A 50,977-nucleotide genomic window follows, 5' to 3' on the forward strand; every position below is an offset into this window, starting at 1 on the left:
GGACCGATGACACTGGCCCATGAGGGGCCATGTACCAGCCACATCCCAGGCATATCTGTCCACCAATGCGATTTCCACTTAGCTTCTAAAAGCCTTTTCCAAGTAAAAAAGCCTTTCTTCCGCACTTTATGCCCCGCTCTTTTCCACACATGTGGAATGAGCCTTTTCTCCTCTCTGATGCCCTTGGGCTCCGTCCACACCTCTTACACTGTCTCATTATGTCCGTGCACAACAGCTTCGGCCACCACTTGACTCTTGTACCTCCAGAGTCTACACAGTGGACAATAAGTGGCCTACTTGGCCCTCTACAAAGACATTTAGAATAATACCACACAGTCAGGAGTGATGGAGATCCAACCTAAGATCAGTCGTCGACATGAACTGCCGCGGGGCTCCAGCCCAACAAGGAAGGCATCCCTCTGACAAGCATCCCCCCACATCACCACTTATGCAAGCTTCATCCTTCTTCATCCAGGGAACTTTCACATACATGCTGTCACTTAAGACAAGAACCATTTTGGGGATGCCTGGGTGGCTCAGTCGGTTAAGCTGCTGCCTTCGGCTCAGGTCATGATCCCAGGGTCCCGGGATCGAGTCCCGCATCAGGCTCCTTGCTCGGCAGGGAGCCTGCTTCCCCCTCAGCCTCTGCCTGCCGCACTGCGTGCTTGTGCTCACTCTCGCTCCTCTCTCTCTCTGACAAATAAATAAACTCTTAAAAAAAAAAAAAAAGAACCATTTTGAAAATCAGCATATGGAGGTGACAAGAGGACTGGGACTAGCCATTGTCTTGCTACCGTCTAGTAGTGGGGCCTGGGACACGTGGTTTCACCTCACTAGTGATAGGTGAACATTTCACCCCACTGTTCTCATCTGTTAAACGAAGGAGTTAGAGTTGCTCCCTTATTCTTGATCTTCCCTTTCAAGCACAATCTTCAGTGTTACTTCAACACATAAGATAACCAGAGCAGAAGCAGGGTGGGGGTCCAGTTTGGGGACAGAAGGAGCCTGGGCTTTGGCCCCGACACATTTTGGCTGTGGCTTTGAGTCTATCCTTACTGGCTTCTATCTGCATATTAGAGATAGTGGGTATTCATAATGGTTTTATTATATTTTAGTAACATTTTTAAGAAGCATTTTAATCGTCCTCTAGAGCAGGGACGTCAAACTGTGGAGGCCTGGGGCTTCCATGGGCGGGTGCAGACGTGGCTCCAGCACGTGCAGTTCACCCTCACGTTCACAAATTAGAACAGTGAGAGGAGCTGACTATAGCAGGTGAGATCTGTTGGCCACAGTCATGTGGGAGGGGGTTGAAATTTCGAGGTCCAACATTTGGCTTTCTGGTGTCTCATCATCATAGAGCTAGAAGGAGCCACAGAGGGAGTAAGAACATTCCAAGAAACCTCTGGCAGAGCAGCCAAGTTTCTAGTGAAGTATTCAGCATGACTGACGTGTCTTCATCTGGGAGCCTCATGGAACTCTCCCGTCCCACACCCATCTTTTGGAACAAGAGCACACCAGCCTTTCCAATACCTCTAAGAGCGTTACACATGGTCCTATCGTGGTTTTGTCACTTATGTCAGTTTAAAACAAAATATTTCTTGGCAGAATCTTAAATTTGACATAACATCACTTCTCCTCGTTTTCTTGCTCTTATTAAGTACCTCACATACCAGTGATCTTCCTTCTTTCTCAGATGTCTGAAAACATTTATCATTTCCAATAATGGCTGTGCCAGCCACAGGCAGATGCTGATCACAGAGAGGGCATGAGAATTGTTCTGATACTGTGCAGAGGGAAAGCAAAGCTCTGTGGTCACCTTTTCCCTCTCCCTCTTTCACTCTGTGTGAGTTTCAGCCTCCTGGGTTGGCAGTCAGAAGTCTCCCCCGGCCAGAGAGATGCCAGTGAGCACAAGGAATGGAAGTTTATGTTTATGAGACCTGCTTGGCCTCTGTGGGCCTGGAACGGTACTTGTGTTGTGACACCTTGCAATTTTGAGATCCTGATGAAGGAAGTGTGTCTGTGGAAATATCCGGGAGGGGGTGAGTAGGGAGGTGTTTAGGGGGCCAGGGAATCTGTCGGTAGCTCCACAATTGGCAGATGAGATTAAAACTCCAGCAACAGGAAAAGTCAGGGCCATTGACAATTGGAAATATTGGCATGGGGCACAGAGAGGCCTCCGGGCTGGATTAGGACCAGATGGGTAATAGGCTGACCCCCTCAGCTGTTCATGTTGATAATTAAAGTAAATCTTGCACCTGTGATAGAAAATTAGCTCAGAAACCAAAACAACCATGGGTAAAGTACATTTGTTGGTTTGAACACAAAGGCTTACTATCAAGAGGCATCTAGTTTAGGAAGCATTTAGTTCAGAGGAAGATTTAGTTAGAAACTAGAGAGCAGTTTCTAGCTATTAACTCCTTGTCACCTGAGCTGATTTACAAAGAATTCAGAAACTCACTATGAAAAGTTTTCCCCCAAAAAGCCAGATGCAAGTATTGCATTGAATGATTTTGTTAAACTCAACAGAATTGTATTTGAAGGCTACAACTAAAGTCAGCTCTGAGGCCGCCTCTTGGAAAATAAGCCTTAACAGCATAGTTTAACAGCAAACAGCACTGAATTGTGTGACCAGGAGACCAGAGTTAGTCCTCTGTCTCCTGGTAAGTAAACTTGGCCAGGTCTTTTGGTTTCTCCAGGTTTCTCTAATCTATAAAATGGGGAAATTGGACCAGAGTGCTTAAACTCAGATTCCATGAAACTTATGATTAAATCTTCAAACTTGTAGCAGAGATTGTCAATGAAAGTGGCTTCCAGAGAGTCGTTGTTTTAAATACTGGGATGGAAGGGACCACATTAATTAACTAAGATTTCAACTGTTTAAAGATGCTAGCATGAACAGGTTGGACCTACTTTATCTTCACAAAAATTGCCTTACATTTCTAATATTCCTAATCTGCTAAAATGTGGGCCCGATCGAAGCTGGCTTCGATTTCAGCCCTCAACAGGGTGGGTGTCCCCTGGTGTACAGGGAGATTTTCCAGACCACAAAAGAAAAAAAAACCCATGCACAATCACTGGTTTAGAATATGTCAGATCCCTTTCACTGGTTAGAAGGACCTGGCCAGGATTTAATTGCTAAGTGTTAGTAATTTTACCATACTAACATAACATCCACTCGTTGCACTTGAACACTCCACATCACGAGTGGATTTTGGGAGATAATCAGCCAGCCATAAACCTCTATTTGTAACAGCCTTGAAGCAGATGGACAAATAAGGAATAGGTCCCACTGGGGCAGTGGTGGGAGGGGACACTAGAGGGCATGGAGGCCAAAATGTGGAATTGCCGTGGATTGTCCCCTTTTCCCGAAGTGAAAATGTTCCAGTTGTCAGATTAAATGACTCCGCCAACGGGTCACTAACAATTCATGGACTCCAAACACACTCATATGCCTCGAGAACACCCATACTCAGAGGCTGGAGGTGGGGGAGAAGAAAAGAGAAGTGACACGACTACGACTTTATCTTTTGTCCTGGCATTTTTCCTTGAATATCTGGAATGAAGTTAAACTGATTGAAGCATGTGTGACACAGAATTTTTAAAAACTAGAATTTTATTTAAGAGATACCTGCCAGAATATAGACTCCATTTCCCAAACATACCTTCTGCCCTAGATTAATCTTTAAAATAGTTCTGCTGATCCAAGTTTTTTAAAGGTGCAGAACACAGTGCTATATACTTTCCTCTTATGACTGCCTTCGCTGCGTCCCGCAGATTTTGAACAGTTGCTTTCATTATCATTTGTTTCCATGAGTTTTTAAAATTCTTCTTTAATTTCCGGTTGACCCATTCATTCTTTAGCAGGATGCTTTTTAGCCTCCATGTATTTGAGTTCTTTCCAGCTTTCCTCTTGTGGTTGAGTTCTAGTTTCAAAGCATTGTGGTCCGAATATATGCAGGGAATGATCCCAGTCTTTGGGTACTGGTTGAGACCTGATTTGTGACCCAGGATGTGATCTGTTCTGCAGAATACTCCATGTGCACTAGAGAAGAATGTGTATTCTGTTGCTTTAGGATGGAATATTCTGAATATATCTGTGATGTCCATCTGGTCCAGTGTGTCATTCAAAGCCCTTATTTCCTTATTGAGCTTTTGCTTAGATGATCTGTCCATTGCAGTGAGGGGGGTGAGGGGTGTGTTTTGTCCCCTACTTTGACCGTATTATTATTGATATGTTTCTTTAATTTTATTAATTGGATTGTATATTTGGCAGCTCCCATGTTAGGGGCATAGATAATTAAAACTGTTGTATCTTCTTGTTGGATAGACCCTTTGTGATATAGTGTCCTTCCTCATCTCTTATTACAGTCTTTGGTTTAAAATCTAATTTGTCTGGTGCAAGGATTGCCCCCTCAGCTTTCTTTTGATGTCCATTAGCATGTTAAATTGTTTTCCACCCCCTCACTTTAAATCCGGAGGTATCTTGGGGTCTAAAGTTTGCAGAGAGCATATTGATGGGTCTGGTTTTTTTAATTGAATCTGATAAACTGTGTCATTTGATTGGGGCATTTAGCCCATTTACATTCAGGGTAACTACTGAAAGATATGAATTTAGTGTCATTTTATTGCTTGTAAGGTGACTGTTACTGTATATTGTCTCTGTTCTTTTCTGGTCTATGTTACCTCTGGGCTCTCTTTGCTTAGAGGACACTTTTAAGTATTTCTTGTAGGACTGGTTTGGTGATCACTAATTCTTTTTGTTTGTCCTGAAAGTTTTTATATAATCTCACTATGGAATTTAAGAAACAAGGCAGAGGATCATAGGGGAAGAGAGGAAAAAATGAAACAAGACGAAACCAGAGAGGGAGACAAACCATAAGAGACTCTTCATCTCAGGAAACAAACTGAAGGTTGCCGGAGGGGAGGAAGGATGGGAGGGATGGGGTGGCTGGGCGATGGACACTGGGGAGGGTTTGTGTTGCGGTGAGTGCTGGGAATTAATGTAAGACTGATGACCTATATCCCTGAAACAAAGGATACATTGTATGTTAATAGAAAAAAACAGCTTATATTCTTAAGAAAATGAAGTACAGAATGAGGAAAAAAAATGTATAGAACACAAAAAATAGACCAAAATGGTGACATACCTAAGTGGCAAGGGCTAGGGTTTTTTTGTTTTAAGATTTTATTTATTTGACAGAGATCACAAGTAGGCAGAGAGGCAAGGCAGAGAGAAGGGGAGAAGCAGGCTCCCTGCTGAGCAGAGAGCCCTATGTGGGGCTCGATCCCAGGACTGTGGGATCATGACCTGAGCCGAAGGCAGAGGCTTTATTTTTTAAGATTTTATTTATTTTTTTTGACTGACAGAGATCACAAGTAGGCAGAGAGGCAGGAGGAAGCAGGCTCCCCGCTGAGCAGAGCCCGATTCGGGGCTCGATCCCAGGACCCTGAGATCATGACATGAGCCGAAGGCAGAGGCATAACCCACTGAGCCACCCAGGTGCCCCAGGGCTAGGGTTTTTAATCCCCTTTATGCTTCTCTCCATTTTTTTAGTTACTGGATACATTTTTGTAAGCAGGGAAATGAAAATACTAAACAAATCCTATTACTATACCTGGACTGCAACTATATTTTAAAAATACAGCATAGCCGAACAGCTGGAAAGAACAAAATATCAAAATATTGGTGCTTATTTCTAAGTGGCTTGTGGGTATTTTCATGATGCATTTCCCAAATGTTTCTAATGTGCATGTACGGACTTTCGATAATAGCAAAAATAACTATTTTAAGATCTAGCTAACTGGTTGCAGCTTGCAGAGAAGTCTTTAGTGGGTGGGAACTTTTGTGGTCAGTCACTAGAAACTGGGGAGCACCAGAGGACTGCTGTGCTCAGTCCATGCTTGCAAAGATGGAAGGGTGTGGTGCCGGACACCAAAGATGTGCCCGTGAGGGAGACACTGACTGGCCTAAGATAGCTTCTTCTTCCTGGGTTTTGTTCTGGGTGGCATGGGTTCTGCCTGGAGTCATCACTGCTGTTCTTGTGCTTATTTCTCTGGTGTTCTCTCCCAGCTTTGAGTAGTACCGTTTGTGTCCTATGTTTTGTGCAAAGGAGAAATACCATTTGTCTTCATGGTCCAGTAGCCATCCCCCTTCCATGGTCAGCAGAAATGAGAGAAAGTCTGATCTTCTAGAGGAGAAAGTCCATTTTAGACCAGAGTGTCAATTTGTCTACTAGACCGCAATAGGAGACGTCCTTCTAATCTAGTGCTGAACTCTTGAGAGATGTGTAAGAACCGGGACACCTGCTTTAAGGCAGTGCAGTTCACACTGTAAGGTGATGTTTAGCATGGATTCAAGTCCCTTTACAAACTACCTACTTGGTAAAAGGGCAAAATTCTGTTGGTCTTTACCTTCAGTGCCTAGTCAACATTATAGTCAAGATGTTCCTCTAAGAGTGATATGCAAAACACCTACACATCCCAATCACCTACGGGGTGATTTATATTTATATTCTATTAAATAGAATCCCTGGACATTCCTAGGCCCAATAATCTATTTTGAATATTCTTTACACTATGAGTATCTTAGTAAATAAAAATAATTACAGATGATGCAGGTTCTATAAAATGAAATGTTAACATCCAAAAATTGCAAAATGCCTTTCAAGGTCCAGTTTACCACTCTGGCTTTTCTATACACACACACACACACACACACGCACGCACACATATATATAAATTGCACACACCCGCTTTGATTTTCCTGGCGTCAATGGTGGTTCCCAAAGCCTGACTTTGTTATATAAATAAAATATACATGAAAAGAAACAGAAAACAAGGACCTCTACCAGCTTTATTAGCTGCAATGATATGCATTATTTGTAATTATAAATTACATTTAACATGTAATTATAACAAAAACTTTAGTTTTGAAAAACATTTTATTCAAGAATTACATAATTTCAAATATCTTCCAAAATACAGTTTCCTAGATTGCTACAAAAGAAAGCAAATTCAATAAGAAATTTAAATCATTAAATATGTTTTACTAGTATATACATACAGAATGCCAAGCAATTAATATTTAGCCCTGGAATGCGTACCATGTCTGTTTTTCCTTATTAAAGAGAGGCTCAATCCAGCACTTGGTATAGGCTATGTACAACAGGCCAAGTTCAGTGTTGAGAAGAGTTTGACATTAGCTGCCTCAGTTTACAGCTGTGGTAGTTTGTCCACAGGGGTGTCAAATTTGAAGTCTGTAGGAAACAGATCTGGGGCTCGAGGATAGATTAGCCTGTAGGACTGTCTGATTGTAACATCAGCAACACCAGCAATATCTCCAATTTCTAAAAGACAAAAATCAAAATATTAATTCCAACTTACGTATACAGCTATTCCATCTTATCTCCCATCTACAACCTGCATTCCAATGTGTGAGATAGAGTAGTATAAAATCCAAACTGAAAACCCCAGGGACGTTGACTTTCAAAACCTAACAATGCAAATCCATACCAAAAGGTAGGTAGGAGGCCTACGGTTGGTAACAGTAGTAATGGCAGTATTCCAATCACCTCAAAGGGCTGTCTCGGCCATATGAAGAGCTCTGCTCATTGCAGGCCACAGCAAGAGTGCTCAGGGCACAGCACTAGGAGCGAGAACTCTTGTACTAGCTGTCCTTTTGAGAACTGACTGCTGTTCCTTCACAGAAGTCTTTCTGAGGATCATGGAAGTAATCCATGAATACATTCTTATAAACTCACTTTATTATTTCCATGTTTAAAAGTTCCCCTGTAACACCTGTAGTAAATCCTGTTCTGTTAAAAGATTCTTTTGGAATCCTACGTTAAAGACTGTCCTACCTCATTTTTCTACTTAGTACATCAGACAGTATACATCTACTTAATACAGCTGTACATTCTAGCATCGTGTAGATGTTTTCACTGTTATAGACACATAACACTGAGCACTAGTCTATTACAGAAGCCTAGGAGATCTAGTTTTACCTTTCAAAGTCATTGTCACCTTTTTCCTTTTTATTAAAAGGAGTCCCAAGGGACTGCTATGTGACAACTGTTTGATCATAAATTCTTAATCAAAATGGATTTTTAAAACATAGGCTTTACTGCAAACTCATTTTACCACCTTTTCACAGATCAACGCCTAAGGTTTTATGGATTTTCAGTGTGGATGTCTGCCATCAGTGTGCAATGAGCTCATTTTAAATGTCGTCTCATGTTGTGTTACATTTGTTACCTATCTGTCTTCTAGGCATGGAGACAGTGACTGTCAATTGGCTGCTGGGAAGGGAAGAAAAGGGCTTACATCTCAAAAAACCCAAAAACTTCATGTAAAACACAAAGAGCAGAAAGTGCCAAGATAAACACTTTTGTGCTGTTGATTGGCATAAAGGTAAGGACAGTCGGCTTAGTTTTAACTTCTCAATTTTACCAGAAGACTCAAAATTTCCTTGAGTCTTCTCAAAATTAAGACCAAAGGAATCGATAATGGCACATTTAAGTAACTAATGGTTGGCTTCTTCTTTCTAATCACTCTTCTATATAATTTATTACTTTTATTAATACAGAAACCTGCAGCCTGAGCGGAGGTGAAAGGCTGTTCTTAATAGGGTATTATAGTCAGTGCAGCCAGTCCTCTCTCACTGTCTCACTTTTAAATTTAGAATGGACTGCTGTTTTTCCTTTATAGATCTTTTTGAGGATCACAAAAGTAATGAGTGAATAAATGCTTGTAAAGAAATTCACTTAGCACTTCTTTCTGTTTGCAAGTTCCCCTACAACAATAAACTCAAAAGTGGCTCTTAGAAGTTTGAAACTACTTCATTAAGAAACTGGAGTAACGTTTGAAAGGAGAAAGAGAACAGGCTTCAAAGAAGGTTACAACCTGATGGTCAGCATGAATTGCTAGTGTACTCACTGTAGGAGGCCATGCTGGGAAGTGGGAACAAGTGCGGCCCCCAAACTTTCTAGATCTAAAAAGCTAAATTTTGAGGGGGAAAGAAGGACTATTCAAAATAATGTTTCAGGGTGACAAAAATAACTTCTAGAAATGAAAAATGTAGAAACTAAAATACTTAATTTGAATGGGAAAAGTGTGTCCATACAGAGTTATGCCTATAAACATTTTTATTTATGAATCACTTACAAAAATATAGTATTTTGCTGTTAAGTTTTGATTCTAGGAAACTACTTTTTTTTAAGGATTTATTTATTTGCAAGAGGGAGACAGAAAATCTCAAGCAGACTTGCCACTGAGCATGGAGTCCCACACGGGGCTCAATCTCACAACACTGAGATCATGACCTGTGTCATCCAGGTGCCCCAAGGAAGAAATTCTCTCTTAAATGTGAGTTCAGATATTTACCGGCTCTGTACTTAAAATGGAAATACAGGGGCACCTGAGTGGCTCAAGGGGTTAAAGCCTCTGACTTCGGCTCAGGTCATGGTCCCGGGGTCCTGGGATCGAGCCCCACATTAGAAGCTCTGCTCGGCGGGGAACCTGCTTCCTCCTCTTTCTCTCTGCCTGCCTCTCTGCCTACTTGTGATCTGTCAAATAAATCAATAAAAATCTTAAAAAAAAAAATGGAAATATAATTACATACTACAGCCTTCACAATTTCATCACTATTCTTCCTGAGAAAGAGTCCTACCTTTTTGGGTCCTCTTCTCAGCTGATGCTTGTGAAGCCATGTAAATGGCTGCTGCCGCCACAGAAATCGGGCTCCTTCCAGGAACCAAGTCCAGTTCCACAGCTTTACGGGCTATATGTGTAGCTGCCATCTGCACTTGTTTAGGGAGACAAAGGTTGGAACAAAACCTGGACATGAAGTCCCCAGTTGTAATCAAATCCACGCTGGTCTCTAAAGCCTTCAAAATAAGTTTAAAACATCTACCAATTTCTTTCTTAGAAATTCGTGACACAGCACATATTTCTGAAAGGAAAAAATTAAATAAATCCATGTTAAGTCATACGGTTCATTTAAGAATACATCATTTCTGATTATAAAATACATTCTGACTGCAAAAGTGCAATCATGCCTTAAACAGCCTGATTAAAAAATAGGCAGAGGGATCTGAATAGAGATTTTTCCAGAGACAACATACAGATGGCCAACAGGCACATGAAAAGATGTTCAACATCACTAATTATAGGAAATGCAAATCAAAACCACAATGAGATATCACCTCAAGCTGGTCAGAATGGCTATTATCAAAAAGACAAGAAATAACAAGTGCTGGAGAGGGGAAAGGATGTGAGAAACGGAAACCCTCACACACTGCTGGTGGGAATGTAAATTGGCGCAGCCACTATGGAAAAAGATGGAGGCTCCTCAAAAAACCAGGAATAGAAATACTTCATGATCCAGCTATTCCACTTCTGGGTATTTATAAAAAGAATACAAAGACACAGATTCAAAAGGATTTATGCGTGCCTATGTTCACTGCAGCATCGTTTACAACAGATAAGACATGGAGACAATCTAAATGTCATCAGTGGAGGGATGGATGATGAAGTGGTAGGTACATACACCAACACACACTATTCAGTCACAAAAATGAGTGAGATCTCCTCATTTGCAACAACATGCACGGACCTAGAGGGTATTATGCATAATATGTGGAATCTAAAAACAAAAACAAATGAATAAAAACAAACTCATGGACACACAGAGAACACCCTGGTGGTTATGAGAGGGGAAAGGAGTTGGGGAGTAGGCAAAATGAGTGAAGGGAGTCAACTGTACGGTGATGGATGGTCACTAGACTTTCAGTGATTGCTCTGTAGTATGTAACAGATGTCAAATTACAGTTGACCCCTGAACAACTCAGGGGCTAGGGATGCCAATTTCCAGCACAAAAATCTATGTGTAATTTCTTACTCCCCCAAAACTTAACTACCAATAGCGTACTATTGTCTGAAAGCCTTAGTGATAATAGTCAACATTTGTATTTGTATTATATACTCTCTTTTTAGAATAAAGCTAGAGACAATATTAAAATCGTAAGAGAAACTACACTTGCAGTACCACACCATACGTCAAAAAAAAATCTGCATATAAGTATATACATGCAGTTCAAATTCATGTTGTTCAAAGGTCAAAATGTGCAATATTGTGCACCCAAAATTCACCTATGGTAATATATGGGATATATGGTATATAATGTATCAATTACATCAATAAAGAACAAATCATGCCTTATAAATGAATCTCTGATCTTCTCAGTGATAGTTCCCACAGAGCTAATTTAAAATTTCTCAGTTAATTTAAAAATATTTATTTTTTAGAGAGAGAGAGTGTGCACAAGTAGGGAGAGATGCAGGGAGGATGGAGAGGGAGAGAGACTCTCAAGCAGACTCTGCATTGAGCACAGAGCCTGGTGCTGGACTTGATTGATCTCATAGCCTGAGATCATGACCTGAGCTGAAACAAGAGTCAGGTGCTTCACTGACTGAGGCACCCCCTCTGTTAATTTAAGTATTTATCACACTTCAAATAAGTCTTAAACAAGTTAAATGTAGGTTCTTACTATTTCAATATTAACTTCTCTAAATTTCAATTCAGACAAGTAAGTTGCTTCAAAAATTCTAAAACTTCGTTGATATTTATGTATGTATCTGTTGTAAGGAGTAGGTGTATCAAGATGAAAGAAAACACTGGGGACGCCTGGGTGGCTCAGTGGGTTAAGCCACTGCCTTCGGCTCAGGTCATGATCTCAGGGTCCTGGGATTGAGTCCCACATCCGGCTCTCTGCTCAGCAGGGGGCCTGCTTCCCTTCCTCTCTCTCTGCCTGTCTCTCTGCCTACTTGTGATTTCTCTCTATCAAATAAATAAATAAAATATTAAAAAAAAAAAAAGCTTTAAGAAAAAAAAAGAAAGAAAGAAAACACTGAAAGCTAAATACTTCTCAAGCTACATGAAGTCACATGCACGGGCAATCTCTGGGATTACAGGCTGTAACAAAATGAGATCGAATACTTGATTCTGTTGTCTAAAAATTAAACTACCACTTTCAGAACAAATTTAACAAAAGCCTTAGTTTTAAGTTGTAATAACCAAAAAGATGATGAGAATAAAAGCCATGCCGCATAGTAAAATATTCACTGATAAATGAAAGGAAATGAAAGTCTTATGCAGAAAAGAAAGAGGAAGCCCCACAGCCTCTCTGAACAGCTGTTACCTATTCATCGTGACTGCGAACTGGACGGAAAATACTTGTTCTCTCAAAGTCTCCGACACTAAGTGTGAAAGTGCAAACTGTGTAACTTGAAACAAATGGCGCTGATGTTTTCTAAGGCTTGACTCCTTCACAGTAGAAACCTGTGCTGGGAGTGGGAATGGTTTTCCACGTGTCAAGTGTATAGACTTAACTAGTAGGGAAGGTGCCCTCTGGCTTATGATGCGAGGCCTCAAACACCTCAAAAGAGTCAGTTCAAAAGATCTCATGAGCAAAGAACACAGAGCTCACATGAACTAAAGCGATGTTACCTGGGAAAATAATCTGAGAAGAATAATGGTGTCTACGGCCATACCACCCTGAACGCGCCCAATCTCGTCTGAGAAGAATAATGGTTAAGATCATACAATGAATTTCTGTCAAGGAATAAAATAAAGAGGCATTTGGAAATGATACTAAGATGGATTGCAATATGTAAGCAGGAAAACATGACAACTACATAGTGTCAAAGCTGCTTGACTTTGGTCTGTTACTTTATCACGGTTATGACATAACTTTGCAATCTTTGCAACTAAAAACTTACCTTTAAATGTCCTAGGAACCCCTTCTTGTCTACAGGCGATATAGAGACAAGCGGAGGCTATGGCATCATTAGCTCTGCCCTTCAGGCTCTTCTGTTCATACACTTGCTTGAATAAATTATTTGTTCGATCCTTCAAAGCAAAGAAACTAAGTTTAATTAACTCTAGGCCATTTAATTAGTTGCAATATCAAAATTTCATGTGTTCATTAAATTATGCTAAGTCAATGCCAGAATGGCTTAAAGGAGACAGACAAGAACTTACAACTATATTCCGAGGGAGGTTGATTCTGTCTGCCATAGTAGTGATTTCTTTGAAAGCATTCATCATTGCACGATCAGAACTGCTCATTGTTCTCCGATTTTGGTACTTAGAATTGCCAAATTCATCAAAACTTGCAGCTCCTGTACCCTATAAAACAAAGTTTTACAACTTCATGCAAAAAAGATTCTTTAAATATGAATGAACAGACATTTCTAAGAAAACAACTTCCACGATCTGACTGCATAAGCCCAAGAATTCTACCCTGTGCCTCCTCCTTATTCCTTAGTAGAACAAGTACCAGATTGAGATGGTTTAAATGAGTATCTGTGAGAGGACCCAGTAATATCAACCATCACATTAACAGACCAAAGAGAAACATCAAAGGATCATCTCCCAAAGGTGCTATAAAGGCAAGCAAATAAAACCCAAAAGCCATTTTTTGATAAAAACTCACAAAACACGGGGCGCCTGGGTGGCTCAGTGGGTTAAAGCCTCTGCCCCCGGCTCACGTCATGATCCCAGGGTCCTGGGATCGAGCCCCGCATCGGGCTGTCTGCTCAGCGGGGAGCCTGCTTCCCTTTCTCTCTGTCTGCCTCTCTGCCTACTTGTGATCTCTCTCTCTGTCAAATGAATAAATAAAATCTTAAAAAACAAAACAAAACAAAACAAAACCTCACAAAACACTACAAATAGGTACTTCTTCAAATTAGAAAATCTTTCTTTCTCCCACACCCCAAGCCAGCACAGTGAATAATGAAGAAAGCAAGCATACCCTGTTTTATTGTGCATCATTTACTGCACTTTGCAGAGATTATATTTTCGTACTGCTGTTAACAAACTGAGGGTTTATGGCAACCCCACGTTGAGCAAGTCTTCTGGTGCCATTATTCACTTCAGGTCTCGGTCACATATTGGTTATTTTTGCAACATTTCCAACTTACTCTATTTCTCATGGTGACCTATGATCAGTGATCTTTGACGTTACTATTTTAATCATTTTGGGGCTCCAAAAACTGCACACTTAGAAGATGGCAAGCTTAATAAATTTGCGCGTTCTGACTGCTCCACTGAGCAGCTCTTCCCCCATGTCTCTCCCTCTCCTCGGGCCTTCCTGTTTCCTAAGACTCAACAATACTGAAATTAGGCCAATTAATAACACTTTAATGGCCTCTCTGTTTGAGTCAAAGAAATAGTCACATGCTCCTCACTTTCATATCAAAAGCTAGAAATGATTAGGCTTAGTAAAAAAAAAAAGGCATATCAAAATCCGAGATGGCTGAAAGCTAGGCGACTTGTGCCAAAAAGCCAAGTTGTGAATGCCAAGGAGGCGTTCTTGAAGGATATTAAAAGTGCTACTCTCCAGTGAACACACAAACGATAAGAAAGCGAAACAGCCTTCTTGCTGATATCTTGATGATATGAAAGTGTTAATGGCCTGGATGGAAGATCAAACCAGCCACAACATTCCCTTAAGCCAGTGCCTAATCCAGTGCAAGGCCCCAACTCTCCCAATTCGTGAAAGCTGAGAGAGGTAAGGAAGCCCCAGGAGAGAGGTCGGAAGCTGGTAGAGGTTTGTTTCTGAGGTTGAAGGAAAAGAAGCCATCTCTTATAGAGCACAAGATGAAGGGCACGTGCTGACAGAGAAGCTGCCCAAGTTCTCTAGAAGATGCAACTATGAGAATTCATGAAGGTGGCTACACTCAACAACAGATTTTCAATGTAGAAGAAACTGCCTTCTATTGGAAGAATATGCCATCTAGGACTTCCTCAGCTGGAGAGGAAAGAGAGGTCAATGCCTGGCTTCAAAGATTCAACAGCCTGTCTCTGTTGTTAGGGCCTAATGGAGCTGGTGACTTGAAGTTGAAGCCAATGCTCATGTACCAGTCTGACAACCCTAGGGTCCCTAACAATTATGCTATCTACTTTGCCTGTGCTCTAGAAATAAAACAACAAAGCCTGGATGAGAGCGCATCTGTTTATAACAGGGTTTACCAAGTATTTTAAGCCCACTATTGAGAACTACTGCTCAGAAAAGAAGATTGCTTTCAAACTATGACTGCTCACTGACAATACACCTGGACTGTCTGTGGGGAGCTCTGGCTCTGACAGAGCTGGACAATGGGATTACTGTTGTTCTCATGCCTGCTAACACAACATCCATCCTGCAGCCCGTGGATCAAAGAGTGATTTCTACTCTCAAGGCTTATTTAGGAAACATATTTCGTAAGGCTACAGGTGCCACAGCAAGTGTTTCCTCTGATGGTCCGGGGCAGAGTCCACTGAAGAACTGGAAAAGATTCACCATTCTACATGCCATTAAGAACATTCATGACTGATGGGAAGAGCTCACAATATCAACATGAACAGGAGTCTGGAAGAAATTGATTCCAGCCTCATGGGTAACTTGGCGGGCTCAGGACTCCAGTGGAGGCAGGGACAGCAGATGTGGTGGAAACAGCGAGAAGACTAGAAGCAGCAGGGGAGCCTGAACATGTGACTGGACGGCTGCGATCTCCTGATCAAACATTCACGGTGGAGGGGCTGCTTCTTACAGATGAGCAAAGACAGTAGTTTCCTGAGCTTGACTCTACTCCTGGTGAAGATGCTGTGAAGATGGTTGGAATGACAACAGAGGATTTGGAATATTAAATAAACTTAGGTGACAAAGCAGCGGCAGGGTCAGAGAGGATGAAGTCCAATTCTGAGACAAGCTCTTCTGTGGGTAAAATGCTATCAGACAGTATCACAAGCTACAGAGAAATCACATGTGAAAGAAAGAATCAGTTGATGGGATAAACTTCAGTATTTTAAGAAACTGCCAGAGCCACCTACCATTCAGCAACCATCACATCGAAGCAATACCATTCACCAGCAAAAAGATCACAATTCACTGAAAGCTCAGAAGATGGTTAACATTTTAAAATTAGGCAAGGAGAGCAAGACAGGGGGGCACCTGGCTGGTGCAGTCAGTAGCACATGCAGCTCTTGCTCTTGGGATTGTAAGTTCAAGCCCCACATATGGCGTGTTTACTTAAGATAAAAAATAATTAAAAATTAAAAATAAAATTAAGAGAAAAATCAGAGGTACTCATTTGGGAAGGAAGCGATAAACTATTTACAGATAGTTTTTCTGAATACCTAGGATACTCAAGAAAATCACTGTAAAACTGCTATAAATAACAGAATCCATGAGAGGCAAGGTCAAACAGAAATCAATAGCCTTCATATGTCCAACTAACCAGTTCTAAGGCAATGAGAGATACTCCAAATGCAAAACAACAAAAAAGATAAGTACCTAGGAATCATCTTAAACATAAAAGATCTATTATGAAGAAAACCTCTCTAGAAGGACACATATGACTTAAGGAGATGGAAAAGCATACTATATTTTTGGACAGAAGATTTATCAGGAAGAAGTTGATTTTCTCTAAGTCAATTTGCAAATAATATCTTACCAATGCCTTACTGAAAATAACTTTAAAAAAAACCAAAACAAACAAACAAACAAAAAAACAAAGTGACCCCTCCTAAACTTTAAATGGAAAAGATGAGTGAAGAAAATGCTTAGAAGGCAGAGCAGTGAGGAAGAGCTAAAGCTATGGAATACTAACAGTGCGGCGTGACATCTGACTTGACAGGGCCAGGACGATACAAGATAGAAAGTCTGGAAATATTCCCAAATACATATAGAAATCTAGTATATGACAAATGTAACACCTTAAAAAACTCACTTTTGCCATGTAGGATAAACCACTGTCAAAGGATACAGGAGAAAACTAGCGATAGTAGTTACTGGTTTCTGACAGGGAAAGGAGGTTGCACTGGGAACTGAGTTTGGGGGTCAAGGGTGAAGAAAATTGTGTTCTTTTCATATTTGTGTTTGAGTCATGTACTTCCTACTGAAAAAATTTAAACATTAAAAGAAGTCACAGATTCAATTAGTTGCAATCTCTGATTTTAAAATGTCCTCAGTATACTTTTATTCCCCAGCCTGTAAGGCTGAAGTAAATGTAGAAATCACCCAAAGATATTTCTGAATATAATACTATCAACTTGAACCAATCCTACACTGTGGTTCTCAAATTTTATGTGTACTTTATAAAGCATCAAATTTTATATGTACTTTATAGAGCACAATTAATGACCTTTTTCATAATATTTTCTTGAAAACAGACTGCAGTAGTATAGATTAAGTCCTGAAATAGCATCCCTCTATTAGTTCTTTGGAATATGGCCACCACTACTTCCAGTTCAGATAAAAGAGCAAAAAGAAGCCAGGTTGCCAGACACATTACACTGCTGCCTTATCTAACAGCAACAGCTACCATTTACTGAACACACACTACATGTATTATAAAAACTTTACCTACATTTCCACGTAACCCTCAAAATTTCTACGAAGTACTTGTATTCTCACCTAACTGATGACGAACATGAAGCTTAATTACGTGGCTTAGGTAAGTCATAAATCCACCAATATTAGAAAATAAGGTATACTGAGCTACAATTTAGCTCGGTGGGGGGAAAAGAAAAGACATTCATAATATTCAAGGAACATATCAATATGAACACATAAAGATCACACTACATTCAATTTCTGTGCAAAATATGCTTCATGGAAACAAGGGCCTGAGATATAAAGACTCTGTTATCACGACCCGCTGATCTCCCCTTTAAGGTGGAAAAAATGTGTAAGGGAATAATCATTCACAATTGTATTAGTGGTAAATCTTATTTTCTCAGGTCAAAATTCCTCATGGAAGCAGTGAGAGATACTTTTGCAAAGTTCCCAAACTCCCAGGTCTATGGTCAGTCCACACTTTCTATTTCCTAGAGAGAGGTTCGATTACCTTGCCAATCATAGTAGACAAATCTCCATCACTCAGAAGAGGATTCTGAGAGTCTCCAACTCGGGATGGATCTTTTGTTGCTTTATCATTGCTGAAAGTTCTCCATTCAGACCCCACATCGATGACCCGGTCACCTACAAATGTAAACACAAATCTAAATGGTCTTGTCAGGACAGGATTTAATGAACACTGTGTAATACCCAACTCAGCCCTTTTATTCTAAGAAATCTCAACACGGACATCTGGGCTCCAGCTTAAGTATCACATCGCAGACATCTGTCCTGAAGCATTCCTTTAATGACTATGCAAGTCCAATAATAACCCTACTTATTATTTATTTATTTATTTATTTAAAAATATTTTATTTATTTGAGAGATTGAGAGAGATCATCAACAGGAAGGAAGGGTAAAGGGAGAAGCAGACACCCCACTCAGCAGGGAGCCTGATGCAGGACTGACCCCAGGAACCTGGGATCTGCCTAAGCTGAAGATAGACACTTAATTGACTGAGCCACTTAGGAGCCCCCATAACCCTCTTTAAATATTGTCCTATAAACAGTCCTATTCTAACCCTTGGAAGAAAAAGAATTAGTCAAAATAAAGACAAATCACAAAATAAAGACATTCATATGTGATGCAAAGATAAATACGATTTAGAACCAAAATTTGCAAGAGGCATAGAAAAACAGACACACACAAACACACACACACGCGCCCCCGAAAACACTGCTCACAATGGTATTAATGCACACAGTTTCATATAAAGTTATTTTTATGGGAAATGCTTTGCAGAGAGCTAGGCCTAAACTTATGTTTTAGTAACTACTGGTCAAAAACAATTATTTTTGGCCAAATAAGTTAAACAGAGTAAAATGTTAAGCCTAGAGCCAGTGAGAAGAAAGCCAGGTAGTCATACCAAAAGAGCAGATATGAATAGATCTGGCTGACTACTGCTTTGGAGGGGATGCTCAGTGGCTGGTAACATCTCCACAGTGACAAGAGTGACCACTGAACACTTGCACCTGTGGTGGTTGTGTGAACGTTCTCTTCTAATCCTCAGAGCCTCGAAAAGTAGATGCCATTTTTACTGCCACTTTAGAAATAAAATTAATTGGCCTAAGATCACCCAACTAGAAAGAAAATGTGCCTCAGATCCCAAAGCCTGTTGGTTCTCTACTACATCTGTAAAGCCTGAACTCTCCCACCAAAGTGTGATAAAACTGAAAGCAGGAACCAGGCCACTGCACTGCTGCCTGAACAGAAAGGAGACCGGAACAGCAGAAATCAGTTACCTCAGCAATTAAAAAAAAGTTCTCGTACTGACAGCCAAGAACATAATGGTTATGAGCATGGACTCTATCATTTGCCGTTTAGTCTTGGACAAATTATGTCATTTTTCAGCTTTAAATTTCCCCAGTAACCTTACAATTTAAATATTGTAAAGATTAAATAAATACAGGTACAATACAAGTAAAGTGATTAAAAAGTTCAAAGTGAGTGCTTGATATTTAGCTATTTGCTGCTACTAAAATGAAAACAAGATGACAGAATATTCTGACATTTCCCTCCTTTTGGTGAGAGGAATAAGGAGAGGCACCGGTTATAAAACATTCGTCTCACATTACACTTTGAAAGTAGCAGAGTACTCTGCTCCAAGTATTTGATCAGAGGAACAGCAAAGAGAAAAGGAAGGAAGGAAATTAATGTAGACTCTGCTAAGTCTTCTGAACCGTTTTCTATGTAGTTAATTAAAATGCTATACTCCAAGTATAATCATCATAATCTAATCCTAGTGTTATAGTTAAGAAAGCAGGTCAATGTGCAATGGAATCATTCATTCCTGATGGTTTTGGAAAACTATTTTTTTTGAACAGTCAGCTCACTTGGGAGTAACCAGATATTACTTGGATTAGCATGTGTTCTTGTCACAAGGGAACTGAGATGACAGGGAGGGTCCCCACATGCCGACCTGTATTAAGTAAGAATGGCCAAGGAAGGCTGAAGCAGGGAGAGTGGTGTATAGCGCAACCTCAGTGGATGAGAGATTGAGCAGCTGGCCCAAAATAAGGACAGAAAGGTTAAATGGATGGGACCATCATGATGGATTTCTCTGCCTCCTCCTGAGAAAATCAAACATCACTAAACTTGGGAAGTAATTCTGTAAGTTCTAAAACTTACCTGAAAGTAACAAAACCTATGATTATAGACTTAAGTCTCACTGCAATATTAATTAAACAAGGTTCTTATCTCAAAGAGACCACTTTAAAGAGACTGATTTTTCTTCCTTTTTATAAAAGAATAACAATGCTTGCTTACCAACATATATATTAGTTATATATATATATGTATGTATGTATGTATATATATATATATATATATATATGTATATATATATATATATATATATATGTATAAGTGAAAGAAATTACCTGTATTTCAACTCTAGAGAAAACCTCTGTAAATATTTTGGAATATGTATTTTCTGCCTTTCTAATTCATGTGTAGATTTTTCTCTAAAATTAAATTACATTGTGCCTATTCCGTGAAAAGCTCTATTCAATACATCTGTACCATAAACAAGAGAAGATTTTTAAACAGTTTAGGTCCTTTTAATAAAGCATCTGCCAAATAAAGTGATACCCTGAACTATTGTTTTCTTTTTTTAATGGTTATTTATTTATTTATTTATTTGAGAGAGTGAAAAGGGTGAGAGACTACATGGTGGGGGGTGTGGAACTGCAGAGGGAGAGGGGGAGGGAGGAGCAGACTCCCAGCTGAGCAGAGAGCCCAAGCCCCCAGGATCATGACCTGAGCCGAAGGCAAATGCTTAACTGACTGAGCCTCCTAGACATCTGTTTTCTTTTTTTTTTTTTTAAGATTTGTTTTAGAGAGAGAGAGAGAGAAGGTGCTTATGAGTTGGGGGAGGGGCTGAAGGGGAATGGAAAGGGGCAGAGTGGGAGGGAGAGAAAGAATCTCAGGTAGACTCTCTGGTGAGCTGGAGCCCAATGCAGTGGATCCCAGGACCCTGAGATCATGACCTGAGCTGAAATCAAGAGTTGGACGCTTAACTGACTGAGCCACCCAGGCACCCCATGCACTATGTTTTCAAAGGGAAAAATGGGAATCTAATTTTCCTAGTCAGAGAAATAGAAACACACAAACATATGCAAAACAAAAAAACTACTATGGCCTTCATATTTGGAGTCACTTGCTAAATTCTAAGTCCAAAAAAAAAAAAAAATCAAATGTCATTAATAATAGTTTAAAGAACTTATTAGGAGAATAGCATAAATGAAAAGGTAGGGAAGTATGCTCTAGAAATCTAAAGATAAAGCATCTTGTCTAATATTTTATTTCATAGCATTTTCATTTTGGCCCCAAAATAACCTACTATGAGTTTCTTTTATTGGTTATTTTGTACTGCCTTTAAAAAGAAAGATGGAGGGGCACCTGGGTGGCTCAGTGGGTTAAGCCTCTGCCTTCGGCTCAGGTCATGATCCCAGGATCCTGGGATCGAGCCCCACATCGGGCTCTCTGCTCAGCAGGGAGCCTGCTTCCCCCTCCCCCTCTGCCTGCCTCTCTGCCTACTTGTGATCTCTGTCAAGTAAATAAATAAAATCTTAAAAAAAAAAAAAAAAGATGGATTGTGGGGAAGGTGGGTGGTGGGAAGCTGGCCTAGGATAGTATAAATAGAAAATCCAGAACTTGGTAGTGATGTCATTTTTCCACATATGTGGGAACAATCTATATGCCTCATTCAACAATTTGTGATTTGTGCTAAGAGCCATTTCCTCTTCTCATATTTTACTGCTCAAAACATAGCATTCATAAGAAATGAAATTTCCAAAATAATTCAAATAGCCTATCATGAAACTATAACTGGACCATCAGTGAAGTGCCTGAGTAATGAAATAGGGCAGACCATTCAAGAAAAACCAAAGTGCATGAAGGATTTTCATTTGAAGAAAACTTACATTAGGCAGCATCTTAAAAGTTGCTTTGGAAGAAAACTGCAATACACAATCTTTTCAAGGGTAAATGCACAAGGCAGCCATAGTCAACCTCTGGCAAAGCAGCAGCCTGTCGAAAACCCATGCACACATACATACACAAAACCTCCCATATCCTTTCAGGTTCTACAAGCAAGAGAAGCATACCAACTTTTACTGGTTCCGTTCTTAATCAAACACTGATTTTTATAGAACGACCACCAGAGAGTCTATATATGAAAATCTGTAATAGCCAAAATAATACCACTACCATAATATCCAGAACAGCAGTGCTCCTCCATCTAGAGTATGACTACTACCACTTTGATCTACACATCAGCCTCAATATGTAGAGTCTCTGTTCCACACAAGTACAGTTCTCAATCCACCTATCAGAGTGCTGTCTAAAGAGAATGAACTAAGACTTTTACCATATTTCAGAGAGAATAAGTTTCATCTCTGTATTGAACAATTTGAGAATAATTGCCAATTGGCACCTACCTCCTGATTTGGCATTTCCACTCTTAAATATTTACCTACAAAAATCTCATACAACAACGTTCATAGTAGCATTACTCATGTTACGAAAACCTGGAAACAACCCAATGTCCATTAACAGAATGCACACAATGAGATATCCCTTAGCAAATAAACTAATGATACATGCAGTGATATTATGAATGTATGAATCATGAATGTAAATGCATTCAAAATACTATTCTGAGCCCCCCAAAAGCCAGTGCCTAAAAAAATCATACTATATGATACTATTTATATAAAGTTCAAAAACAGACAAAATAATCTATGAATGTAGAAATCAGTACAGTGGTTGCTGCTGTTGGGGACAGAGGTGACAGACTAGAAAGAAACATAAGGGAACTCTGAGAATGGAAGAAAATAGTCTAAACATCTTGACTAGTGTAGATTACAGCAGCATATGCAGCGTCAAGACACAAACTGGACATCCGGGATCTGAGCACTATACTGCATGCAATTATACCTCAATACGTTACAAATAAAAGTTCACTCCACCAAAACTCTGTTGATTTTGAACTAAGCTGCACCAAACCTATCCATTATTTTGGGGATGGCAGAAATATTATCAATCTTCTTGGACAAGGAAATACACTCTTTCTCAAGCTCTTCTTTCAGATTATATGTATGTCACATTTATGATTAGATCTAATTTTTTTCTGTTAAAAATCCCATTTTCTAACTAGTAATTGCTCTAATATTTTATATGCTTATATTCAGCTACTTTTAATAGACTATTAATTTTTAAAATTTGATCTGAATATTCTAGATATAGAATCCCATCAGTAGCAAAGAACTTAATCCTCTTCCACTGCCTTAACTTCCATTTCCATTTTATATCTACAGCACTTGTCAGAACTTTGAAAACAATGCCTTTGATTTAAAACAGAAATATCTCCAATATTTCAACATTATTCATAAAAATAATAGGTGAACTGAAATAGTCATCTATTAAAGCATCATTCTACTCTAATGCAGAGTATCTTCTATTAGGAATGTGCTTAGTTCATCAAATGTCTGTCATCTTAGCAAAACATTTTTTACATTATAAAAGCTAGCCACAGTTGTTTGTGGGTTATTAGTCTTCTAGCACTTTATGTTAGGAGAAATTAAGTTATTCTGGAGTAGTAAATAATTTCAGGTCAGTGGCTTGAAACGAAGATTTCTTTCTTATACCACACGTCTATACAGGGATAGGACAGCTTTCTATACCATCCTCATTCAAGAATGACAGAATTCCTACGACTTGAGAGATGTTACGAGGGTAAAAGAAGGTGGGAAGTTATGCACTGACTTAACAGTTTCTAACAGTAACATTTCCACTCACCTGTCCTTGGCCAAAGACGGTCACGGGAATGATACTTAACTTCAAAGGGGGTGGGAAAGCATAAATGTATCATGTGGCTCAAAGGAGAAGAACCAGAAATATCAGCAAACAGTCATCAATGCTATTCTACAGGACAATCAGCAAGCAGAATTAAGCACTGTATTTTGGGATTTATGTATACATTTATAAAAAAAGATTGTACTAATACTTCCTTTTTCTGTCTTATAATAAACCAAGGAATCAGAGTTAACTTTAGTGGTTAGTTCCTCCCAAGTCTTACTAAGGACATTTTTAAAATGTTTAAAAGATATACTCCCACTAGTGTGTGGGATTCTTAATTTGCAACCCTGAGGATCTTATACCACAAATGTAACATTTTCTGTTATACCTTTAATACTTTATCATATTCCCTTGGATCTTCAAGTAGTACCATAATGGCTATCTTGTCTTTAGCACCTTCTCATTCACTCTTTATGTTCAGCTTTCTTCTCTGCTTTACGGATTCAATTTATCTACAACAGCTTTGCTGTGTTTGTCTCCTTGTGCTCCCTTATTTCTTTCTGACAATATTTAATAGAAATATGGAAGCTTTATTTCACTGATTATAAAAAATAAGTTATTTTCTAACTTTCTTCTAGTAAACTATGTCAGAGGCAGAATTTTATTGTCTTTGTAGTTTTTACTCATAAACCTCACACTGACTTTTCTGCTTATCCATTCTGTACTGAGGAACTATCAAATCCATGTCCAGTGGTGGCAGTTATATCAGGAAAACTTCCAATCTACGGCCACCAGGAATTCTCAGTCTCTCTGGGTACCCACAGTCACTGGCAGTTAACAGATGACCCAAATAAAATAAATTCCCAGGATTTATTAGGAAGGATACAGATTTGTAATTAAAGAAAAAATCATAGTAGCAAAAACAAGACAGAACTTTCTCACATTTACAGTCTACAGTTAATAGTCCTAGGCTACTGTGACCCAAGCTCCTCCAATCTTTTTAATAAGCCATCTTTTTTTTTTTTTTAAGATTTTATTTATTTGAGAGAGAGAGAGAACACATGCAGAGGGAGTGGCAGGCAGAGGGAGAGGGAGAAGCAGGCTTCCTGAGGAGTAGGGAGCCTGATATGGACCCTGGGATTATGACCTGAGCTGAAGGCAGTTGCCTAAACAACTTTTAATAGACTATTAGTCACCCCTAAAAAGCCCTCTTTATCATGACTAGGATTTGCAGCGTAAGATGCCTGTTGGTGGTTCCTTTTACCACGTCTGTATTCTAGCCAGTGGGAAGGAGAAAAAAGGAGGTTATATCCCTTATGGCAGGATCTAAAGTTGCACATACCTGTTCTACTTACAACCCACTGGTTAGATCACATGTTCATACCTAGCTATAAGGAAGTTTAGGCATCCAGTCTACAGCCATACCACCCTGAACGCGCCCGATCTCGTCTGATCTCGGAAGCTAAGCAGGGTCAGGGCTGGTTAGTACGTGGATAGGAAGTTTAGGCATCCAAATGCCCAGTTAAAACATGGGGATTCTACTACTAAACAAAGAGTGAGATAGTAGATATCAGGCAATTAAGCAGTGGCCTCTACCACTATAAGGAATAATGGGGTAGGAGAGAAAGGAGGTAAGAGAGAATGTCCTATAGAACCAAGGCACTTTGCCTTATAGTCTAAATAGTGCCCTAAGACAAACAAATATCTAACCTCCTTACCATGCAAGCTATAAACTATAAATCCAACCAGAGATATTTCGTAGTCCAATATTAAAATCAGAATGATTTATGGTAACAATCTAAACAGTGCAGGGGAAAACTGCAACATACCAAAAGCAGCCAGAAAGCCAACACTGGAGAGTGTGATCTTCTAGGCCTGACCTAGCCTCAGAATGTTTTTGGTTTTTCTTGTAAATTAATAAAGGATTTTTTTTTTTAAAAAAAAGAGTATTAAGAGGAATCACCCTAAATTTCAATTCTTTCTGCCACCTTCCTGGAAAGTGATTTAAGCATTTTGGTATTTAACCAGTGGTAGAATTCAGAAGTAGGAGTCTTAGAACAACATTCTCAAATTACTTGTTTTCAAAAGGTAGATTAATTAAAACCATTTAATTTGGTGCCTGGGTAGCTCAGTTGGTTAGGTGTCTGCCTTCAGCTCAGGTCATGATCCTGGGGTCCTAGGATCAAATCCCACATTGGGATCCCCTCTCAGTGGAGAGTCTGCTTCTCCCTCTCCTTCTGCTGTTCCCCTGCTTGTGCTCTGTCAAATAAATAAATTTTAAAATCTTTAAAAAAATTTTTTATAAACCACTTAATTTGAAACTACAAAACTTTCCAAAACATGCCAAGTATAAAAGTTCAATAATCAGGGGCACCTGGGTGGCTTAGTGGGTTAAAGCCTCTGCCTTCGGCTCAGGTCCTAGGATCGAGCCCCACATTGGGCTCTCTGCTCGGCGGGGAGCATGTTTCCCCTCCTCTCTGTGTCTGCCTCTCTGCCTACTTGTGATCTCTCTCCCTCTGTCAAATGAATAAATAAAATCCTTAAAAAAAAAAAAAAGTTCGATAATCAGTATGCATTACTCAAGGTAACCAAGCATTGAGTTTTTTAATTTAAAAAAATTAAGATGCTTTGGAAAACTGTTTAGGTCAACACATTACATGTGTTACATCTAATGTTGAAAATGAAATGCATCATTAGCTTCCACATCTTCCTTAGTCATCTACCCCTTCCTACCATTCCTTCTTACACTATTTCAAAGAATCCTAATTTTTAGTTTAGAGTTACTGTATATTCTTAACAGAAAGCTTGCATTAAAGACAATTTTCAAGAGATATCTGGTCAACAGATACTTTAGAACACAAAAAGCTGTGCAAGTTGAGAGTATAATTACTTTTGGAAAGGAACATGCATTATAATTCCATCCCTGAGAATCCGAATACATCTCTTATTTCCTCAAATACAGGCAGGTTGGCAGCAGCAACAGCAGTATCAAAGCTAAGGAACTGCAGTTCTGATGGAAGGTACATCCTTAATCATGATAATTTTTTTTTTTTTTTAGAATTTATTTATTTATTTGACAGAGAGAAATCACAAGTAGACCGAGAGAGGAGGGAAGCAGGCTCCCCACTGAGCAGAGAGCCCGATGTGGGGCTCGATCCCAGGACCCTGAGATCATGACCCCGAGCTGAAGGCAGAGGCTTTATTTAACCCACTGAGCCACCCAGGCGCCCCCTTAATCATGATAATTTGAGTCATTCACATACTAACACTCTCAGGCTTCTATCCTATGGGCATGTTTCTTTTCCCCTCCACTTGGAATGACCTTCCCTCCACAAACCCTTACTCGCACTTAATGATGTTTCAGTGTAAATTCAACCGTAATTTCCCCAGGAAGTCACTGCTTCCTTCCTTTGTGTTCTCACCAAACTGGGAAGATCTGGAATAGAGCTTTCACCATGCTATGTTGTGCTAATGCACCTCCTCCTTCCACATACTAGCCAAAGAGTTGCTCAGAGCTTACTTAGAGCATTTGAACTCTATCCCTCCCCCTGACCAGCACAGTGCCTTAACAGAAACAGGCTAGTTAAGTCCTAGAGATCTGGATTTGAGTGGCTCTATCACTTACTAGATGTGAAATCTTGAGCTAATTACCTAAGTACTCCAAGCCTCAGTTTCCCTCAGAGTGGTTGTGTTAATCCAGTAAGGTTAGTAATTCTCTGATGCTTAAGGTAAAGTAGCATCTAAACGGAAAATTCAAAATTAGGTAAGAAGGCTGGCTCTGAGGGCTTACAGGAGGTACCAAAGCAAGAATCTGAAAGTGAGTATTCCTCAATTTTCTCCTTTAGGCAACACTGTAATGCAAATTTAAAGATGGTAATCTGGCAATCTTTAAAACGCTACAGTTAGAAAGCACTGCATATGGCAGACCCACTCAAATTTTGCAACTGACTTGCTATGATGAATGGCATCATAGACTTAGAATAACCTGCTTTTTCTGCAAGAAAAATACTTGTAACCCCAAAATATGGATCACTGAAATTTCATACTATACATTTTCTACATTATCTCATTTAATTTTTAACAATTCCTAACAATTCTGAGTTGTATGGTACCTGCTCCCTGTTTTGCACTTTGGGGTTGGAGGGGAGGTTGCGACTTATTTTACACATGAAGAAAGTTAAGCTTGGAGAAATTATGTTACTTGGTTATAGTTCCACAGCTCACGAATGCCACTAGTTATACTAGGAGCTATGGACACACGAGATCTCTGCCCTATAGTAATTTGCAGTCTGGAGACATGGAAAATATGGAAACCAAGGTAAAAACTCCAAAAGTACAGAAGATCTCAAAAAATGTGGTAAACTGGAACGTCAATAGTATAGATTTCTTAATGTTTCTTAATGTTACTGATGTATGACCCGAGATAGAATTTCAAGAAATGGGGTCTGGAATCTTAAACAACTGATTCTTAATGCACATTTTTGCTTCAGATGCACTGATATAAACAATATCCAGAAAGACTTTAGGAATGAGAGGTTAAATTGGGTCATTTTCCTCATTTAAATCTAACTTTACTATTTTCTGGTATTCTCCTTGTATTCCTCTAAAGGACAATGAAAGACTTCAGTTTTAAATGGCACATAAGAAGTAGTTTTAAGTAGAAATGATACCATTAGATCTAAATACCTTATTTGAAATCCTAATTTATAAAAGTCAAAACCAATTTTGTGTTTTAACAACTATTACAGCAGCTTACTAACCTAATACTTTGCGGACTAGAAACAACGTACAAGGTCAAATTTATGAACAAAATGATAGTCTAAATATGATTATACTGCCACCTAGTGCTCAATTTTTACAGTGACAAAATCACACTTAGGATATGTGGGGAAAACCCCACAAAACAGTGCAGTAGAGCCAAGAGTTTCATTGTAGAAATGACAAAGATTTGCTTTAAAAACTAGCCTTATTTTGAGATCACTACCAATATCCTACGGATCACTTGTAAGATTAAATAGCCGGCGACAAATCATAGCACTTTCCATGTTTAAAATAAAAATCATGTAATTCAAATAAAAAATAAAATTGACTCTTCCTAGTCAGTTAGACAGTTATTACATGTTAAATAGTATTAAAAATAGTCACAAACTATTGGGAACATCCCAAGTACAGATGAAACTAAATATCACACAACGACTTAAACTGGGGAAAATATTAAAAGACACTGAATGCTTGACAAACTATTCTCCAAAGATAGCAGCAATAATCTCTCATCAACATGTTCTTCAGAAACATGACCTTATCTATCTCACACTGAGGTGGTACCTGTATCTCCACCCCTTCTAATCTAGGTGGGCCCTATGACTGGTTCTGACTAGTGTGTTAGTATGTGAAGGACTCAAATTATCATGACCAAGGATGTACCTTCCATCCCAGGACCCTGGCTTGGCAAAGAGAGCTGGCTTCTCCCTCTCCCAGTGTCGCTCCCTGCTTGTCTTCTGTCAAATAAATAAATACAATCTTATTAAAAAAAAAAAAAGGCAAGAAAAAGAAAAAACCATCATGGGAGTGGATCCTCCAAGTCCAGCTAGTGCCATGTGGAAAGAAACAATGGCCCCGAGGAGTCCTTCCCAAATTACTGACCCATAAAATCATAACCAACATAAAATGGTTTGTATATGCCACTAAGTTCTCAGGTAGCTTGTCGTGTAATTGAAACAGAAACTGGTTCCTCAAAGTTATAAACTGCTTTAAGAAAAGCCTAAAACACTGTGAGTACCAATTTTGAGACTGAGTGGCGGGCCTCAAGAAGCCCATGAATGAAGGATTGAAGGACAGTGAGAAAAGTGTTGTTAAGAGACTGGAGAGAAGGCAGTTTATCATCATAGGAGATAAGTATTTTTCTTCATATTATGAATTATTTCACAAAAAAAATATGATGGCAATGGGCTCTGTTGAGAGGGGTAATATATGGCTCTGAAGAGGGCAGCTGAGCACTAGTAGCTAGTGTTGAGTTTGAAATTAAGAGGAGTTAGTGACAACAGACTGCCCCAAATTTAAGCACAAATTAAATATTAAGTATAGACTTGTTCAAAAACAATTCTAAGAGTTCCCAGTTTCTAAGGTTGTCTGATTATTTAAATCAAAGGCTATCGAAAATGCTTATTCAATAGAATGATATAATCTGGAAAGTTTCACATAAGGTAAAATGTTATGGCAAGCACATTCAAACCATGTAAACCAAGATTATTTATTAGGACGCACATGACGAGACCTGGATTTAAATCTCTATTGAATATCAATATCTTAAATATGAAAAAGCTGCAAATTTTATGCCCTAGTGGACTGCAGAATATGTGCCCAGACTCATTTCTGCCCTGCCTCCATAGCATAAAGGCAGAACCAAGCTGGCAACAGAGAGCATACGCCTTTAAACCAGCAAGTTAATGCAAAGCTAATTAAATACAGAACACAACCTCAATTTATGATGGCTCTAAGACAGCAATATATGCGTTTGTGTATATATGTATACACGTACACGTATTTTTAAAATTTAGACTCATAGACTGTCATGTTCATTTAAGTTCTTCTCAATATAATCTGGTGTTCTCTTCAACAAAACGGCACTTTCCTAGCAGACTCCTGCCTGGCCGCCCTCGCGGAATGGATCCTTCACTTGCAGGACCCACTGCAGGTTAAATTATACACTGAACCACAAATACATGAATGAGGCTACTGTGTATTTTAAAACAGGTGTTTGTTGTTGTATTTGATGTCAGAGAAACCAATTATCACAAAAAGATATTTCTTCATATAGAAAGGAAGTTTAATCAGATTATATTTTTTAATTTTCAGGCCTCACAATTAGGCCAGTTGCTTTAATTAGCATAAAATATAGTAGCTCCAATGCTGGTGTTCAAGATTGATAAGTAAATAAAAGCAAACTGAAAGATAATTAACTTCCTTTGGTTTGATAGAAGCAGAAAAATGCAAGTAAAAATTAGGGATTCCAAGCACAAAAAAGCATGTAAGCCTTGTGGACTAGAGATCTTCCTTCTCCAGTTGGTTCATCTTACACAACCATCTTGCTAGTCTGAAGTAGAAATGAAGCTGACAGAAGGGCTGAAGCAAAATTTCTGCACCATTTTTTAAATGACTACATTTAGGACAGCAGAAATTATGTTCAGTCCTTTGTCTCAGTCTCACTCTAACATACTATCAGTTTGATCTTAATACTGTGGGAATTAGAATGCTCACATTCAACTTACAAGCAGGCAAACATTTTCTGTGAAGGGCCAAATAGCAAATATTTTAGATTTTGTGGGTCAAGAGGCTAAACTGAAGCACTTACATAAAGAGGAAAACTCCATTAATTTTTTAATTGATGAAATTAAAAATATAATAATAGTTTGTTGTAATACGTATCTACTACTGAGAAAGAATAGAATTCTCTTTTGGGGTGAAAATACTTCACTTAATTGGAATTTGGTTAGCATTCTCTATCATCAAAATCAATTACAAATGTTCATCTGTCAATGCTGTGTTAACAGGAATTTATGTATTTCATTTTTTAAAAAGTCTTTTTCACACACAGATAAGCACTGCCAAATACTGATATTAATCTGCAAGTATATGGTTTTAATTGAGCATATTCATTTCTTGAAAGGCATTTATAGAATTTTATTACATTCTTCTGATATTTTGCCTTTTAACATGTCATTACATTGTAGATTAATCACTCCCAATTGAAGGTTAGGTGGGAGCTCCTTAATTGCAGAGTTAAATGGATTCTGAAATATGAAAATTTTCCTTTGCATCCGGGTCTGAAAAACACTGATTAAAATGTAGTTTGAGTTTGGAAAATATACCTGCTTCAGATTGGTGTGGGAATGAAGATCCTAGTTCCTGTTTAAACTTCTGACAGCAATGAAAGTATATAAAATACATTAATTTGACATTATTTGTGATTCAAATAATGTTAGTTATTGTCAAATTAATTTTCCTACAGTGCAGTTTTAACATATAGGTACAATTTTTCCTTACAATTCTAGGTTAAATTAATATTAGCAAGTCTAGAGCAAAAGCTAATTTCTAAAGGCATTCAGTGTTCAGTAGCAGTGGTTCAAGGCAGTACTGCATCTAGAAAAATTTCAACTTGGCCCTGAGCTCAAAAACAATTACAAGAAAGCTTTGCTGCTGCTAAACTATCAAATTACTATGTGGTAGGCAAGTCTATTTCTGACAATGATTCACAGAAGCGATGACAGTTAAGTCCCTGAGAGTGAATGAAGTTCACTACTGATACTGTTACTGATCAGCAACATGATAGATTCAAACCTTCTCTACAATGTATCTGCTGATGAATACAGAACTACAGGCTTTAAAAATCTTACATTTTCATAATCTTTGAAATTTGTCCAAGTCTTCTTCCACATGCACTTTTACCACCATCATTTGTAACACATCTTAGCAGACTCCCCTTCAGGTTGTACTGAATTAGCATTTTTATAACTTCTTTAAAAATAGTTTCTCCTATGCACATGATTCAAACTCTTAAAAACTGCACTGTCACCTTGAATAAACAACTCAGTAACATCTATCTAGTATCAAGAGTCCAGGAGAAATACTTGAAATTTGCCTGGACTTTTAATTGACTATTGATGTCGCTCCCAGAGTCCTCAACTCTTCAGGCAACTGTTTTTTTCATGGAGGCGAATCATCTTAAGTTTATTTTTTCTGGACATGTTTCTTCAGCTATGACAATCAAACACGAAATTAGTTAACTCATCATTGGTAAATAGCTTTCCCTGCATGGGCTATGAATAAGCCACTCAGAAACTTACTTTAACTGCAGCCTTATTTTTATTCTGTGATTTTTGTGAAGAAATTCTGCTGTGATGAGATTTTCTAAGTTTTCTGATCATTGTTTTTACTGAGTTGGTATAGTGAGTGCTTATCTGGTAATGTCAACTGTACTCTTTTAGCAGAGCTATGGTATCACTGCATAATAAATACAGCGCTTGCCATCTAATTCAGTAACAAAAAACCCCACACTCCACTGTACCTTAGAAGCACGACTTTCGAAGTTCACTTTTTTCCTTTTTGTTTTGACACAATGGGTATGCAATGGTAACAAAATAAAATGTTGCAGTATGGAGACAGGCTTTGTACTCAGATGCTGAGGAGTTTTAACTGCATTAGTGGGATTTACAGTGCACTGGGCAGCAGTGTGATGTGATGTGATGAGCGCGCCACATCTGGTTTCTGTTGCAACTACTAAATCCTGCTGTCATAATGTTAAAGCAGTCATGGACAACAGATACCAAGAAGTGTGGCTGGGTCCAATAAAACTTTATGTATGGGTAACGGATACTAAATTTCAATTTGGTATTATTTTCATATGTCCCAAAACATTATTATCCTTTTGATTTTTTTCAGCCTCTTTAAAATGTAAAAGCCATGCTTAGCAGGTAGGTCATATATAAAACAGGTAGTGGCTCACAGGATGCCTATCTCACCCTGAACTCATTTTACTAGGAAAGGCAATCTAGGATAGAAATTTGACTCTACGCAGACAGTGGAGCGTCACTGCCACATTTAACTTCAGTTTCTCATCTCCATCTCCAAAATGAATATAATATTAGTACTCTTCTCAAAGTCTTCTCTGAGGATAAACTGAGTGAATACATAAATCATTTAAAACTGTGCCCAGCATGTATAAGCTGTTAGTATTGTTTACTGAGTAGAATTCAATTAATTGTAAGTGGATTTTAATTCCTATTAGTGACTCTGTATGATTTAAAACTCCCACTGGAGGTCTGAGGCAAGCAGCCTACCTGGATGAGTATTACAGATGTCTTCTAAATAAGACAATTCCACAATATATCGCCACCAATGTTTCTGTTGTATGTCCCATAGTCCTACTAGCAATTTCATTTCTGAGTATTTCAAATGGCTAAGTATCACTCCTTTTTTAAGGTGCTAGCTGCAATCCCACCGTAAGAATAATTTTAGAACAGGCCATCTCTATTCAAAATTCGGCTACATATCTGGATAAGTGAGCAAGCAAGAACAAAATGAAAATCTTAAGAAGCAGTATTTTTGACAACAGCAATTTTATATCAGAAGTTCATAAATAAATCACTCTACATAAGTGATTGGATTCATTAACTAAAAGGCTTTGAATGAGACTCAGTATAGATACACATTGATTACTCTAAAACAGATCCTATTTAAATATCTAAAAGTGGGGCGCCTGGGTGGCTTAGTGGGTTAAAGCCTCTTCCTTCAGCTCAGGTCATGAACCCAGGGTCCTGGGATCGAGCCCCGCATTAGGCTCTCTGCTTGGCAGGGAGCCTGCTTCCCCCACCCCCTCTCTGCCTGCCTCTCTGCTTACTTGTGATCTCTGTCTGTCAAATAAACAAAATCTTTAAAAAAATAAAATAAAAAATAAAATAAAAAATATCTAAAAGCCACAAAAATCGACTAAATTTATTCACTTAAAAAAAAAAAAAGACTTATTTATTTTTACAGAGAGAGAGTGAGCAAGCAAGGGGAGGGGCAGAAGAAGAGGGACAGGGAGGGAAAATCTCTAGCACATTCCATGCTGAGCACACAGTTTGATGTGGGGCTGGATCCCACAACCTTGAGATCATGACCTGAGCCAAAACCAAGAGTCAGATGCTTAACTGACTGGCCCACCCAGGTGCACCTTATTATTTCATAAACACAAGTGTGTCACCACCTCCCCCCACCAGTTAAGCTTCTGCCTTTGGCTCAAGTCATGATCTCGGGGTCCTGGGATCATTGAACCCTGTCTCAGGCTCTCGGCTCACTCATCAGGGAGTCTGCTTCTCTTTCTCTCTCTGTACTAGGGCACAGGCGCATGCACTCTCTCTGTAAAGAAAATCTTTACTCTGTAAGAAAATCTTAAAAACAGAACAAAACAAAAACCTAAGGACTCAGGAGACTGAAGACTGAGGGCCTTTTCTTTTGGATTGGCTGTCTCGATTTTAAATATTCCTTAATGCCCCACATTATGAAGCATATACATCTGTATACACAATAAAATATGGTATCTCTGATTTTACTCTTGTTTTTTCCCTAATTCTTTTTGTTAGTTGTATAATGAATTACCTGTAGGGGAAAAAAATCAAAATGTATTCATTAAAAGAAACTTTGGGAAATATACAAAAGCCAAGTACCCAAAATAGTGATTTCAATGAAAACCATAATAACTACTCACCAACAACGAGGCCACATTCTGGACAGATCATATCACCAGCTCTGTAATCCTCCACTAAAATCGCATCTGGATGGTTTGGACACGTGACTCTTGGAAGAGCATCCAAGCTAAATGGAAAAAAATATATATATATTTTCCCAACCAACATGTAACAAAGTAGTTTTTTGTGGGCAGGGGAAGGAGGGATAAAGGAAAATTTTGAATACTTTCTCAATACTATAGATGTATAATACACAAGCTAAATCTTCAAAGTAAACATCCCAGTTAGGTAACTTTTAATTCCAGCTAGTAATTAACACAGATAGATTCCATTAGAATTCTTTTTTCTAAAAACAGTTAATGGTTGGCAGACATGGAAGGCTTTCAAAACCTAAATGGAAAGTAAGTCTTTTTTCTCTTAACAGGCAGGCTACTAGGATCTTTAAAAATCTTAATTAGTGGGGCACCTGGGTGGCTCAGAGGGTTAAGCCTCTGCCTTCAGCTCAGGTCATGATCTCAGGGTCCTGGGATCGAGCCCCGCTTCAGGCTCTCTGCTGAGCAGGGAGCCTGCTTACCCCTCTCTGCCTGCCTCTCTGCCTACTTGTAATGTGTCTGTCTCTTTATCTCTCTGTCAAATAAATAAATAAAATCTTTAAAAAAAATCTTAATTAGCAGAGAAATGACTGGCTACCATAACTTGTGACATTTACATATAATCATCTGTTTTGTGTGACTTATCACTTATTTCCCTGTGAGAGAATGAATTTCAAGTCTGTTTTGTTTTTGTTTTTTTCCTACTTGCTGGATATTTTAGTAATAGATTTAGAAGAGAGCACTGAACCTAACAAGTGGGAGTGTGACAGATGTGCCTCTGCTGAACTTAAGACCTGAAGATTTCATTTAGTCCAAAAAATGAGTTTGCTACCATTCAAGAAATGGTTTCAAAAGCTACTTTTTAATCTATTTGTGATGGTACTAATGTGTCCAATTATTCTAATTTGAAAATGAAGCAGTTTGGGGAGACACATCAATCTTAAATGACATAAAAGAATCAGTTTTAACAAGCAAGAGGGGTGCCTGGCTGGCTCAGTGAGGAGAGCATCTGACTCTTGATCTCAGGGTTGTGGAGTTCAAGCCCCACACTGGGCATAGAGCTTATTTTAAAAAATAATAATAAATTAAAAATAAAATAAAAAGCAAAAAAGATATTTTACATAGATTTAGTAGTTATTTCTCTCACAATCATAAGTGTTTGATATCATGGAAAATAAGTCCTCTTTAAAAGTTCAGTTGAAATACTACAACACAGGTTATGTTACGGTCATCACGAATATACACCTAGGTGCGCCTGTGTGGCTCATTCGGTTAAGCTTCTGCCTTTGACTCAGGTCATAAACTCAGGGTCTTGGGATCCTCTCCCTCCTCCTGCCCCTAGGGGCTCCTGCTCTCATTCTCTCTCTCTCCTGCACCTGTGCTAACAAATAAAATTTTTTGTTCTTTTTTTTAAGATTTTATTTATTTGACAGGCAGAGATTACAAGTAGGCAGAGAGGCAGGCAGAGAGAGAGAGGAGGAAGCAGGCCCCCCCCTAAGCAGAGAGCCCAACATGGGACTCGATCCCAGGACCCTGGGATCATGACCTGAGCCGAAGGCAGAGGCTTTAACCCACTGAGCCACCCAGGCGCCCCATAAAATTTTTTGAAAAAACAAAAACAAAACACCCCACAAATATACATTAAAAGACATCATTAACCATTCTTACAGTAAGTAAGCAGGTATTTGTGGGTTTTGGATAAATTTTCAAATGTCAGCAAATATAATTGTTAATTCTCAACAGAGCTGATTCCCACTGAAAACTAATATTCCACATCCCCAAAATGTATATATTCAAGTTAACCAAAACATGTCTTTTCATTAGGAAAATGGGGGATAGAGGTTTGTTTTATAGACACACTTATTCCATAAATTCCTATTACGGAAATATTTTAATGAAGTATGATAAATTCAGTATAAATTATGAAAAACTGTTGAAATAAAGGAAAAATCTTTGCAGAATAATAGGCTTACTGCCTACTTGTAATTACAAACAGGCAGCCATATGGCACACAGCATAGAAGGATATGGACTAATTTATTTTGCATTATTAAAAAAGTAGAACATCTTGTGTATGTACATAAATGATATGTAAACATCTCAATACTCTAAGTAAAAAGAGTAAGTTAGGGAATTTTTTAAAAAGATTTTATTTATTTATTTGAGAGAGAGAGAAAGTGTGAGGAAGAGGGAGTGAGAATCTGAAGCAGACTCCACACGGAGTACAGAGCCCTGGCGCAGGGCTCAATCCCACAAGGAAGGTCATGATCTGAGCCAAAACCAAGAGTCAGATGCTTAACCAGGCGCCCCTAGGGATTTTATACAAAATTGGGGAAAAAAATGAATTACACTTACACGCAGTAACAAAGATGACTCTCAAAATGCTGATCAAAAGAAACTAGACACAGAAGAAAAACATGGGCCATCTATAGAAACTTTAAAGTGGGCAAAACAAACCTATGGTGTTAGAAGTTGGGAGGCGGTTATCTTTGGAAAAGGGGTAATGGCTGAGGTCACGAGGAGGCTTCCAGGGTGCTAGTGGTATTTAATTTCTTGACCTGGGTGGTAGCTATGTTTATGTGCTCATTTTGTAACTGAAGTGTGCACTTAAAAGGTATGTGAAAACTTCACGAAAAAGACAAAAAGCAAGGCAGCAAACTGTTTACAACAGACTTTGGGGGAAGAAGAGAGGTTAAACATGCCTGTTAAATCATAGAATCATTAGGAAAACACAAAAAAAAACTGGTTATAATGGCTGTTTCGGGGGAGAATTAGATGGCTGAGAGCTAGAGAAGAAAAGAAACTGCTTTTCACTTTTCTTCTTTTTGCAATATTTGTATGTTACCTATCCAAAATAAAATGAATCACAATAGTCAACTTTAATCAGAAAACCCACAAGAATAATACAAAAGAGGAACCACAAAGTAGGGTTCTACAAAGTGGGGGAGGGAAGTAAGGGAGAGAAATGAAAGGGAAAGAAGAAACAACGACCAATGACATTAAAACAATTTAGAGTCCCCAAGGAGCCAGATAAACCCAAATCTCACTTTATAGCTATTATTTATTGGGTGCTTACTGTCTATCCAGTGCTACATATATATTAATCTTCAAAGCAACCTTACAAAATAAGGGTTATTTCCCTACTAAACATTAAACTCAGAGAATGATTAGCCTGAAATCATAGAATAGTGGTGGAGTTTAGCTTTGAACTCACAACATTTGGCTTTCCTCTGTGAAAACACAGGCAGTTTCATAACCTAATAACTACATCTTACTCAGGGGGAAAAAAGCTAACGTCAGAAATACTAAAATTTACCTTCGTTCTCACTGGCAGAAAAACTCTAAATAGACAACTGCAATGACACATCTATTTAAGACCTGGATGTGTCCGGAAAAAATTTATTTCCAAGATTATTTTTTAACAAAGAAAATAAAGGCACACAAAGGAAAGTGTATTCTCTTGGTAAAGAATCTTTCTCTTGAACTTACTATATTTAACTGCTACAAATTTTTCTAACACACACAATTTCCTGTCCTATTATGTGGAAAAGCTGTGCCCAAATAAGACCACATTTACCTTTCAGATCTACTGCCATGAGAGAATGTAAAGTCGTATATAGGTATCTTTGGGAAGCTGAAGTTTTCCACTTACCTACAAGGTAGCCTTTCCCAATGGAGCCACACCCAGACAGAATGATTTGAGCATTCAATCATAGAATTACAATCAGTAAACAAGACTGTCATTGGCTTTAAGAGTTGTTTCCTTAAACAAGTTGTTTTAGCTAACACTGCCTCCCCGACACCTTTTTTTTTTTTTTTTTTTTTTTTAAATAAAGTACAGTAACATAAAGCAGTAAGTCTTAGGAGTTACCACAAAAGAGCCTGGACTTCTCCAGTTTGCTATTTGGTGATAACAGCCTTCATTGGGAACTCAATTCTACAGATGGTAATAAATTCAGAAAAATTATGTCAAAGGTACCTCTCAGAAGCTATAGAACTAAGTTGATACTTTTAATACATTCTGAGTTAACTAGAGGCCAACTGTGTGATAACAGGAAATAGATAAGAGATTCTACACTTAGTTCTAACATTAACCTTGGAGAAGTCAACACTGCCATGACTCAGTTTACACTGATGCAAAAATACTAATATCTACCTCATAGTAGTAATGAGAGATATAATTAGGGTCTACAAGCATTTTTCAGATCACAGGATTAAAGGCTGCCTCTAAGGGCACTGCATGCATTTCCTGTAGATAGGAGTACTTCACATGTTTAAAATATTTTAGAGAGTGACTTCCCAGCATATGGAAGTAATTTTCTGCAGGCAAAATTTTCTTCAGGAATATGCAGAAGACGTTTGTTAAATAAATAAACAAATAAATAAACCTCTTAGAAGGGAACTTATCAACTCTTCGGAAATGCCCTAGCTTCCATTTCAGAAGGCCTCCGGGATGGTAATCAGTTTCCATCAGGCTGACGTCCCTAACTTTCTAGCTGTCAGATCAATAAGGGCCTGGAACTAACCCTTTCCCGCTCTTTGGAAAAGATCGTGGGCCGGTTGAGCCACAGCTGGAAAAACAAGCGTAGAAAAAATTAACAAGAAAAAACACGGTTTAAATATCCCCAAAAGACGCGAAACCAGGGGCTGGGGACACAGGGGCCCCCGCAGGGTGATGCCTGGGCGAGAAAACAAGCCAGGACATTGGAATGGTAACGCCGACGGCTCGGTACCCCCTGCGACACCCCTGACAGCCCTGCCGTCTGGAAGTGCCTTTGTCCGGGTCGGCCAGCCAGTCAGCCGCCTCTCCCCGCACCTCCGGAGCGCTTTGCCCAACGCGGCAGCCCCGGTGGCCGCCTAACAACTCTGCCACTCTCCGCCCACCCCTTGGTAGCCCGGCTCGGCCAGACGTACTAACCGGCTGGTAGACGCCATCTTCACGGCCACTGCGGTCCCAGCTAGAAGCCACAACAGACGCACCGAGAACAGGAAGAGACTGTGGCGACGAGACGCTACAAGACGGGCATTTATAGGCGAGCCTCCCCCCTCACGCAGTCGTAATAGGGCGCGGCTACGGGTCGGGAGAAAGGCCAAGAAAGGGAGATTCTGTACGCCACGTGCTTTGCGTTTTCTTATTTTCCTATTCCGTCTCTGTGATTTGCTGTGTTGCTGAGCGAATCAACAAAACTACTTAGGAGAATTCTCAAGGTAACTCTACAAACAGGCTACGCCAGAGATACCCTCAACTAGACTGAGCCGAAATACAAAGACAACCCGGCCTTGGGGGGGGGGCAGGCAAAGCCCGCATTCCCGAGAGTTTACTACCCTCCCACCCCCCCACCCCCCCGCCTGAAGTCAGCTAACGCCAGTTTGAGCGCAGTCCTTACTTGCCCAGAGGGGTGATTCCGCTTAAAGAATTTGGAATAAAGAGAGAAATTCACTTAGGTCAACCAGAACAGGTGTCGATGCTGACTCTGTCAACAGCTCGCAAGCTGTTTCTTCTTAGGCACGTTCCTTCTCCTTTCGGTGCAAGGGGTAATAGTATCTGCTTTGCACACACTTTTAGAATTGGCAGGAGATGAAACAAAACCTTGGGAGAGCACTCTGCACCCCTGAGGCAGGGAGATGTGGGCGTTATCCTAATTTTTTTTTTCATGGCCTTTGCAAATTTGATAGCTGAAGTACAGAGAACTTAGTACAATGTTTGCCTCAAAAGAGGGGCGCCAAGGTGGCTCAGTGGGTTAAAACCTTAACTGTTAGGTCTGATCGAGCCTCATATCCGGCTCTCTGCTCCGAGCCTCATACCGATTGGGCTCTCTGCTCCGCAAGAAGCCTACTTCCTCCTCTCTCTCTGCCTCCCTCTCTGTCTACTTGTAATTTCTGCCATGTAAATAAAATCTTTTTTAAAAAAATGAAACCTCAAAAGGACCCTAGATTTATTAATTAGCCAAACTAACTTCATAATAATAATAATAATAGTAATAATAACAGTAACACGACCAAGGATCTGCTGAAAATAAACCAACCTTGACACTGGGAATCAGAGGAAAGAGGGTGCTCCAGGTTTCTATGGGGATGAAGACATAGAATATAGTAGCTGCTTTGTTCACTTGGGCTTGGGACTTAAATGCCACTGAGCCCTCATTGTTTTCTTGAAAGGTAGGAAAGCCTCGCTTCCTCAGAAAGAACAAGGGGTGTAAGAAACAGAAGTTTAGGAACTGAAATCCAGCTGGAGATGGGAGAGCTTTTTTTTTTTTCTTTTCTTTTCTTTTTTCTTTTTCCACTCTTCCAATTTGATATTCTGTAATGTAAAAACTTGACTACTTGACTGTACTTTGGCTGGTGAGGGGGTGGGAGGTGGGGTTCTCCCTTAACATCTGGAAAACTTTCAAAAATGCCAGTTCATTTCAGCTGTGCCACCTGCAGACAGAAAAGGACTTGGGGATGCTCCACCCCATTGGGGCAGGAAGTTTTTGTAGGTAGAGCACTTTGACTTGGGAGAAAAAGGGGGAGAGGAGGAGGAGGGCAACTAAATACCTCAGGAAGATCAAGAATAAGGACTTACCACCTAATGGTTTATGGTAGGGATTCAGTAATATTTGCAGAAGAAAGAAATCAGAGAAATTGAATCCCCAGAGGAAAAGAGCCTGGGCAAACTGTTAAATTACTTCTGCCCCCACATGGAGGGTCTCTTATCTGTCATAACCCCTCTGGAATTTCTTTTATATTAAAATAGAAACACTTTTGGTAGGCCATTCTTTTTCCTTTGTTTGTACAGCATTGGCAATTTATATAGCATCTTCGTCAACATTTATCCCATTTAATTTTTACATCTGATACGAAGATTAAAAAACACAACACAAATACACATGCATACAGAGTTGGAGTTTTATCACGTAGGAATCAATGACCCAGAGACTAGCATTTACCAAAACTTCTGGTTTGTCAGTATCATCATTTCTATTAATATAAATATGTGAATGCATTGAGTAAACTAATTCATTCGAGTCAATTATTTAAATTAATTCATCTTTTTTAACATTTATTTTAAAAGTTCACATTGCTAGTGTAAAATCAAAATTGATGTGCTACTTATAGTTCTTCTAAAGTATAAAATGCTTTACCATACCTAATAAGTGATTTTTTACAAGTTTGTGATCCATCTAGATACATTTTTTTAATTTATTGAGGTACTACATACTACAGAATTCACCTGTTTAGAAGTCCAAGACTTTCAGTAATTTGAAGGTTTTCTTTAAAGACTTAATTTTATTTTTGTATTGTGTTCAGTTAGCCATTGTATAACACATCATTAGTGTTTGATGTAGTGTTCAGTGATTCATTAGTTACATATAACACCCAGTGCTGATCCCAACATAAGATTTTATTTTTAAGTAATTTCTACACCCAGTGTGGAGCTTGAATCTATAACCCAGAGATCAAGAGTCACATGTTCTACTGACTGAGCTAGCCCGGCACCCCTTTAGTAGTATCATCAAGTTGTGCATACATCCTTAATCCAGTTTTAGCATATTTCCATCTTCTTGATAAGAGCACTCATGCCCAGGGGCACTGGATGGTTCAGTTAAGCATCTGCTTTCAGCTCAGGTCATGATCCCAAAGTCCTGGAACTGAGCCCCGCATCCGGTTCCCTGCTCGGTGGGGAGCCTGCTTCTCCCTCTCCTCTCTGCTTATGCTATCTCTCTCTTGCTATGTCTATTTCTCTCTCAAAAGATAAATAAAATCTTAAAAAAAAAAAAAAAAGAATAGAGGACTCATACTCATGGACAGTTAATGTGAATTCAACTTCCAGCCCAGGAGCCACTTTTCTGGGCTTTTCATGTAAATGGAATCATATAACATGTCTCTTGTGTCTGGCTTCTTTTACTTGGTGTAATGTGGTGGAGGTTCGTTAAATCTATCTTGTGGCCTCACTTTTGTAAACATTGATATTTAAGTGTCTTGTTATAGTGACTTTGGAGAAAATAACATTTTCCTGACCTAAGCAAGGTTTGACAAATATTTGTTTGGGAATTAGATGACATATTCTGCTAGGCTTGGAAGACTGAAGGATTCAGTGAAATGTATGGCCAGATCTGACTTGGACTCTTGGAAATGGGATAAAATGCCTAGAATATTAGATAAGCTTCATGTGCCTTGTGACTAATGTGATTATGTATTACTTCTAGAAATGTGAGAGTTTTTTAAATTTTCCAGAATTTTTATCATGTATGAAGATGTTTAAACACACTAAAAATTAAAGGGTATGATGTAACAAATCTTCATTTACCTCTCTTCCTGATTAAACAATTATCCAGTATTTGCCACATTTGTATCATGTATCCTTTCTTCTTCTATGTCTCCCCTTGCTAAAGCACTTTATTATTTTATTTTATTTGTTTTTAAGTAGGCTCCACACCCAATATCAGGCTTGAACTTGTGACCCACGATCAAGAGTTGGGCACTCCACTGACTGAGCCAGCCAGGTGCCCCTAAAGCATTTTAAAAACAAATCCCATCTATTACCCTGGCTCATATTTTAGTGTGCCTGTCTAAAAAATAGGGACTTGTAAACCTTTTTAAATATAACATTATAATACTTCCTATATTGCCAATGATATCTCTACACACAGAGTTTTTAGTTGGTGATTGCCTTGGGTGTTGCTCTGCAGTGTTTGGTTTCACCAGGCTGAACAGTAAGACCTTGCTGAAAGTGGCCGGGAGCCAGAGAGGGACATGGAGGGCCCCTTGTGGACCTGCAAGAACTGAGGTCCTTATGCAGCAGGCCATCTGTTAGGTATCTCACATTCCACTTATGTTATCTCATTCTTGGTTATCACATCAGGCAAGATAATATTATTCTCCTTCTAAAGGCTTAGAGAGGTTGAGGAGGTAAACAGCCCAGAGTCGCGGGATAAGTTAATGGTGGAGGTAGAATTCAAAACAAGAAACGCCAGACTCTTAAACTTTTCGTTCTTCTCTGTAAGCCTTTTACTTTACATTACTGTGTAATGGATATTGTATTCTGGGGCCCCAAGTACTGTGCCCTGGGAAATACAGATTATATTTGTAAAAGCATTCAATAGCATTTTGACTTTTTAATAAAGACATAAAGTTTTCTTTTTTAAAAAATTTTATTTATTTGACAGAGAAAGAGATCACAAGTAGGCAGAGAGGCAGGCAGAGAGAGAGGGGGAAGCAGGCTCCCTGCCAAGCAGAGAACATGCTGCGGGGCTTGATCCCAGGACTCTGAGATCAATATCTGAGCCAAAGGCAGAGGCCCAACCCACTGAGCCACCCAGGAGCCCCAATGACATAAAGTTTTCTTTAAATTCAGATAAAAGTAATAATAAAAATTAATAATCGTGAAATTAATAATAGCAACATACACTCCTAGAGTGCTTGATATGTGCCAGGTGCTATTTTAAGGCTTTGCATGTATTCACTCATTTAATCTTTCCACCAACGCTATGTGCTGGATACTATTGTTGTCCCCATTTAACAGAGAGGGAAATTGAGGCATGGGATGGTTAAGAATAGCCTGAAATCACATAGCTAGTAAATTGCAGAGCAGGAATTTGAACCCTGGCAATCGGGCATCAGAGTCCATAAAGTATCCCTCCTATTAGAAGCTCAGTGTACAGAAATTCAATTTACAGACTTTAAGATCAGGGAATGGATTCAGCAAGCAGTGTACCTGCAGCAATCATGTGGGCTTGATTTTATGGGACAGCTGTGCTCTAAAATATTCTGATCAGGTGTCTGCCTAAGGATACCTGTGTTTGTCAGACTGTGTGCTGCCTACACTGAACTGTGCCTGGCTCATCTCCCATTGCTAAAAGTACTTGCATATGTGATCCTGAATTTAACTTTTCCATTTGTTTGTTGATTTATGTGACACCTTTTATTCGCCAGTATCAGCAGCTAGCTTGTCTTTCCACTTGAGAATAAACTAGCTTTTCACTGAGAAAAGCCAGTAGCTTCTCCACACGCTGAGAAGTGGAATTTAGGCTTAAAACATTAATAATGTACAAATAGAAAATATTAACTCTCAGTTATCTCCTTACAGGATCAGGAAGGAAAAGTGTTAGAAATTAATTCACTTGTTAATTAAATGTTCATTGAGTAGTAGTTTACTTTTAAACTTCTAAATTATTCTGATAAGGGGCACCTGGGTGGCTCGCTCAGTTGAGTATTTCTGCCTTCGGCTCAGGTCGTGGTCCCAAGGTCCTAGAATTGAGTCCTGCATCAGGCTCCGTGCTCAGTGGGGAGCCTGCTTCTCCCTCTCCCTCTGCCTGCTGCTCCTCCTGCTTGTGTTTGCTCTCTCTCTATCAAATAAATAAATAAAATCTTAAAAAAAATAAATTACTCTGATAAAAACAAAATGAAACAAAACTCTAAGAGGTTCATTTTAATAGCCTAATGACTATTAAAATGAGTATTTTTCCAAAAAGATATCATTTGGCATTAAGCATGTGACATCAAAAGTTATGCTGCACTGTTTAGTGCTGTTTTATTCTGTCTTAAAATTAATATTGCTACTCCCGCCCCAAACCTAGTATTTCTCCCAAATAACAACTGTCTCATTTATAATAAAAAATATGGGGAAATTGAGTGATATATGAGATTACAATTTCCTAAAAATTTTTTAAAGCACATTTACTGGAGTGTAGATAAGATTCACCTCTACATTTCTCTTAGTGGTTTTCGAGTGCCCTGATGAACTATTGGGGTAAAATGAGAACGTGAAACATGTTCATGTTCATGTGACACGTTACTTCACACTTTCTTCAAGACTAAATTATAACAGGGCGCCTGGGTGGCTCAGTGGGTTAAGTCGCTGCCTTCGGCTCAGGTCATGATCTCAGGGTCCTGGGATCGAGTCCCGCATCGGGCTCTCTGCTCGGCAGGGAGCCTGCTTCCCTCTCTCTCTCTCTCTGCCTGCCTCTCCATCTACTTGTGACTTCTCTCTGTCAAATAAATAAATAAATAAATCTTAAAAAAAATTAAAAAAAAAAAAGACTAAATTATAACATTAGATATTTACTGCTTGCATGAAAATCACATGCTAAAAACCTAATTGTAGAAATACCTATTTTCAAATAATCTCATGTGATTTGAACATTAAATAAAAACTCTGAAAGTATTAGTTATAAAGGATGACCATGTGACAAGAATATAAAATTGCTCCTCTCTTTACTGTCATGCATCTCACTACTATAAATTGATTCAACCTTTTAGAAAGCAATTTGGCATTACTCCAAGAATGATTTAGATGTGAGCTAGTAAGCCCACTTCTGAGAACCAGAGTAAGGAAATCATCTAAACTATGGGACACTCTGTTCATGAAGATGTCCACTGCAATGTTATTTATAATAATATAGGATTGGAAGCCAGATAAATGTGACAAATAGGAATACTGTAGCTTTGGTAGTAATACTACAAAACAGGAAGCGATCTTTCCCTTTGAAATAGGGGAACAATATGCAGAAGGTCCCTTAAGCCTTAGTATAATTTAGGTGGTAAAACCAATGCATGCACTAAGGATCTGTTCTAAGCAATTCTTGACCACAGCCCATTCTGTTATTTTGGGTGCTTGAAAGGAAGCTGCAGTGAGCTCACTGAGGGCTGAGGCATCATAATTTTCCTCCAACCTTTGTGACTAATCTTTGGCACACAGAAGACACCCAATAAATGTTGGCTCGTGTGAGTTATTGGTTGAATGAATGAAATAATATATTTAAAATATCACTATTCTGACTGTTCTTCACCATAATTAGACCAAATTAGTGAGGTTTACCAAGAGTTTTCCCATTTATGGCTTTTCCTTTTTCTTTTTTTGCTTCCTTCGTGCTTTCTCCCTTCCACAAAACTGTCCTTTAAACCAGCTCATTCTAGCTATTTTCTGACCTTTCCTACCTAGTATTTTACTCCTTCGCATTAAGGAGATGAAAGGACCCTGCCCCACACTTGTGAAGGAAAACATTTGCCACCCACTGTTCTACCACTGATCTTAGTCAAGATGGGTAGTCTGCTCAGTGCTTCATGTTCACACATCACAAAGAGTCCTTGCTCTCATTACTGGTATTATTAGCACGTGAGTACTAACAGCGTACTTACTGCTAAACCAGGTCTCTTAATGACTGACAGTAAGTAACAATTCCCAAATAGAACTTAATAGAGGTGATATTTGGTATACGATTGGTTGTAAAGAATACTTTTCCTGGGGTGGCTTTTTTCAAGTTAAAGAAAAGCCAAAGTAAGTTTGAATGTAGCTTTTTTTTTTTTTTTTTTTTTAAGATTTTATTTATTTATTTGACAGAGAGAGATCACAAGTAGGCAGAGAGGCAGGCAGAGAGAGAGAGGAGGAAGCAGGCTTCCTGCTGAGCAGAGAGCCCGATGTGGGGCTGGATCCCAGGACCCTGAGATCATGACCTGAGCCGAAGGCAGCGGCTTAATCCACTGAGCCACCCAAGCGCCCCTGAATGTAGCTTTTTAATTAAAACGACAAAGCTCACGATGGGTTAGCCATTTTCCACGGTTTTAATGACTTTATTCTATGGCATTGCATCAAGATGCAGCATAAAACCTGGATAACAAGCCCATGTTGCTTTCATCTGTTCTGAACACTCCGGCCAACTTTGTAGACTCTCATCAAATGTTCGCTTCTAGCAGGTCTGTGGATTTATCACTTTCCTCTTTCAGGCCTGTTAAACTCTTGCCGTACTCTTACATTAGTGTCAATTTTGCAAATGAGGGAATGGTTATATCTTTCTGCTTTCTTTTTTGTTATGTGGAAGTTAACGTTTAAAAAAAAAAAAAAAAAAAAAAAAAGATGCCCCAAGAACCCAAGATCATGAGTCTGATTTTGCAATAGAAATCCTGAGAGTTTTCCACCAGACTAAACGGTCACCCATCTCTACATCTAAAATACCTAGACATGTTTGATTCTTTCAAAATACTCATAAAATTGTTCCAGGGTAACATATTAGCTACACTTCAATGAGAATTAAAGTTGAGTTAATGAGAATTTAGGGATGGTTTGCTTTCAAACTACTATATGACACTGTGATAAAAATCATACTTTAAAGTACTTTTTTTTTTAAAGATTTTATTTATTTGAGAGAGAGAGAGAGAGAGATCACAAGTAGGCAGAGAGGCAGGCAGAGAGAGAGAGGGGAGGAAGCAGGCTCCCTGCAGAGCAGAAAGCCTGATGCGGGCCTCAATCCCAGGATCCCGGGATCATGACCTGAGCAGAAGGCAGAGGCTTTAACCCACTGAGCCACCCAGGCGCCCCCATACTTTAAAGTACTTTTATTTAGAACTCGGAAGTATTTGGATCTATTAATGGAAATTGTAAATCCTGAGTATGAAATAAAAAGAGAGAAAGCTTATGTGACTTCTTAAGATCAATTGTAAAGTACTGTAGACAACTACTCCTATTTTGGGAACAAAAGGTGATGTCTAAAAAGAGCAAAGGAGGGGCACCATACCATACTGGTGGTCAGTCCCTCCCAACTCAGGACTTTGGCCAAAAGATGGCACTGTTTCCAGCTCAGTTGACACTGCCATATTGCATTTGCATAAGCACTGGGCCTGTTTAAAATATTAAACAAATTTTTAATTTGGAGATATTAAAAGCATTAAAAATTCTGAGCACAAGAAAAACTGTGTTAAAATTTTTATATATTCCAATATCTAATTTGCACATTCAGACTCGTGTAAATGTACCCATATTGTACCCGGGCCTATTAATCTACTCATGTGTTTTTGTTTTATTTGTACATACAGATCATATTCAGTAGTCTATTAGTTATATTTCAAGTGGCAGAAATGAAATGCATTTCTTCATTAGATACCATAATTTATTTAACTATACCACCAATAATGGAGGAATTTGATATTTCCAGGTTTTTTGTATTATGAACAATGCTGTCATGAACATTCTTGTTCATATTTATGAGTGAATTTTTTTTAAAGATTTTATTTATTTGATTTGATAGATAGAGATCACAAGTAGGCAGAGAGGCAGGCAGAGAGAGAGGGAGGAGGAAGCAGGCTCCCCGCCAAGCAGAGAGCCCGATGCGGGGCTCGATCCCAGGACCCTGAGATCATGACTGAGCTGAAGGCAGAGGCTTTAAACCACTGAGCCACCCAGGCACTCCATGAGTGAATGTTTAAAGAGCATAAAATACCTACTCTTCTGAAGCTGTTCCAAAAAATAGAAATGGATGGAAAACTTCTAAGCTCATTCTATGAGGCCAGCATTACCTTGATTCCAAAACCAGACAAAGACCCACTAAAAAAGGAGAATTATAAGCAAATATCCCTAATGAACATGGATGCAAATATTTTCAATAAGATACTAGAAAAAAGAATCCAACAGTACATTAAAAGGACCATTCAGGGGTGCCTGGGTTACTCAGGGGGTTAAAGCCTCCGCCTTCGGCTCAGGTCATGGTCTCAGGGTCCTGGAATTGAACCCAGCATCATTGGGCTCTCTGCTCAGCGGGGAGCCTGCTTCCTCCTCTCTCTCTGCCTGCCTCTCTGCCTACTTGTGATCTCTGTCAAATAAGTAAACAAAATCTTAAAAAAAAAAAAAGGACCATTCACCACGATCTAGTGGGATTTATTCCTGGGCTTTGGGGGTGGTTCAATATTTGTAAAATAATCAACATGATATATCACATTAATAAAAGAAAGGATAAGAACCATATGATCCTCTCAATAGATGCAGAAAAAGCATTTGACAAAATACAGCATCCTTTCTTGATAAAAAACCCTCAAAAAGTAGGGATAGAAGGAACATACCTTAATATCATAAAGGCCACATATGAAAGACCCACTGTTGGTATCATCCTCAATGGGGAAAAAACTGAGAGCTTTCCCCCTAAGGTCAGGAACACTAAGGGATATCCACTCTCACCACCGCTGTTCAAAATAATACTGGAAGTCCCAGCCTCAGTAATCAGACAACATGAAGAAATAAAAGGCATCCGAATCAGCAAAAAAGAAGTCAAACTTTCACTCTTCACACATGATATGATACTGTACATAGAAAACCCTAAAGACATATAGATAGATAGATAGATATAACTATATCTATATCTCACCATGGAACTTACAATATGTTTCTCTTAATTTATCATCTAAAAAATCTATATCCTCCCCTAATATCCTCCCCTTCCATGAGGTCCTCCAGCACCTAAAGCAGAGTCCAGCATATAGTAGGCATTCAACAAAAATTGGAATTTCTGAAAATGGAATTCGGCCCTCAGCACACCACTGGTCCTTTGTTTTAATTTTGTCTTTAACCATTGGCTCTCTTTGGTCCATGTCCTTCATTTAGGAATGGTTTATTGAAGACCAAAGATTGTTTTTTTTTTTTTTCTCTGAAGATTTTATTTATTTATTTGACAGACAGAGATCACAAGTAGGCAGAGAGGCAGGCAGAGAGGATGCAGGCTCCCTGCTGAGCAGAGAGCTCCATTCGGAGCTTGATCCCAGGACCCTGGGATCATGACCAGAGCCAAAGGCAGAGGCTTTAACCCACTGAGCCATGATTGTTTCTAAAACTGCAGATATGACTAGCTTGTCTCAGAGCCTTCTTCCTGGCTTCTGAATCCTCTGTGCTGAGGACTCCAGCTAATTAATAAAGGACTCTGCCTGAATCTCTGGAACCCCGGTCCCAAGATATAGAACTCAAAGCTACAATTGGCTCTGGTCCCAAGATAATTAGTGGTCTGCAAACATTTTAAAGTCAGGTAGTACATATATACACATGCACACACACACACAAGCTTGAAATTATATCCACCTTCCTTTTGCCTGGCAAATACTTCTAATCAGGGTCTGCTTTTCTGTCTAAAATGATATTGAAAGGATAGCTCCATGCCTGCTCTCCAAGCATGGGAAAATAAAA

General features: G+C 39.0%; 1 protein-coding gene across 1 annotated transcript; it reads right to left on the reverse strand.

Moving 5' to 3' along the window:
• Positions 1-6,839: 6,839 nt before the first annotated feature.
• Positions 6,840-40,116, reverse strand: GTF2B (general transcription factor IIB). The gene is made up of 7 exons (XM_059136831.1): positions 39,974-40,116; positions 34,985-35,091; positions 17,890-18,023; positions 13,040-13,186; positions 12,778-12,907; positions 9,668-9,949; positions 6,840-7,346 (listed from the first exon to the last, which is right to left on the reverse strand). The coding sequence occupies exons 1-7, from the start codon at positions 39,988-39,990 to the stop codon at positions 7,213-7,215; spliced, it is 951 nt and encodes a 316-aa protein (XP_058992814.1). The 5' UTR covers positions 39,991-40,116; the 3' UTR covers positions 6,840-7,212.
• Positions 40,117-50,977: the final 10,861 nt, after the last annotated feature.

This window comes from Mustela lutreola, chromosome 10 (assembly GCF_030435805.1).
Source record: "Mustela lutreola isolate mMusLut2 chromosome 10, mMusLut2.pri, whole genome shotgun sequence".
Taxonomy (NCBI): domain Eukaryota; kingdom Metazoa; phylum Chordata; class Mammalia; order Carnivora; family Mustelidae; genus Mustela; species Mustela lutreola.

What these genes read in the sequence shown, in the direction of transcription:
- GTF2B (XM_059136831.1), bottom strand. An exon ending in TGTCTACTATGATTGGCAAG is followed by an intron (nt 13,187 to 17,889) that starts GTAATCGAACCT and finishes TTTGTTTTATAG; the next exon opens with GGTACAGGAGCTGCAAGTTT. An exon ending in TGAGAAGAGGACCCAAAAAG is followed by an intron (nt 7,347 to 9,667) that starts GTAGGACTCTTT and finishes TTTGTCTTTTAG; the next exon opens with AAATTGGAGATATTGCTGGT.